Genomic DNA, 72089 nt, shown 5'->3' with positions numbered 1-72089 from the left:
AGCGAAGTGGTCAGCGACTCAGCTAGCTAGGTACTGCTGGTGGCACTCCCGCTTGACCGCCCCTCCTCTGATTCGTCCACCGTCGAGCCATGGCCACATGTGGGTTACGATAGGTGCATTGGCTATAATATAAAAAAATTCCTACGTGCAGATCAACCGGCACTAGTAGAAAACAGGGCTTTGGTTTGGGCATGGCAATCCCATTAGTCCCGGTTCAGTCATGAATCGGGACCCATGGGGCATTCGTCCCGGTTCATGAGTCCAGGGGGCCGGCCGGAGCCTCGTAGGCATTGGTCTCGGTTCGTATGGACCAATTTGTCCCGGTTCTAGTTACGAACCGGTACCAATGGGCCTCGCCCCTGGTCTATAACCGTTGGTCCCGGTTCTTGGTTTGAACCGGGACAGAAGGCTGGGCTTTAGTCCCGGTTCCAGCCACGAACCGGGACAAATGAGTTGCATATATATATCCCATCGCCGCACCAGAGCACTCCACAGTGCTTTGTTTTTTCTAACCGGCAAGGAGAGAGCATTTGAGTGCTCTAGCTCATCTCCTATGCACATGAGGTGTTCGATGAAATGGCCGAGCCACACTAGTTAAGCTTTCTCCTCTCGAAGCTCGACCTCCAAACTCCATTTCCCCTGAGATTTGCATAGGTTTAGCGGTCTGTCACGTGCCGTCCCCGTCTTCACCGCCGTCGATCACCCGCGCCGATCTCGTCGCGGGCACCACCGTGGTGAGCCTCTTGTTCTTATATTGTTTTTGAAAAAAAATAATTCTTACTTTACATAGATACTTGTCTAATTTTCTAACTTTTATTATTGCTTGTTATTATATAGTGCAATGGTTTTGGTATCCGCCCCCGTCGGCCCTCGTCCTGTCTATGATTCAGATGTGGTATATATTATCTTTTTATAACTATTTGGTTCATTTATTGTTTATGAAAATTATGCCGACCAATGTGACATAGATTTTATTTATGTAGGAGGTAGTTGAATCGGAAATTCCAACCGACCCTATTGTCGAGAGGTTAAATTTAGTTGAAGAAGAAAATAATTACTTGAAGGAAAAAAAATTGAGGAGGAGAAGATGACATTGGAGTTGCATGTTGCGGATGTCGACGATGATCACAAAATCAAGATCGATGCAATGCGGTTGAAGATTAGAAAGATTAGAAAATATGCCATTCATACCGAGGCTTGGTATCATTATGCCGTTGGATCAATTTTTACCTTGGTTATGATTATGATCACATTTGTTGTTGCATTGAAAGGTTTTACATAGTTTCAATGTATGGTTTTAACTAGATGCTCCGGAGAGCTATATGTTGTTCAATGAGAACTATGTATGTACTTTGTTTTTAATGTGATGATGAACTTCTACTAATTTGGTCACTTATTTATTCATGAGAGCTATATGTTGCCCTCAATTTCAGGGTCATATAGCTTAAAATAATAAGTAAATGCATGAAAAATAACAAATGAAGTCAGAAAGGGTTGAAAATTGATGATGTGGCTTTGAATGGTGCATTTTGAACACAGAAAAACTATGGAGTTCAAAAAAGTTAAAAAAATGAAATCCCTTTGTAACGGACGAGTTTTCGTATGAAACTCTCATACTTCGAAAGAGACTGTCTGTTTTTGTACACGAAGCGCACCCAGTTTTTGTCATAACCCTCTTTACTTTCTTGCACATGCTATGTGGATAAAATGATGATACCATGCCAAGTTTCAACCTTTTCAGAGTTCATTTAAAATTCTTTTCAATTTCAGGGTCTTATAGCTCAAAATAATCATCAAATGTATGAAAAATAACAAATGAAGTCAGAAAGGGTTGAAAATTGATGATATGGCTTTGAATGGTGCATTTTGAACACAGAAAAACTATGACGTTCAAATAAGTTAAAAAATGAAATCCCTTTGTAAAAGACGAGTTTCCGTATAAAACCCTGATACTTCGAAAGAGATTGTCCATTTTGTACACGAAGTGCATCCAGTTTTTGCCGTAACCCTCTCTACTTTCTTGCACATGCTCTGTGGATGAAATGATGATAGCAAAAATAAAATTAACTAAAAAACTTTTATAAAACTCTAATAGCAAAACGAATGAACTAAAAAGTTTTTATAAACCTCTAGTATTTTTAAACTAAAATTATATAAAATTCATGTCACTGAAATTATCAAAGTATTTTCTGTTCAAAACATGAAAAGCAGAAAGAAACAAAATAAACTTTAATAAATAAGTAGAAAAAAAATAAAATAAAATAAACTTTAATAAAATAAATAAGTAGAAACAAAATAAACTTTAATAAAATAAATTAAATAAACTTTAATAAATAAGTAGAAACAAAATAAAATAAAATAAAATTTAATACGATAAATAAGTAGAAACAAAATAAATGAAATTAAAATAAACTTTAATAAATAAAGAAGTAGAAACAAAATAAATTTTATAAAAGTAAAATAAATAAACTTTAATAAAATAAATAAAAATAGCAACAGTAAGTTTTTTGTTGTAAGTAGAAACAAAACAAAATAAATAAATCAAGAAAAAAATAAAAAAAAAGTGCCAGCTACTGGGCCACCACGGCTTGAATACGACTATAAACCCAACCATGGGCCAGGATTCAGGCCCGCAAGAGGTCCAGTAGGCCCACAGGCACATCGTGACAAATTAAGCCTGAAAGCCTGCAGTTGAGAGGAGCTCGAGAGGGTTGGCGCAGCAGCGCTTATAAACCCTCTCGAGCTCTCTCAACTAGCGAGGTGGGACAAAACTTTCGGCCACGATGCGGCAGCACATGGCCTTTGGTCCCGGTTGGTGCCACCAACCGGGACTAAAGTGATGCATTGGTACCGGTTCGTGGCACCAACCGGGACCAATGTCCCCCTTTAGTCCCGGTTGGTGCCACCAACTAGAACCAAAGGTCGCTGCTTCCTGCCCTTTGGGCTGCTGAAAAGAGACTTTTGGTCCTGGTTGGTGGCACCAACCGGGACTAAAGGAGGCATTGGTCCCGGTTGGTGCAACGAACCGGGACCAATGCTCCTGGTATATAAGTAGCACTTAGCAATTTTGCAGATTTCATCAGCACAGTTGCCCCCGACGACATCGAGCACATCGACGTCTCCGGACTGCCCCGCCGCCGCCCGCCGCCCCCGCCGTCGCCGTCGCCCGTGCCCTCGCCCACGCCCTCGCCCAACGCCGTTGCCACGCGCTGTCCCTGCCCTGACGCGCGCCTCCCCTGCCCCGACGCCGCCGCCGTGCCACTCCCCGCACCCCTGCTAGCCCCAACGCCGCTCGTCACGCGCTCCTCCCTCTGGGAGCACCGCGCCTCTGCCGGCCCCGCCGCCGCCGTGCTATTTTTTTAGTTATACATGCTATTTTTTTACATGTTTTTAGATTTTCATATATGTATGTATGTATTTTTTTAGATATATGTATTTTTTATGTATGTTCATATATGTATGTATGTATGTATGTATGTATTTTTTACATGTTTTTTGTATGTATGTATGTATTTTTTCAATTGTAATGATGTTTCCAGTATACATATATGCAAAATTTAGACTTTTAGAAAAGTTTTATCTATGTATGTTCTCTGATTTAGTACATTAATTTTAGGTTAGTTTCATGTTTAGAAAAGTTTTATATATTTAGGAAGAAGAAAGAGAAGGAAGAAGGAAGAAGAAGAAAAAGTTTTATGTATGCAAAAGTTACATTTTTAGAAAAGTTTTATATATCTAGCTAGAAAAGGAAGAAGAAGAAAAATAATGAGAGGAAAAAGGGAAATAAGAAGAGGAAGAAAGGAGAAGAAGGGGACAAATAAATAAGAAGAGGAAAAAAGAAGAAAAAGAAGAGGAGAAGAAGAAAGGAATAGAGGAGAAAAAGATCCTCTATTCCTTTCTTCTTCCCCTCTTTGTTTTTCTTCTTTTTTTTCTTCGATCTTCTCCTCTATTCCTTTCTTTTTCTCTTCTTTTTATTTCTTCTTCGTCTTCTTATTTTTTATCGGGTATGTCGTTGTCGATATACCCCGTCCCGATAACTTCGTTTAATTTTAGGATTATTTTAGTTTATATTTAGTTTAGGAAGAAGGAAAAGAAAAACGAGAAGAAGAGGAGAGGAAGAAGAGGAGAAATAAATAAGAAGTGGAAAAGGAAAAAATCTATTTTTTCTTCTTCTCCTCTTTTTTTCTTCTTTTTTTCTACGATCTTCTCCTCTTTTTATTTCTTGACCCCCCCCCCCCCGGCCCTCTCGCTCGACCAAAACTCTCGAGGACACCCAAACCCTAGAAAAAATGATGTCAGTCTCCTACCCCCTCCCGCCACGCCCCTACCCGACAAACCCTCTCGAGGCCACCCAAATTTACCAAGTTAAAAGAGTGTTGTCGTCGAGGCCACCCGAAACCCTTGAAGCGTTGTCGAGGCCACCCCAAACCCTAGAGAAGCGTCGAGGCCACTAATATGATTCCTTATTGTGATTAGCTAGCTGGTTCTACGTTTGCCACTAATATATCCATCTGTCATGATTGAATAATAATTGCCATGTTGTAAATATGTGCAGAAACTATGGAGCACCCCCAAGACGAAGCAACAGAAGTGGTGTTGGGGGACATAATCGCAGCCGGAAGTGATGCCGTCATGTCGTTTCTCAACGAAACCGATGGTCTGGAAGGGCAGGGTGAAGAAGCAGGCTACGGTGATCGAACAATGGAGGAGGAAGGACATGATTATGATGGCTCTGGTGACCGAATGCCAGTGGAAGAAGGACACCTTGATGACGGCTCCGGTGACCGAATGCCGGTGGAAGAAGGACACCGTGATGATGGCTCCGGTGACCGAACGGAGTCCGGCCATGTATATATATTAATTAAGCATGTGCTGACTATAGCTAATTGATGCATTAATTTTTTTTGGTATGTACACATATTAATTAATAACTCTCATCTTTCTTCTTTTTTCTAGCCCTCCGGATCGAGCACAACTTCGGTAAAGAGACGAGGCCCGAAGAAAAAGCTGCGCTCGGATGAAAGGTTTGAGATCACAGCAATCACGCGCGATGGCCGACCGATTGAACCCATCCGGACAAAGGAAGCATTTGCTGCTCAGTGCGGGGTTCTTGTTAGGGACAAGATCCCGATCAGCATCCATCAATGGTATAAGCCGGCTAAAGATGACCCTGAGGTGTCTTATGTCAACGATATGCAGAAAGATGATCTTTGGACCGCGCTGACGGCAAATTTCACCCTACCGCCAGAGGAGGATCCGGAGAAGCCAGTTATAGAGCAATTGATCAAGTCTCATGCTCTTAAGAAGATGGTAGAACTATTCAGGAGGTGGAAGAATGAGCTGAAAACAACGTTTGTCAACAAAGAAGAGACACCAGAATTCACCGACCGGTATGAGAAGATCAGAGATTAGTGGGATGACATTGTGGCCCACAAGACATCGGACAAGAGTAAGAAGATGTCAGCGACAAACAACAAAAATGTTGCGAAGAAGAAGCTTCACCATCGCACAGGGTCAGGTGGCTACCTCAAAGCCCGGCCGTTCTAGACCAAGGCTGAGAATGACCTGCTTGATAAAGGGGTCGAACCAGAGACATTGAATTGCCCAGACCGTTGCCGGACTTGGTTCTTCGGGGTTGGTGGAACCTTGGACCCTGTATCAGGGAAGTGCCGTTGGATGAACGAGCAACTGCGAATACCCGTCACGAAACTTCGGCAGTATATCGATGCAGCGCAGCAAGGGACGTTCGTTCCAGACAGAAAGAACGACAAGCTCACAATGGCCCTCGGGAATCCTGAGCACCCTGGACGGACACGAGGCATGCCAGGCTCCGTTTCATGGAAGGTTGGGTTTCCAGACACATGCGGTTACAAATGCCAGGAGAAGAGGAAGAAAGTGGAGCAGACCTAAATTCAGGCACTGCACGCAAGGGTACAAGCGATAGAGCAACGAGAAGCAGATCGCAGCAAGCGACCTGCCGAAGCTTCCCTCGAAGCTACCCCGCCATCTCAGCAGAGAAGCAGTGTGGCTTCAACCGAGCTGCTTCAGCTGGAGCATGTCTTCACGGCTCCTGCTAGCTACCCCGTGGACTTCATCACGGAGTCTCAAAATTGCCACCTTATGATGCAATGGATGAAATTTAAAGTCAAGGCGGTTGTTGGCTTTGTTGCACCTCCTGAACTTGGCGCAACTTTTCACTGCTAGCCGATTCCAGAAGGATATGCTAGGGTGATGGTGGATGAAATAACAGACGGATTTGAGGACCTCAAGCTTGACCACCCTATGGGTGAAGGGGAGACTCGGCCGGGTTCTCGTCTGTTGACTCCATGCCTATGCCGGAAGGAGCTCATCAACCTTCCGAACTGGACACCTCCGCCTCCTCCTCCGGCGAGTCAGGGAACTCCGCCTCCTCCTCCGCCTCCTTCTCCGGTGAGTGATCAGGGCAATCAGCCTCCTTCTCCGGCGTGTGGCAGCACTCCGCCTCCTTCTCCGCCTGCGCCGGCGCGCCCGAGCAGCCAGCCTACTCCTTCTCCGCCTCGTTAGCAAGGGCGGAAGAGACCCGCCGCTGCTCCGGCTGCTCCGGTGCATTGTAGTCCTTCTCCTCCGCCTCGTAAGCAAGGAAAGAAGACAGCCGCATCCGCTCCGTTTGCTCCAACATCTAGCAGTACAGCCAGAGGCGGGAGGAAATACAGATTTGGTCCTTCTCTGAAGACTCCAGAAAAGTTACCATACGAGAGTACCCTGGAGGAAAACGTGAAGATCGTGCGAGCCGAAGTGACGAACTTCTTTGAAGGGGTGAAAGCAAAGAAACATCCACCTCTGGAGGAGAAGATAGATCCGGCGAAAGCGAAGCGCACTGTGGCTGCCCTGAAGAAACCACCAAAGTCTCCCGCCGAAAGGGAACTATGAGCACATTATTGAAAGGTCATTTATCGAAGCGGAGCGGTCGGGAAGTACTGTCAGTGATCAAAGGTTAGCGGAACGACGAGCTGGGAAAAAAATTGCCCAGCTTGGCGAATAAGCAAACCAATCGTGCCCCCCGCTCAAGGTGTCTAGCGATATCGTCACTAATGATTCGAGGATGGTGCCCGGTTATACCAATCTTGGAGATTACCTGCCCAATGATGTACATTATGATTTCTTGGAGGTGGACGAACACAGATACGAGTACGATAAGCCTCTCGTCAAAGATGAAAGATCTCTAACAACGATGATGTGAAGATTCCATGATTGGTACATGAAAACCTGCAGAGAGTCTGGGGGGAGGAATATTTTGACGCTGAGAGTTAAAGAGGAGCATGACCTCGTTGGAACTAATCTGTTGAATGTTCCATTTGAGGAGTTCTTCCAGTTTTTCAATCAGAAGGCCCTCGATAAATTAACGGTCACTTGCTACTGTCTGTAAGTACTACTTCTGTCATTAAGTCTCTATATATAGGTCAGTTTTTTCATTGCATGTATTTATAATTATCCTCACTATATTATGCAGATTGAAGATCGCCGAATTGAAGAAAAGACAAATCGGTGATATTGGGTTCATTAACACAAATCTCATAGATTCATATTCGGTTGAATTTCAGGAAAAAGATACCGAGGCCAACTTCCTACGATCATTGGTATTAAATCAAAACAAAGCTATAATACTCTTTCCTTACAAATTCAAGTGAGTGTTACTTTCTTATGCATATTCGGTTTCCCTTATTAGTCGAGGTTATAGTAATGTAATTGATGAGTTATGCATGTGTGCGCAGGTTCCACTATATTCTCCTAGAGATTAAGCTTGAGCAGGGACTAGTAACCGTCTTAGACTCGAGACGAAAAGATCCCTAGGAGTATGCGGACATGACTCAAATGCTCGAGAACACTAGTAGAAAAAGGGTCAAACGTGAAGCACATTAGTGCTGGTTTGTATTTGAGCCGGCACTAATGTATACATTAGTGCCGGTTCCAATGGCTAGCCGGGCCGCTTTCATTAGTACCGGTTCGTGGCGAACCTTTAGCACCGGTTCGTGCCACGAACCGGTACTAATGAGAGTGGTGGCAGGATGTTGTCAGACTGGGGCCCCTCCATCCCCTTTAGTACCGGTTCTTGGCATGAACCGGTACTAAAGGTCATCCTACATAAACCCTTCGTCCACCCGAGCTCGCTCTGTTCTTCCCCTTTCCCCTCTCCTCTCTGTTCTTCCCCTCTTCCTCTCGAGCTCATCACACATTTTGCCCAAATTTTGTCAAGATTTGAAGGCCCCCATCCATTGAAATGATCACAAAGGTTAGCAACTTTGTCCTTTCATCTCTCATTTCTAGATTTACTCTTGCAATGATTCGGATGTGGTATATATATTCTCTTTTAAAACTAGTTGCATTTCGTGTTTATGACAAATTATGCCCATCAAGTTGACATAGAAATTTTTTCTAGGAGGTATGTGAACCGGAAATTCCAACCGACCCTATTGTCGAGAGGTTAAATTTAGTTGAAAGAGAAAACGAGTACTTGAAAGAAAAATTGAAAAGAATTGAGGGGGAGAAGATGGAATTGGAGTTGCATGTTGCCGATGTCTCGATGATCACCAGATCAAGATGGAGAAAATGCGCTTGAAGATTAGAAAGATCAGAAAATATGCCATCGATAGTGAGGCTTGGTATCATTATGCTGTTGGATCCATTGTTACCTTAGTTGCGATCTTGATCGCATTTGTTGTTGCATTTAAATGCTTTAGCTAGAGAGTTATTTGTTTGTTGCATTTAAGTGTTGTATGAACTTTATGTATGAACTTGTATTAATTTGGTCTATTCGGTGTTGTGTAATGAAGATGAGCCGGCAATGGATGTACGATGACCGATGCTCTCCCCAGTTCGTTGAGGGCGTGCATACTTTTCTGATTGCGGCTGAGGCAAACAAGCGGGCGGATGGTTTTATGCCTTGTCCATGTGCTGGCTATAAGAATGGTCACAATTACTCTACGTCAAGAACCATTCACGTCCACCTATTTGAGTCCGGTTTCATGCCCCACTATAATGTTTGGACCAAGCACGGAGAAAGAGGGGTTATGATGGAAGACAATGAAGAAGAAGAGGACGACGACAGCTATCCTGGCCATGGGTTCCCTGAATACGATGATACAACAATGGGGGAAGAAGCTGAGCCGGTAATGCGGGAAGAAGCTGAGCCGGCAATGCGGGAAGAAGCTGAAGAAGAGGCATCAGATGAGCCCGTTGATGATCTAGGTCGGGCCATTGCCGATGCAAAGAGAAACTGCGCAAGTGATTTGGAGAAGAAGAAGTTGCAGCGCATGTTAGAGGATCACAAAAAATTGTTGTACCCGAATTGCGTAGGTGACAAGAAAAAGCTGGGCACCACACTGGAATTGCTGCAATGGAAGGCAGAGAATGGTGTATCTGACAAGGGATTTGGAAAGTTGCTGGTAATGATAAAGGATATGCTTCCAAAGGACAACGAATTGCCCGAGAGTACGTATGAAGCAAAGAAGGCTGTCTTCCCTCTAGGGTTAGAGGTGCAGAAGATACATGCATGCCCTAATGATTGCATCCTCTACCGCGGTGAGTACGAGGATTTGAACGCTTACCCGGTATGTGGTGCATTGCACTATAAGATCAGCCGCGATGACCCTGGTGATGTCGAGGGCCGGCGCCCCAGGAAGAAGATTCCTGCCAAGGTGATGTGGTATGCTCCTATAATACCACGGTTGAAACGTTTGTTCCAAAACAAAGAGCATGCCAAGGCGATGCGATGGCACAGAGAAGACCGTAAGAAAGACGGAAAGTTGAGAGTACCCGCTGACGGGTCGCAGTGGATAAAAATCGAAAGAAAGTACGGGAAGGAGTTTGCAGATGACGCAAGGAGCGTATGGTTTGGTCTAAGCGCAGATGGCATTAATCCTTTTGGGGAGCAGAGCAGCAACCATAGCACCTGGCCTGTGACTCTATGTTTGTATAACCTTCCTCCTTGGTTGTGCATGAAGCGGAAGTTCATTATGATGCCAGTGCTCATCCAAGGCCCTAAGCAACCCGGCAACGACATTGATGTGTACCTAAGGCCATTAGTTGAAGAACTCTTACAACTGTGGAATGGAACAGGTGTACGTGCGTGGGATGAGCACATGGGGGAAGAATTTGACCTAAAGGTGTTGCTGTTCGTGACCATCAATGATTGGCCTGCTCTCAGTAACCTTTCAGGACAGACAAACAAGGGATACCGCGCATGCACGCACTGTTTGGACGATACCGACAGTATATATTTGGCTAATAAGAATGTGTACCTGGGACATCGTCGATTTCTTCCGAGCAGGCATCCCGTAAGAAAGAAAGGCAAGCATTTCAAAGGTGAGGCGGATCACCGGACGAAGCCTCGCCACCGTACTGGTGCTGATGTACATGATATGGTCAAGGATTTGAAGGTGGTCTTTGGAAAGGGTCCTGGTGGACAACCTGTTCCGAATGACGCTGACGGACGCGCACCCATGTGGAAGAAGAAATCTATATTTTGGGACCTGCCCTATTGGAAAGACCTCGAGGTCCGCTCCGCAATCGACGTGATGCACGTGACGAAGAATCTTTGTGTGACCCTACTTGGCTTCTTGGGCGTGTATGGGAAGACAAAAGATACACCTGAGACACGGGAGGACCAGCAACGTATGCACGGAAAAGACGGCATACATCAGGGTCATGCAAGCTACGCTCTTACCAAAGAAGAGAAGGAAATCTTCTTTGAATGCCTGCTCAGTATTAAGGTACCGTCTGGCTTCTCGTCGAATATAAAGGGAATAATAAACATGGCAGAGAAAAAGTTCCAGAACCTAAAGTCTCATGACTGCCACATGATTATGACACAACTGCTTCCGGTTGCATTGAGGGGGCTTCTACCGGAAAACGTTCGATTAGCCATTGTGAAGCTATGTGCATTTCTCAATGCAATCTCTCAGAAGGTAATCGATCCAGAAATCATACCAAGGTTACAGAATGATTTGGTGCAATGTCTTGTCAGTTTCGAGTTGGTGTTCCCACCATCCTTCTTCAACATCATGACGCACGTCCTAGTTCACGTATGCGAAGAGATTAACGTTTTGGGTCCTGTATTTCTACACAATATGTTCCCCTTTGAGAGGTTCATGGGAGTCTTAAAGAAATATGTTCATAACCGTGCTAGGCCAGAAGGAAGCATCTCCAAGGGCCGTCAAAATGAGGAGGTCATTGAGTTTTGTATTGACTTTATTCCTGACCTTAAGCCGATTGGTGTTCCTGAATCGCGGCATAAGGGCAGACTGGATGGAAAAGGCACGCTAGGAGGGGAACAAATAATATGTATGGACGGACATTCTCTCACTGAAGCACACTACACAGTTCTACAGAATTCCGCCTTGGTGGCTCTGTATATGGATGAACACAAGAATTTGCTACGCTCCAAACACCCGGAGTGGTCTGATGACTGGATTACACGTGAACAAACCAGGAGTTTCGCCAGCTGGTTGCAAGCAGGTATCATGCATGACACCTCTATTGAAGATGACCTGTACTTGTTGTCCCAGTTACCATCTTCGAATATAATGACTTTCTAAGGGTACAAGATAAATGGTAATACATTTTACACGATCGCCCAAGATAAGAAGAGCACCAACCAAAACAGTGGTGTCCGCTTTGATGCAGAAACCAAGACGGGAAAGGAAACATATTATGGTTATATACAGGACATATGGGAACTTGACTATCGACGTGGTTTGAAGGTCCCTTTGTTTCGGTGCAAATGGGTCAATATGACACGAGGAGGGGTAACGGAAGACCCGCAGTACGGAATGACAACAGTGGATCTCAACAATCTTGCGTATGCAGACGAACCATTTGTCCTAGCCAATGATGTGGCACAGGTTTTCTATGTGAAGGACATGTCTACCAAGCCAAGAAAAAGAAAAGATAAGGAAGCGAATGCATCGTACGATGAGCCAAAGCGGCACATAGTTCTTTCTGGGAAGAGAAACATCGTGGGAGTGGATGACAAGACAGACAAGTCGGAAGATTATGAAAAGTTTGATGAAATTGCTCCATTCACAGTGAATATTGACCCGAGCATCCCGTTAAATGATGAAGATTTTCCATGGCTACGACGCAAAGGGACACACGCGAAGAAAAAGTTTCACACCCAAAGATCTGGGATGTGATCGGCTTAACTATCATCACTTTCTTCTGTGTTTCACACCCAGGAGGGAATCTCTGTAATAGTTAGGGTAGCTAGTTATGTGTTTTGGCATTTGAAACGCGAAGAAATTTTATGTGCAAGCAAATTCTTTCATGCATTTACTAATTTTTCCAGCTAAATGACCCTGAAATTGAAAAGCATTTCAAATGAACTCAGAAAAGGTTGAAAGTTGGCATGGTATCATAATTTCACCCACATAGCATGTGCAAAAAAGTAGAGAGGGTTACCGCAAAAACTGGATGCACTTCGTGTACAAAATGGACAATCTGTTTCAAAGTATCAGGGTTTCGAACGAAAACTCATCCGTTACAAAGGCATTTCATTTTTTAAATAACCTAAGCATTACCAAATTGAATATAATGATAAAACACACTAATATTAAACATAAGAAAAAAGAATCACTGAAAAATCTATTTCCAAAGTTAAGTTATTCACAAAAATAAATAAAGCAAAAAAAATAAGAAAAAAAAGCCCACCTACTGGGCCACAGCGGCCTACATACGACTAGAAACCCAAATTCAAGTTGGACCAGGATGCAGGCCCGCTAGCCCAGTAGGCCCAACAGGGCATCGTAGAAGAGGTAGGCCCAGAAGGCCTGCTTAAGAGAGGAGCTCGAGACAGCAGCGACGGCGGGGCTTATAAGCAGGTGCGAGTGCCCCTCGGCTAGCGAGGTGGGACTGAACTTTTGTGCCCCTCGCCTGGCAGCGCACACCCTTTAGTACTGGGTCGTGGCACCAACCGGTACTAAAGGGGGGGGGGGCCTTTAGTACCGGTTGGAGCCACCAACCGGTACTAAAGGGGGTTGCTTCCCGCCGCTTGGGCTAGCCAAAACAGACCTTTAGTACCGGTTGGTGGCTCCAACCGGTACTAAAGGTGGGTTCTATATAAGAAAACACTTCAAAATTTCGTCAGTTTCTCATCTCTCCCTCTGCTTCTTCTCCTTTGCACCGTCGCCCGCCGCCCCCGCCGTCTCCATATCCCTTGTCGCCGCCCCGGTCCGTCGCTGCCCCCGTCGCCGCCCCGTCCCCGTCGTCGCCGCCCCGTCGTCCCGTCCCCGTCGTCCCGGTCGTCACCGCCGCCCCGTCCCGGCCGCGTTGTCACCGTCCCCGTCGTCGTCGCCGCCCTGGCCCGTACGTCCCCGTCCCCGTCGTCGCCGCCCCGTCGTCGCCGCGCCCGTCGCCGTCCCCGTCGCCGCGCGCCCCCCGTCGCCTCTCGCCTCGCCGGCCGGTGCGCGCGCGCACACACACACATACATTTTTAGTTATAGATTTTTCTGTTTTTTAGAAATTGTTAGACATTTTTCTGTTTTTTAGAAATAGTTAGAAATGTTAGAATTGTTAGAATAGTTAGAAATGTTAGAATTGTCAAAAATGTTAGAATTGTTAAAAAAAATTCTATTTTTTAGTTATAGAAATAGTTATAAAAAAGTTAGAATTGTTAAAAAAAATCTGTTTTTTAGTTATAGAAATAGTTATAAAAAAGTTAGAATTGTTAGAAATTTTTCTGTTTTTTAGTTATAGAAATATTAGAAATGTTAGTTATATATAGCATTGTTAGAAATGTTATAGAAATGTTAGAAATTTTAGTTATCAAAATCCAATCATTAAAAAAATATTACTTTTTGCGGGCATATAGCTAGTATTTGTTGTCGACGATGCCCGGCCCGCATCCTCGCCGTCGACACGTCCGCGACGACGTCCAGCTGACCCATGTCCGGGACTGGACTCCGCCGGGCTGGCACTGGGAGGTGCTGCCTGGAGGGGCGCGCCGCTTGATGAGGAACCCGGCCCCGGGTCCCGTCGTCGACCCTGATCTCGTTTGGTGGCGTTCGCGTGGGCCAGTTTCGGTGCGGAGGGACCCGGCCCCGCCGGAGGTGGTACGTCGTCGTGTCAGGGAGGAGGACAAGCACGTCCATCGCTACATGGTTGCGTTAGAGGGCGGCAGGTTCTCCAATACCTGGCAGTTCTTCAGGGATCTCACTTCAGCTATGATCCTGTGAGGGTTCCTTCTCTTTGGGTGTCCACCGCCTAGCCAATGATGTACTATTCAATATTATATATTATTCGAGACGATGTATTCGAGATTAAATCTATTATTCGAGGCGATGTATTCGAGATTATATCTATTATTCGAGACGATGTATTCAAGATTATATCTATTATTCGAGATTATACTAAATTGTTTTATATTTCTTTTGGCATAGTTAAATAAAAGCTATGGCGGACAATACCGACACAGAGAGAGAATAGACCATGTTCGATATCATACACGGGCCAGATGATGATCAGAATGAAGAAGATTTTGACGGCTTCGAATTTCTAAACAACACCGGAGAGGGTGATATGATATTCGATCGCGACGACCGAATTGATGAAGTCATGAACTACGACGAAGAACATGTTGATCCTGAAACAACAAACACCGGCGAGGTATATATATTTATATAAGCAGGAATCTGGTGATCATCGCATGTTTTAAATGAGTTGAAGATATATTAACGAATCGATATTTCTTCTTTCAGCCATCCGGATCGAGCAAATCTTCAGGCAAAAGGATGAAAAGAGGCCCGAACAAAAAGTTGAAGGAGGGCGTAAAGTATAATATCGAGGCATTCAAACCTAATGGCGAACCATTAGCGCCTAAGAAGATTGCGGACAAGTTCGTTGTTAGTGCGGAGTTCTTGTGAAGGACCAACTCCCGATCCCCCTTCAAGAATGGAGAAAGCCAGCAAAGCCACGTCCAAATGTTACTTTTGTCGACGAGAATAAAAAAACTGCTTTGGGATACTCTCATGGAACATTTCACCCTACCAGATCATTTCACAGAAGCAGATGTGCAGAACAAGGACGCTGCTTTTAGGAAGATGGCGGTTGCATTCAAGAACCACAAGAGAACGACGTGGGAGAAGTACGTCAAGGGAGGAAGGAAGACTCCAGTATTCGAGGGGATACTAGAGAATCAAAGTGCTCATTGGGACGATTTCGTGAAATTCAAGGATTCAGAATTAGCTAAGGAACGGTCGAGAATAAACAAGAAGAATGCCGAAAAAAAGGATAAGTTCCATAAGCTGGGGCCAGGTGGCTACGCGGTGGCAATGCCTAAGTGGGATAAGTCTGAGAAAGAGATGGAGGATGCAAGTGTCACTCCGGTTACTAAGAGCTGGCCCCCCAGGTGCAGGACTTGGTTCTATGCGCATGGGGGGGGAGTTGGACCCGAAGACAGGCAATGTTTCGACGAGGGCATGTCTGAACGGAGCCGACGATGCGATACTTGTTGCAATAGAAGAGGCTCGATCGGGGGTGTTCCAGCCCAACAGAGAGAACGACGAGCTTACGCGTGCCCTGGGAAATCCTGAACACCCGGGAAGAACACGAGGCAAGGGCGCTATTCCGTGGTATGAGGGGTTTTCGGACTGGAACGCCGACTACAGAACCCGTGCGAGAAAGAAGATTGCGGAAGAGAAGAAGAGGAAGATGGAGGAGGAGCAGAGGAAGCGGGACTATGAACGCCTTCAAGGCCTAGAAGCAAGTCAAGCGGAATTGGCAGTTAAATTCCAGCGGCAGCAGGAGCAGATCGACTCACTTAGCCAGCAAAGGGGGTCTCAGCAGCTGCAGCAGCTAGCGGATGATCCAGCATTGGATAGCACCGCCCCATCCATGCCGAGAAGCAGCGTGGGTTCCGCCCCGGGCAACGCAGTGCTGGATAGATACCCCGTGGATGACATCATGGAGAACACTAACTGCGAGCTACACTTCAAAATGAAGAACATATCCATGAAGGTGGCGGACGGTGTTGCTTTTTCAAATTCCCCCGAGGCAACCTTCCATTGCAACCCGATTCCAGCGGGCTATGCTCGTGTCGTGGTTGATGAGGTGGTGGACCAATATTCGGGGCTAGAGCTTGACATTCCTGGAGGTGACGAGGAGCACACACTCGAAGATGCCAAACATCGTATCATCCTATGGAGAAAGGATTGCATCATCTTTCGAAGGCCACCGACACCGCATCACCCGACTCCTCGTCGAAGTCCGCCACCGAGTCAGCAGACTCCCGCTCCTCCAAGTCCACCAACGCGTGAGGCCACTCCTCCTCCTCCAAGTCCGGCAAAGTGTCAGGCCACTCCTCCTCCAAGTCCGACACAGCGTCAGACGTCCACTCCTCCTCCAAGTCCGGCACGACCTCAGGCCACTGCAAGTCTGGCACAGCTTCAGGCCACTCCTCCTCGTCCAATTCAGCCCGTCAGCCGTCTCCACCGCCTCAGTAATCGCAGAAGAGACACCCCGCAGCTATGGTGTGTAGCGGTACGAGTCGAGGTCATAGTACAGGAAGTACAGGCGGAGGCAAGCGATATAAATATGGTCCAAACCTCACTACTCCTCTTCCTGTGAGGGCTTACGACAAGACGGAGGAGCAAACCAATGCCATAGTGCGGGCAGAAGTCGACGCCCATTTTGGACCGAAACCGCCACCGCCGCCAAGGGAGAAAGTGCCTGTGGAAGTAGTTGACCACTTCATTCGTATGGCTCAACCACCAGCTCCTAAGCCTGTTGACACAGACTATGAGCGCCACATCAGGAAGTTACATCGACAACGTCTACAGAAAGAGGCGAGCTCGAGCTCGAGAAAACAACAAGCAGCTGTCAAAAAATGCGGGAAAACCGTTGCCCAGCTGGGAGAACAGGCGGCGCAATCGATCCCCCCGCTTGTTGTGCCGCCAACAACACGTGACAGTATGCGCGCCCAATATTATTGTGGCCAAACAGTTTACGTTCCCGAGGTGGGCGATGTGGTAATAACCCAGGAGCATATAATGCAGGCTGAAACTCTCAAAATCACTGTTGGACAACTCCTCGAGATCGAGGACATGCCTGTGCTTAAAGAGGAGGAAATAAAACGGAAATATGCCCGGGGCCAACCTTTGGTCAAGCCAGAAGAGGTCAAGAAGCTCCCAATGAGAATGTATGAATTACATGAATGGTACATGAACATTACCAAGAGATCCGATCGAGAGTCCCTCATGGTGCAAGTCAAGAAGGATCATTACTACCATGAGAAACCTGTGACCGTTGAGTATTCTGAACTATTTCAGTCATACAATCAAGACGCACTCGACAAATCTATCGTTAGTTGCTATTGTCTGTAAGTGATTTCTTTCTGTAATTTAAGTCTCAAGCTAGCTGTAGTGATCCTTTTGATCAATCATTACCTGTAATTATCCTCACTATATTCTTTTCTGTGGTATTATGCAGGATGAAGATGTATGAAATGACAAAAGATGGACGCTATGGCATTGGGTGCATTGACCCAAACACTGTTAATGAATACACATGGACAATAAACAAGCATCATGAAAAGCAGGTAGAGGACAGCATGCTAGAGTTCTTGAAGCGCCTCAAATACAATGAAGATATACTACTTCCTTACAACTTCCAGTGAGTCACACTTTCTTGTACTACAAATTCTCTGTTTTTGCCTACTAGCTAGCGACATGTTTTTGCTTACATATGCCCGCTTAATTAAGACATGCAAACGTGTGTGCATGCAGATTTCACTGGGTCTTGTGTATCATTAAAGTTGACGCCGGAACAATTCAAATACTGGACTCACTACTCAAAGCAAATAGTGACTATAACATCTTGTTTGGGATAGTCAACAGGTAATTTCAATCATTATTAACTATATATCTCAGCCTATTTAGTTTGTCATTTCATGATATGAACTGTTTAATAACCCCTTTATTCATTTTCTTTGTCGGCGGGCAGGGCTTGGGCAAGGTTCATCAGCGTCACGGAAGGCGAATGGAAACGACAGCTGAAATGGTTTCGACCCAAGGTAAGTAATTAAGTAGTACTAGCTAGCTGCCATCTCTTTAATTATCATGCTTGATTAATTATTATCTGATCAAATTAAATTCCATTCTCGTAATAAAGGCCCTGAAGCAGGCGCAGGGGACTAATCTGTGTGCATTCTGCGTTTGCAAGAACATTCGCATGATGGCGTCCGAAAGGAGCAGATCTCAAAGACAAGAATGGGTACGCTTGTCAGAACACTATTCACAATTTTTACACCATTATCGATATCTAGTCACACAACTAATACACATGCATATTGATCTCCTTCTTAACAATTCAAAGAGGTGCGGGACAAGCTCCTAGAAACGGAGCGCGTAGAAGCACTTCAAGAGGAAATAGCGAGATTTTTGCTCGACCAGGTCATAAATCTGAAGGGAGAATACTATTACCCGCTACCGCCCCCATCGACCAGGTCATGAACCACTTCCAATTGTCATCGTGCTCCGAAGGCACCAATTAGGCTAATGCCACTGGCTCTGAAGGCAACATGCACATGTAGGAGAAATTGTATATAGCTATACATGTGTGTATGTGTGAATTAATATGGTTTGTGAGACATTGATGATATATATATGATTGGTTCTACTAGAAATTCTATATATATATATATATATGCATAACGTGTACAATGTGTAGTATCGTAAAATACCAGCAAACAAAAAAGAATTAAAATGGAAAACACAAAATTAAATGAAAAATAAATCATAAAACCAAAAACCCCCCAAACATTTTAGTACCGGTTGGTGTTACCAACCGGTACTAAAGGGCTCCCGGCCCCCGGAGCTGGCTCGTGCCATGTGGTTGCCCTTTAGCACCGGTTCGTGCCGAACCAGAACTAAATGGGGGGGGCCTTTAGTGCCCACACCCTAGTGCCGGTTACCTAACTGGCACTAAAGGGCCTTACGAACCAGTGCTATTGCCCGGTTCTGCACTAGTGGAAGTAAGTTAAATCGATCATTTTCGCACCATATCGGCAACTTAGTTCACTTCCTGATATCAAGTAATTGTTTTCTTTGTCTGGCAGGGTTTGGAAAAAATTCACCTCAAAAGCTCCAGGACTGTCGAAGAAGCAGCAATTTAAACACCCGAAAGTAAGTACTACAAGCATGTTTCACGCATCTCCTAGTGATTCAAGCGCTAGTTTCATCAATACCATTTAGCATGCTTGCTTATCAGTTTGATTGACCTCTATTTCTTGTAAAGTGGTTGTGGCAGGAAGCTGGGAATAATTACTGTGGATACTATGTTTGCGAGTCCATCCGCCACATGACCTGTGAGTGGGGCTACACTAAAAAACAATATGAAGTGAGTAAGCAATAATATTCATAATTTTATTTTATTACCATCATTTGTGTTGAGTTTCATTCATTCATATATATGTATTGACCCCCTTCTTCAAATTAGATGTTTCGGATGCAGGATGAACTCCTAGCACGAGACCGCATGCGAGCAATTCAAGAGGAATTGGCGGCATTCTTTCTTGACCACGTGATCGATAAAGACGGAGAATACCATGTGGACCCTGAGGTCATATATAATTAAGGGATTATATTGTAAGAGATCTTATATTGTAAATATGTAGCCAGTAGTGTCGGATAGATATACGAAAACTTGTTGTTCGACCAATCTCTCGGAGAAGGAGAGGTCGATATCACTTCTCTCTATATGCATATGTTCATGACGATCTTCTGTTTCCTTCATTTTTGCTTACTAGCTAGCATGTCGAGTCCTCTCTATACGTATAGTACGTAGCGTCGACCAAGCATGGAGATAAGATAGGACACTTCTCTCTATTAATTAGCTAACTAACACAATATATGAAACACCTAAATTAACCCCCCCCCCCAAAACCCACTAAACCAACCCCTTTAAAAAAACCTCAGCTCCTGCGAGCTGCTGACGCGTGGATGCCTATTGTTCCCGGTGGGTGCCACCAACCGGGACCAAAGGGCCTCCTGCCTGGGCTCGCCGCACCGGCCACGTGGAGGCCCATCTTCCCGGTTCGTGTAATAACCGGGACTAAAGGCCAAGGGCTTTTGTAACGACCCTTTAGTCCCGGTTCAATGCTACCTCTTGAGCAATGCGTTGGTTTTCCCTTGAAGAGGAAAGGGTGATGCAGTAGAGCAGCGTAAGTATTTCTCTCAGTTTTTGAGAACCAAGGTATCAATCCAGTAGGAGGCCACGCACGAGTCCCTCGCACCTACACAAACAAATAAACTCCTCGCAACCAACGCGATAAAGGGGTTGTCAATCCCTTCACGGTCACCTACGAGAGTGAGATCTGATAGATATGATAAGATAATATTTTTGGTATTTTTATGATAAAGAGGAATAAAGATGCAAGTAAAATAAATGGCAAAGGAAATAACTAAGTATTGGAAGATTAATAGGATGGAAAATAGACCCGGGGGCCATAGGTTTCACTAGTGGCTTCTCTCGAGAGCATAAGTATTATGGTGGGTGAACAAATTACTGTTGAGAAATTGACAGAATTGAGCATAGTTATGAGAATATCTAGGTATGATCATGTATATAGACATTACATCCAAAACAAGTAGACCGACTCCTTCCTGCATATACTACTATTACTCCACACATCGACTGCTATCCAACATGCATCTAGAGTATTAAGCTCAAGAGAACAGAGTAACGCTTTAAGCAAGATGACATGATGTAGAGGGATAAACTAATGCAATATGATATAAACCCCATCTTGTTATCCTCGATGGCAACAATACAATACGTGTCTTGCTGCCCCTACTATCACTGGGAAAGGACACCACAAGATTGTGACGCCCGGATAGTTAAGCTACAATAACCATCTACTAATGATGCCACGTCACCACGATTACTGTTGTTAGTTTCACGATGATTCAAATCTCTTCTGAATTCAAATTCAAAATCTAGTCAAACGGTAAAAGTTTTGAAAAAAGTCAAATCTAAAATGTTCAAAGTGTAGAAAATAAATCATAGATGATTATGGTGGTGGATCCAAATTAACGTACAATGTTTAAATGCACTAGATAATAGGAACAATCGCTGCAACAATTGTTTAAACGTCTCTTAAATAATTAAATTATTAAAAACTACTTTCTATAACTACAAGAATAATTGTGGCGGTGGTATAATTACTATTAGTAATTTAGGTGCTAACTATATGTTTTACAAAACTAAAACAATTAGGGAAATGAAATAAAACAGAAAAGGAAATAAAAGAAAAGAAAAACAAAAGACCAAAAAAAGGAAAAGAGAAAAGGAAACCCCCCTGGGCCAGTCGGCCCAGCTTTTAGCCAGGCCGGCCCAACTGGGCCTGCGAACCCACCCCCACTCCTCCCTTATCCCCTCACACCGCACCCGAACCATATCCACTCCCCCACTCTTTCCCCCACGACGCGCCACCTCCCCTGATCCGGATCGGATCGGGGCTCGCCGCCACCCCGCCATGTCGCCGTTGCCCGACCCCATCGTCTCGTTGGTCCCAGCTGCTGGATCGACGGCATCATCACCGTGCGCGGCACCGCCACCCCCGGCCTCCTCCGCGCCTCTCCTCCCCTTCGCGCGACGCCGCCTAGAGCCGCGGCCTCGCCTCGTCGTCGACCCGACTCCGTCGCCGGCGCTCCCCGTCCCCATCGCTCGTCTCCGATCTCCTCCCCGAGCACCGCTGCCCGAAACCCCTACCGCCCCCCATGAGCGCCCCCTCGGTCCCGTCCCTCTCTCTCTACACGCAGTCCCCGGCGCCGCTCGCTCATGCCTGGCCGCCTCGCGCGCGCACACGCGCCCCGCCTCGTCCCGGCTCACCCGCACCCCCTATCGCCCTTGGCCTCCACTCCGTCCCGCCCTGGTGCCATCTCGCCACCGTGCTCGCGCCCTGTTTACCCCTACTCGCCCACGCGTGACCCGCGCCATCCGGCGGCGCCCTGCTGCCTTGCCTCGCCTGTCGCCACCGCTCCCCCTGCCGCCTCCCACTGTCCCTGCCTGCCCGCGCTGCCGCTCCCCCCCCCCCCCCCCCCCCCCGTGCCTCCCAGGGCGCCGGCGCCGTGGCCGCGCTTGCCTCGCGCCCACAGTCGCCGCTCTCGTCGGCTTCCTGCTCCTGCCGCCTCGCTGAGGCCACGGCCGAGCCTCGCCGCGCCGGGCTTCGGCCCCGACAGGCGCCCGCGCCTGCTAAACCACCACGCCTGCGCGCCCAAGCGCCCGCTTAGGCCCCCAGGGCCAATGACAAGTGGGGCCCCGCCCCTGGAATGTTAAAAAAAGATAATTGAAAATAAATAAATCACATTTAAAAAGTAATAATTAATTAATTAATTAATTAATTAAGCTTAATTAATTAACCTAATCACTAAATTAAATTAACTAATCCTGTTTAGTTAACCTAAGTCAATGACAACTGGGACCCACGTGTTAGTTTGACCAAGTCAAATGACTGTTGACTGCTGACATCACCCTGATGTCATGCTGACATCATAATGGAATTTTCTAATTAAATTAATACTGATAATTCTAAAAATGATTTAAATCTTCTAAAAATAATATAAAATAAACCGTAACTCGGATGAAAATACTTTGTACATGAAAGATGCTCAGAACGACGAAACTTTCCTAGCATAGCGAACACGCAACTTTCCCCGTCCGGTTTATCTGTCCGAAAACGATAAACACCGGGGATATTTTTCCGGATATTTCCCCCCTTCACCGATACCACCTCAAACCGTGTTAGAACACACATAGCATCACGCTTTGTCATGTCATGCGTTGTCATGCATTTGTTTGCATTATATTTATTGTTTCTTCCCCCTCTTCTCTTGCTAGACACCGAGACCGACGCCGCTGCTACCTAGTACGGCTACGGTGTTGATGACCCCTCTCTCTTGCCAGAGCAACCAGGCAAGCTCCTTCCCCCTTGATCACCAGATATCGCCTACTCTCCTCTATACTGCTTGCATTAGAGTAGTGTAGCATTTTACTGCTTTCCGTTAATCCTATCCTGATGCATAGCATGTCCTTGCTATTACTGTTGTTACCTTTACCTGCAATCCTAATGCTTAATATAGGATGCTAGTTTATCATCAGTGGCCCTACATTCTTGTCCGTCTGCCATGCTATACTATCGGGCCGTGATCACTCGGGAGGTGATCACGGGTATAGACTATATACTTTATACATGATACATGTGGTGACTAAAGTCGGGTCGGCTCGTGGAGCACCCGCGAGTGATTCACGGATTGGTGGCTGAAAGGACCTTTGTCCCCACGACCCTCTGTGTGGATCTTTGTGGCGAAGCGACAGGGCAGGTTGAGACCACCTAGGAGAGAGGTGGGCCTGGCCCTGGTCGGCGTTCTTGATTATTTCAAGATAACACGTTTAACGAGATCTTGGTATTTGATCTGAGTCTGGCCACTGGCCTATACGCACTAACCATCTACGCGGGGACAGTTATGGGCACTCGACATCGTGGTATCAGCCGAAGCCTTCGTGACATCAGCGACTGAGCGGCGCGCGCCGGGTTGGACCGTGTAACGCAACTTCCTTTGTAAAGGAGGTTTCTAGGTCTGCTCTCCGGCCGCCCTCGCAACGTGCAGGTGTGCAATGGGCGATGGGCCCAGACCCCTGCGCCATAGGATTTAGACCGGCGTGCTGACCTCTCTGTTGTGCCTAGGTAGGGCTGCGACGTGTTGATCTTCCGAGGCCGGGCATCACCCAGGAAAGTTTGCCCGGCCAAATGGGATCGAGCGTGTTGGGTTATGTGGTGCACCCCTGCAGGGAAGTTAATCTATTCGAATAGCTGTGATCTTCGGTAACATGACGACTTGGAGTTGTACCTTAACCTTATAACAACTAGAAACGGATACTTAATAAAACACACCCTTCCAAGTGCCAGATACAACCCGGTGGTCGCTCTCTAACAGGGCGACGAGGAGAGGATCGCCGGGTAGGATTATGCTATGCGATGCTACTTGGTGAACTTACCATCTACTCTCTTCCCCTGTTGCAAGATGGAGGTTACCAGAAGCGTAGTCTTTGATAGGACTAGCTATCCCCCTATTATTCCGGCATTCTGCAGTTCAGTCCACATATGATACCCTTATTCCATTTGATACCAATGCATACATATGTAGTGTAGCTCCTTGCTTGTGAGTACTTTGGATGAGTACTCACGGTTGCTTTGCTCCCTCTTTTCCCCCTTTCTATACCCGATTGCTGCGACCAGACGTTGGAGCCCGGGAGCCAGACGCCACCGTCGACGACGACTACTACTACCCAGGAGGTGCCTACTACTACGTGCAGCCCGTTGACGATGACCAGGAGTAGTTTAGGAGGATCCCAGGCAGGAGGCCTGTGCCTCTTTCGATCTGCATCCCAGTTTGTGCTAGCCTTCTTAAGGCAAACTTGTTTAACTTATGTCGGTACTCAGATATTGTTGCTTCCGCTGACTCGTCTATGATCGAGCTCTTGTATTCGAGCCCTCGAGGCCCCTGACTTGTAATATGATGCTTGTATTACTTATTTTATTTGTAGAGTTGTGTTGTGATATCTTCCCGTGAGTCCCTGATCTTGATCGTACACGTTTGCGTGAATGATTAGTGTACGATTGAATCAGGGGCGTCACAAAGATTGAACCCAAAGCTAAGCACTTCTCCTATTGCAAGAAAGATCAATCTAGTAGGCCAAGCCAAACTGATAATTCGAAGAGACTTGCAAAGATAATCGATCATACATAAAAGAATTCAGGGATGATTCAAATATTGTTCATAGATAAACTTGATTATAAACCCACAATTCATCGGTCTCAACAAACACACCGCAAAAGAAGATTACATCGAATAGATCTCCACAAGAGAGGGAAGAACTTTGTATTGAGATCCAAAAAGAGAGAAGAAGCCATATAGCTAATAACTATGGACCCGTAGGTCTGAAGTAAACTAAGCACACTTCATCGGAGTGGCTATGGTGTTGATGTAAAAGCCCTCCATGATCGATACCATGTTTTTTGCAATGAAGTAACCATCATGCAACTCATGGACTAGTGGTATGTATCCACTATAATTTTAGCTAATTTGATAATTGTTCTTGAAAGTCTCAGTGTCATTTATGAATGAGACAAGAGATCCTTTCTCCTCACAAGTTAGCTCCGAGCCATAACTGTAGTACAACTTGTCTACATCCTTCTAAGGATTTCTTGAAGAAAAGAAATAAGCTGTCCGTTATAAATAAACAAGTTTAATAGGGATGAACACCAACTATTTTTAAAGAAACAATATAAATTACTTAAAAATTTTGTTTGAAAAAATCACGAAGAGGTAGAACTGAAAGCATATCCACGTTCACCCAAATGTTGACATTATTTTCAATATCATCTTCAGGATGAATATCGAAGGTTATTTGCATATTCTCCTGAAATCCATAGGCCTTGCATAGAGCTTCCCTATTTGAGCAATCAAAATGTGAGTTATTAACTGCATTGTAGAGCTTAACCCGAAAAGCGTAACCATGTTTAGTCTTAAGGTGAGCTTTCCTCATCTCCATATTCTCACTATCTTGGAAATCGAGCTTCTCGAAGATATACCGTCTTGCATGGCAGGGGATGCACTAGTCAAATTGTAAAAAATGGAAATTACACGTTGAAGCAAAGAAGCACAAGTCATGATTAATTACGAAAAAAATACTTGTCGTCATTACGTACAGTAAAAACATAGAAAGGTCTCGTCCAGCTTGATGGTGAAGAACCTACCGTTTTTCAGGTGAGGCACATCGCACATACCTCGGTCGTCACCGCAGTAGTCGCACTCAGGAATTCTATCATCACTAGACATTTCCTGTGTTCATAATTTAAAGATTATAAATCAAGGACAATTCCAGGTACTCAACACACAGATCACTATTCAACATGGGTTGACTTTTGGTCTGTTGAGTTTTCGTTGAAAACTCTCATCTCATGTGGTGTATATGGTGGGCCCTCCCTCTCTGGTATATTCGACCATCGGTGATGGTCGCTCCTCCCTTCATTCCCGAGTGCATTACACCAAAATGTCTAGTACAGGGAACAAAGGAGAAGTGACCCCATGACAACAATCTATATTCTTCCTCTTTGATATTTCGACACTATATGGTGGACACTCCTTCACAGATATTTCGGCCATCGATGATGGTCGCTTCCCCTCCTTCTCTCGTGCATTACCAAGGTACATCATGAGAGGAAGGAGAGGAAACGACCCCCATGACAACAGTCTGGATTCTTCGTGTCTGATATTTCGATAGTATATTATGGACACTCCCTTATAGATATTTCGACTGTCAGTGATGGTTGCTCCTCCTTTCTTTCCAAACTGCATTAAACAAAAATTTCTAGCACCTGGGAAAGAAGAAGAAGGAAACCCACGATAATAGTCGGGATTCTTCCTCTTTCAAAGTCAAACTAGGAGCCACAATACACTGAGAGTCAACCCGTTACATATATTGGAGTAATGACATAAAAAATACCATATGTTTTGCCAGAATATCGTTTAGTTCCCACTCTGGCAAATTACGGGCGCTCGATATGTCCTACTTTCTAGCACAAGTCATGCCAAAAATCACGGAAAATTTCGGCACGACCTTTGCTAAAAACAAAACATATCGAGCGCCTGAAATTGGCCTGAACGGAAATGAATCAGCATTCCGGCAAAACAGAGGCCACTCAGAGTTTCCTTGCAATAGAAATAGACATATGTGGCTAGCTTTGGCACCACATACACAACAACTCAAGTTCATACAATCTTTGTATAAATGTTGGTAATTTTCATGTCTACTTCTAGTGTGCATACACTTTGCTGCAATGTCTACCCTAGGTGATTGGTATTAATTCAGCAATTTGAATGGCGGTGATGTTCTTAATTTAGGCAATTAGCTAGAGTAACAATTAGTAGTTATGGTTTAGTGTAGCAACCCGACCCGAATGGATCAAATCTTTGTGCTTAAGTGTCATCCCTAGATCGGTATGCTGACACACACAGTACTCCAGGATTTATAACAGAGGTAAATCACATGTGTAAAGTAACGTAAATACTATTACCTCAATCCAAATAGCAGAAGTAACAACAAGGTTGTGGATTCCCATCAACACCAATGGCAAAGTTGAGTGTAGAAATCGTAACCCTAACGTATCACTTACGCATCGTAAGATTCCTACAATATGAGACGTTGCAACCACAAAGGGTCATTACATTGAATGTACTGGCAATTTCAAACTGTAGAGCAATGCTGAATAATGGCTATCACTACATGCATATTTGGCTGGTGGAAAAGCTCTATGGTTATCATGTTTTTGCGAAAAGCCAATTTTTTCCTACAACAAAGGAATATATTTTATTTAAGTACAAAGTTGGTTGAAAATTATTGAGAAGGTTCCTCCAACTCAATCCCAAAGTAAAAATTATAATCCAACAAATTAATTAAGTAAAGTGATGAGATCAACAAGATAATCCATGAACCAGATACTCAAGATGTCCATAACCGGGGACACAGCTAATCATGATTAGTACACTCTGCAGAGGTTTGCGCACTTTTCTCCACAAGACTCGATCTCCTGCATTGGATTTCTCGCACTACATGGTGTTTGAGAAACGGATGACCGAGACACAGTCTTTCAGAAGCATTAACTCTAACCCCAGGTAGACCGTACCAACCTACATCCCCTACATCTGCTAGCCTACCACTGGAAGAGGTCTCACAACATACTCAACTATGCCAGAGCCCATAATGGCTTGTGGCTGCACACAGAAGTTTCTAGCATGAATAATCTTATGATCTCTTTTAGCCTGGGTGACATTCCATAGGGTGATCACACGGGTACGCCGGGATCCCCTTGGGCAAGCACTGGGTTCTCTTGGTGCCCGGGCAAACCACTGGGTGCTCCAGGGTGCCCCAACCAATCCACCCAGATGTGTATTAAAATAGCCACCTTAAGTTTAACCATTAATAATAACTCTCACATCTGTCATGGATCACTCAAACCAAACCACGTCTACTAGCATAGCATAGCAGTATAAGCATAACGTAGAATTCCCAGGGTTTGAATAAAAGTCAACAGGTTCCTACCTCATCAACTACTTCCCAATACCCACATGTTAATCAAATCCTAACCATGCAATGTTTGAGGGTGAAACTAATGCAAGTAAAACTGGGTATGAAAAAGGTATGATCAAAGTGTGAACTTGCCTTGTACTGTTGATGAAGATAATTCACACTCATAACTCCTGATAGTTCTACTCGTCACACTCCATTCAATCTATCGTGAGCAAGCAATAGTAACCACACATAAGTAATCATGCAAAAGAATCGAAGAAAAGATCTCAAAAAACTTCGAAAACAAGCAATTAAATCTTGCAACAGAAAACAATTCCTAACAGTACCAAAATTGGGTAGATTTGGTCTTATCAGAAAGTTTAGGTCAAGAGTTTCGATTTGCAAAAAGAATCAACTAAATCGGAGTTACAAAACTCAAGTTATGATCAAAAGAAGTTTGAATATGAATCTGAACAAATTTGGAAATTTCAAAAAAATTGATGTGACGGGTTCACTGGATAGGTGAAAACAAGACAAAACTATAGGCGCTGGTTTCATCTAATTTGGATGAACGAGTAAACAATTATTTCTATTTGAAAAATCAGGGCCAAGCTGTTTTACGGAAGAAAAATAGCTACGGCTAAAATAATTCTAGGTCTAATGTATAAACATAGAGACTAATTGATAATCTAATTATTCTACTGTACTAGTATAGAAATAATAAAGTATGGAAGTATAAAAAGAAACAAAACAAAGAAAGATACCTTTATAAGGTAGAGAAAAGACGATTTTGGAGCAAGGAGACAACTTCCAGAAATCCCGCTGGAGAGGAGAAAAAAATATTTTTCTTTAGTGAATCTAGTGAAACCAAAATATTGATTTAACCCGAATTGAATGATTTTTAGAGGCTCTATGGGTCCATATTTATAGGTGGAAAAGAGAATTAGAGGTATATAGCTGGGCAATGTGGGACTAAAGGTAAATGAAAAGAAAAGAAAAGAAAAGAGGAACCACATGGGCTAAGAAGCAACACGGCGGCCGCAGACGTACACTGCGTGCTGCACTTTCTTTTGTGGCTAAAGAAGAAAAGGAAAAAAACTGTGAAGGATTATGGCTTGCTGGGCCTGGCCCATGTAGGATAAAGAAAAGGAAAAGATGGGGCGTCTGCTGCCACTATGCTGCGCACGTGGGCGACAGTTAGTTCCAGGCGCACGTGCAGTTTTTGTTTTTTTAACAGAAAACGATAAACTGAAAAATAAAAATAAAAATAAAATTTTACATAGGCATATTATATATCAAAATTTTCAGAAAAAGATTTTATAAATGATGAACATATTTTCAAGGGCAAATAAATTCCACACAAAATCAAATAAAGAAAAGAGTGCTACTGCTCTAATAAGATCCAATAAAAATCATTTTAAAAATACCAAAATGATTTCAAATTTATTTCTCTACAATTTTCTAATGGAGGGAATCATTTTACCTTAATTTTCATATATTTTATTTTTCGAGAAAAACAATTTGAATAAAACCCCAAATAACTCCAAATTGAAGATAATTTCAAAAGGACTTTAAATTTGATCCTTTTAAACTTCCAACTCATATTTCATATGTTTTGAAGAAGTCATTTTATATTCTCTCATGACAATCATTGAGTTGCTTAAATTTTCTGAATTTGAAATATTTTCAAATGAAATTCAAATATTTTCAACAACCCTTTTCGTTTAAATAAGTGGAAGAAGTCATGTCATCTTCTCTCTAGGGTTTTGTATTTGAAAAGAATTTGAATTCATGGAGATCATAAATGCAAGATGAAAGTTTGGGAAAGTCCTTTTATTCCCTCTCATTTAAATTTCAATTTTTTTTCAAATTTCATTCAGTTTCACTCAAGCAACCACAGCACAATCAAACAAAGAATCAAAACTATTTATTTAATATAACATTCCAAAATTTAGAATTTTGGGATGTTACAAACCTACCACCCTTAAAATGAATCTCGTCGTCGAGATTCGGAGAGGCTAGAAAGAAATAGGTTAGGTTTGGGGGGAGGGGGTCTTCTCGAAATCGATCAATCATCTCCGGGGTTCTCGGGTGCTACCACCCTTAGAAACATTGTTACGGTTCCATCAAAACTCGTATACTCCATCCATTATTCTTGACAATGTCGGTCTTCTCAGATCTTCCGGATAATTCCTTCTCTGGGCTCTTCCAGTAGTGGCATAACCTTTACCGCAATTCTTCTGTCCTTTCATCTTGGTAAGGTTCTTCTGTGACTGGGTCTTCTTAGCTGATAGGTCTGGCGCCAATACTAAACAACTATCGATATCGGCGACATTCTGAATTCACTAAGGTCTCTCTTTTTGTCAGGAGAGCCCTAGCCGGATTATGGCCAACGGGATTGGGATACGGACAATGAAGAAATTCGACGCCCACCCACCACCCACTTCGTAGCCACTGTCGATGATTTAACCGACATGCTCGACTTCGACTCCAAAGACATCGACGGTATGGAGGACGATGTAGGAGACAAACACGAACCAGCACCTATAGGGCACTGGAAAGCCACCTCATCATATGACATATACATGGTGGATACACCCAATGAAGGCAATGGCGACAAGATAGCGGAGGATGACCCCTCCAAGAAGCAACCCAAGCGCCGACGTCAGTGGCGCCGCTCTAAGTCCCGCCAAAGCAAATGTGGTGATACCGGCACAGGAGATAATAATACTCCGGATAATGCCGAAGACAACAACAATCCCCTCCAGCAAGATTTAGAGCAGGAGGATGAAGGAGCCAGCTCCCCCGAGAGAGCGGCAGACAGAGAAAAGGAGGATGATCACATGCCCCCCTCTGAAGACGAGGCAAGCCTCAGCGACGATGAATTCGCCGTCCTAGAGGATCCCGTCAAACAAGAGCACTTCAAGCGCCGGCTTATGGCCACGACAAACAGCTTGAAGAAAAAGCAGCAGCAGCTTCAAGCTGATAAAGATCTGCTAGCGGACAAATGGACTGAAGTCCTCGCGGCCGAGGAATATAAACTCGAGCGTCCCTCCAAGAGTTACCCAAGGCGCAGGTTACTTCCCCGACTAGAGGAAGAAGCGTATGATATGGCTGATCGGCCACCTCATGGCCGCGATAGAGAGGCATTCCAGCCAAAAGCTCAGCCTCCACCCCAACGCCATTCAAATAAAAAGGCATGGGGAGATACGCCAGACCTACGAGACATATTGGAGGACAAGTCAAAGCATTCAAGATCGATCTACGGATCACGAGGGCGCACCACTCTGCAAGACCACAAACGTCACGCCGGATACAGTAAAAGCAAATCTGGTCGGGCCGAACACAGTGGGCAAGACCCATTCGAGCTGCGTCGCGATATAGCCCAATACAGAGGCACCGCACACCCCTTATGCTTCACAGACGAAGTAATGGAACATCAATTCCCAGAAGGTTTCAAACCTGTAAACATTGAATCATACGATGGCACAACAGACCCCGCAGTATGGATTGAGGATTTTCTCCTCCACATCCACATGGCCCACGGCGATGACTTACACGCCATCAAATACCTCCCATTAAAGCTCAAAGGACCAGCGCGGCATTGGCTTAATAGCTTGCGAGCGGACTCCATTAGCTGTTGGGAAGATCTGGAAGCCGCATTCCTCGATAACTTTCAGGGCACTTATGTGCGACCACCAGACGCCGATGACTTAAGCCACATAATTCAGCAGCCAGAAGAGTCGGCCAAACAATTCTGGACTCGGTTCCTTCAAAGAAATATCAAATCATCGACTGTCCGGATGCGGAGGCCTTAGCGGCTTTCAAGCACAACATCCGAGACGAATGGCTAGCCCGGCACCTTGGTCAGGAAAAGCCGAAATCTATGGCAGCTCTCACAACGCTCATGACCCGCTTTTGTGCGGGAGAAGACAGCTGGCTGGCTCGTAGTAATAACATATCAAAGAACCATGGTACGTCAGATACCAAGGACGGCAATAGCAGGTCACGTCGCAACAAGCATAAGTGCCGCATTAATAGCAAAAATACTGAGGATACTGCAGTCAATGCCGGATTCAAAGGCTCTAAACCTGGTCAGCGGAAAAAGACATTCAAACAAAGTACGCCAGGTCCGTCCATCTTGGACCGTATACTCGATCGCTCGTGTCAAATACACGGCACCCCAGATAAGCCAGCCAATCACACCAACAGGGATTGTTGGGTGTTCAAGCAGGCCGGCAAGTTAATTGCCGAAAACAAGGACAAGGAGCCGCATAGTGATGACGAGGAGGAACCCCGGCAGCCGCACACCATAGGACAGAAGAGGTTTCCCCCGCAAGTGCGGACGGTGAACATGATATACGCAACCCATATCCCCAAGAGGGAGCGGAAGCGTGCGCTCAGGGACGTATATGCGTTGGAGCCAGTCGCCCCAAAGTTCAACCCTTGGTCCTCCTGCCCGATCACCTTCGCTCGCAGGGACCACCCCACCAGTACCCGTCATGGCAGATTTGCCGCACTGGTCCTAGACCCAATCATCGACGGATTTCACCTCACTCGAGTCCTTATGGACGGCGGCAGCAGCCTGAACCTGCTTTATCAGGACACAGTGCGCAAAATGGGTATAGACCCCTCAAGGATCAAACCCACAAAAACGACCTTTAAGGGCGTTATTCCAGGCATAGAGGCCCATTGCACAGGCTCAATTACACTGGAAGTTGTCTTCGGATCCCCGAATAACATCCGAAGCGAAGAGTTAATCTTCGATATAGTCCCGTTCCGCAGTGGTTATCACGCGCTGCCCGGGCGAACCACATTTGCTAGATTCAATGTGGTACCGCATTATGCATACCTCAAGCTCAAGATGCCAGGACCCCACGGAGTTATTACAGTCAATGGAAACACAGAGCGCTCCCTCCGAACAGAGGAGCACACCGTGGCCCTCGCAGCAGAAGCGCAAAGCAGCCTCTCAAGGCAATCAACCAGTTCGGCGTTTCAAAGCCCGGACACCTCCAAACGCGCTCGAGGCAATCGGCAAATAGACCGCCTGGCGTGATCTGAGCTCGCGTAGCAATACGGCAGCCACCCCAATCCCAGCCCAACGGCGATATTCATGCCGAGCGTACATAATTACGCATTAAAAATACCATGGGCACAGGTGGGGAGGGGGGGCACAACTGCGGCACGCCCCAAAACGCGGCCTAAACCGCACCAGGGGCTTCCCGTTAGGTTATTTTTTCTTTTTTCAGGATGTTAATCTCTGGAAACACTGTCCGGCAGCACTATTGGCGAACACATAATGCAACAACCAAGAAGGCAGACAGCTACGTTATACAATGGAATTCCCAGGTTGATCTCAAATTTCATATCATCCCTCAGCTCACCCTTGGAAGGGACTTAGTCCTACTTTTTGCTTATCGCACTATCTGTATCACTCTGCTTTAACACAACTTTTTAAACAATGCATTACATTACGACCATTATTATATATATATATATATATATATATATATATATCTATGTGTTCATTAATCACGCCTTGCAACCGTACACTCTGGTACGGCCAATACACCAGGGGCTTACGTACCCCACAATGCGGTGTGAAAAGTCCGAACACTTTCACAAGTGCGGCACCCCGAACTTATAGCATTATATGCATCAGCTCCGAATCATGTCTTTGGTAAAATGTTGGGTTTGCCCGGCTCCTATGTTTTGGTACCTAACGTTCTGCTCTATCGGCTAAGGTAGCGCTAGGAGAACTACTGTGATTGTGCCCCGGTTCTGCCGGGCTGAGCACCTTAGTAGAGAAAGCTAAAACTGACTGTCATGATAAGGCGAGAGACTGGTCGTTGTTCGGCGAGGTTTTTCGAGTCCCTAAAGACTTATGCCGCTTAGGGCGAGGGGCCGGCCCTGTCTGGCTTACAGGCGTGTATCGCGCCCCGTATTCGGCCTTCCGAATACCAGGGGCTTCGCCGAAATTTAAAATTATAGAATTCTATGGCTAAGTGAGAGTGATAAAGCATTATTAGTCCGGTTGCCTTGTTCGTTGTGCTGAGCACCTCCCTCGAAGGACCCAAATATGGGAACAAGAGTGCTCAGGTTTATCCCGAACACCCCAGCACTCGGGGCATGGGGGCAGAAGCCGAGGACTAGCCATCTCTCAAATTGGATAAACAGCCAAACAGAAGGTAATATTTTAAATTCAAACAAGCGTTGCATAGCGCATATGAAACATGTTTTCATAAATACAGGATAAAACGAGCGAGTTTACTCAAATATTACATCTTTCAAGCACTCATCCGCGACGAGACGGGCACCCGAGAGAACACCCTCGTAGTACATCTCGGGGTGGCGGTGCTCCTTGCCCTCCGGCGGCCCCTCCTTGACCAGCTTCACAGCGTCTAGCTTGACCCATTGCAATTTCACACGGGCAAAAGCCCGGCGTGCACCTTCAATGCAGATGGATCGCTTGATGACCTCCAGCCGTGGGCAGGCATCCACAAGCCGCCTCACCAGGCCGAAGAAGCTGTTCGGAAGGGTGTTGCCAGGCCACAGCCAGACTATAAAGCCCTTCATGGCCTGATCGGCTGCCTTATGTAGCTCGACCATCTGCTTCAGCTGGTCACTCATCGGCACCGGATGTTCGGCCTCAGCATACTGAGACTAGAACAGCTTCTCCGTCGAGCTTCTGTCCTCGGCCTGGTAAAATCGTGCGGCATCGGACACACTGCGGGGCAAATCTGTGAATGCTCCTGAAGAGCTCCGGATCCGGGTAAGTAATCGGTAATTTACTTTTACATGCTTGCTTTGCATATAGAAAGCCTTACCCGCCGCTATCTTCTTCATCGCGTGGATCTCCTGGAGGGCCTTCTGGGCCTCGCCCTTGGCACTCTTCGCGTTCTCAAGGGCCGCGGCAAGCTCAGACTCTCGCGTCTTCGAGTCAAGCTCCAACACCTCGTGCTTTGTCACGAGAGCCTGGAGCTCTTGCTGCACCTCGCCCACCCGAGCCTCGTGCTTCTCTCGCTCGGTGCGTTCCTGGGCCGCCTTCTCTTCGGCCTGGGACAACGCTTGCTTCAGGGTCGCCACCTCGGTCGTGGCCCCTGACAAACATACAATGATCCTGTCATTTGGCAATCGCGTCCTTTTTCTCATATATACATATCTATAGACGGGGTATTACTCACCCTTGTTCTCCTCGAGCTGCCTCTTAGCAAGGCCGAGATCTTTCCGGGACCCCTCGAGGGCCTCCTTCAGTACGACGACCTCCGCAGTTAGTGCGGTGGACGCCAGCAGCGAAGCCTGCATATGCATATTGACATACTTATATTAGACTCCTGCGATATTATTTGATCCTCTGTTCGGCTTTTCTTTCTGAACACCGAACAAAGCATCAGGGGCTACTGTCTATGCGGTAATATTCCTACTACCTTTTAAAACACTTACCTCAAAGCCTGTTAAAAGGCTGGCACATGCTTCAGTCAATCCGCTCTTGGCGGACTGAACCTTCTGGATGACCGCACTCATTATAGTGCGGTGCTCCTCGTCGATGGAAGCGCCGTGAAGCGCTTCCAGCAGGTTGTCCGGCGCCTCTGGATGGACAGAGGTCACCGGCACAGGCGTTTCGCCCCTGTCGGTGTCAAAACCGGCGGATCTCGGGTAGGGGGTCCCGAACTGTGCGTGTAGGCCGGATGGTAACAGGAGGCAGGGAACACGATGTTTTACCCAGGTTCGGGCCCTCTTGATGGAGGTAAAACCCTACGTCCTGCTTGATTAATATTGATGATATGGGTAGTACAAGAGTAGATCTACCATGAGATCAAGGAGGCTAAACCCTAGAAGCTAGCCTATGGTATGATTGTTGTATATGGAGTTGATTTTCTACGGACTACAACCCTCCGGTTTATATAGACACCGAATAGGGTTAGGATTACATAGAGTCGGTTACAATGGTAGGAGATCTTGAATATCCGTATCGCCAAGCTTGCCTTCCACGACAAGGAAAGTCCCATCCGGACACGAGACGCAGTCTTCAATCTTGTATCTTCACAGTCCTGGAGTCCGGCTGAAGGTATAGTCCAGCTACCCGAACACCCCCTAATCCAGGACTCCCTCAGTAGCCCCTGAACCAGGCTTCAATGACGACGAGTCCGGCGCGCAAATTGTCATCGGCATTGCAAGGCGGGTTCCTCCTCCAAGTCCTTCATAGAAGATTGTAAACACCAAGATTAGTGTCCGGCTCTGCAAAATAAGCTTCCACATATTGCCATAGAGAGAATAATATTAACAAAAATCAAATCTGCTGACGTATTCCGTAGTGCGTCATCACACTACGGCCAAGTCCTTTACTCGAATCGTTTTTACTTTTCCACCTCAGCGTGTTTTGCGAGGCGGTTTCCTTGGCACGTCTTGTTAAAGCAGAGATCGTGTACCCACTTTTACGGGATTCTCATCAATACGGACGTGGGTAACCCAATCGTGCCCGTTAGCATGTTTTCTTGATTAAAGGCGAGTCCCAAACGGTTACAGGGAGGGCCCCTGGTATTCATCCTCTTATAAAGAGACCAGGGCCATACTCCTTTTCTCCAATCCCAAAACGAGTTCGCCCGTCGCCTTGAGTTCCAACACCCTAGGCTCCAGATTCTGGGCACCTCAGACCTTCGACAATGTCCGGTTCCGACCTTCAAGGCCGATGGATGCCCTCCTCCGTCACGGAGGAGGACGTGCTAAAGTTGAGAGAGGCTAAGTTCTTGACCGCCGAAATTTCGCACAGGCTGCCTGCTCAAAAGCAGGCTATCCCCAGTCCCCAGCCCGGTGAGAGCGTAGTGTTCGTGTCTCACTTCCTTCGGGGGTTAGGCTTCCCGATGGATCCCTTTGTGAGGGGACTGCTGTTTTATTATGGGCTGGAATTTCACGACTTAGCTCCGGAGTCCATCCTCCATATCTCCTCGTTTATTGTTGTATGCGAAGCGCTCCTCCGTGTTACCCCTCACTTCGGATTATGGCTCAAGACTTTCAAAGTGGAGCCGAAGATGATCAAGGGACGGCACGCAGAGTGCGGAGGCGCTGTTATAAGCAAAAATGCTGATGCTCCATGGCCCGAGGGCTCTTTTCAAGAGGAGCTAGGCTTGTGGCAACGAGAGTGGTTTTATATCACCACTCCCCGGAGCACCAAGTGGGTGGTGCTTCCTGCCTTTCGCTCGGGTCCCCCACCACAGCTAGCGTCATGGGTTAACAGAGGGTTAGATTGGGGTTTGCCCAAGGACGTGCCCTTGTTACAGGGCCGAATTAAGGATATCTTGGAAGGAGACCTCAGCTTGGTCAAGGCGACGCAGGTCATGCTGATTCGCCAAATATTGCCCGGCAAACGTCGCCCCCTTCGCCTGTGGGAGTTTAATCTAGAGGGACCGCGAGCTCTCCAGAACTTTATGGGCGCAACGCCCGCGGAGATGTATAGACTGTTCTTCGGATCACAAGAGATGTGTCCGGATTCAACCGAGGACGCAGGCCTAAGCTGCAATCGCCCGGATACTCAAGTAAGCAACCTTGTGCCCGGACCTTCTATCCGTATAATTGTCATAAACTTGCCCCTAAAAGAGCCGTCCTTTTAAACAGGAGTGGATAGCGAAGGCAAAGCTGATCAGGTGTCCGGCTCCCCTTCCTGAAACCAGGCCGGATCCCGTGCTGGTCAGGATGCTGGAGATAATGCCTTTGGAGGGGGAGGACAAGGAAGCTATGGCCTCCTCGAAGGAGGCTGCTCCGAAGGGAGGAACCGACAATTCCTCTCCTAAGGGGAAGAAGAGAGCCGCCTCTGACGACCCGGAAACCATGGCCTTGAAGCGGGGGGAAAAATCCTCGTCAGAGGGTCCGACGCCGGGGAGTTCCTCAGCCGGACTACGCCCTCAAGGGGATCAGCCCTCCAACGAGCCGTAAGTGGAGAAAAGATTTTCCTTTTGAGGGATGAGGGGAATCCTTGATTTATATCTGAGAAGATTAACCAAACCTTTACCTTGTAGCTCGGACCTCAGCCCTTCTCAGCAGAGCTCGTCTTCGGGGGATCTCCTTCCGGAGATGATGGAGAGCGGGACGCCTCCCCCTGCCGTGTCGCCTAGCAAGGCGGGCGACCCTGAGGTGTCGTCGCGGAGGGTTTCTCCAAATCCGGCAGGGGCGGAAGGTGGCTATGCGGCCCTCCGAATTTCTCCGCGTCCGGCCTTCGAAAGAGGTCATGGGACGAGCCTGGCACCGTCTGGTGCTCGGCCGGAGGAGCTAAAGATTCTGCTGGGGCGAGCTTCTATCTCAGAGGAGCACTGCACATTGATGGGCACGGTGATTGAAAGGATTTCATCCGTAGAGAGCGGATTGCATGAGGCCGTCAAAAGTTTACTGACGGGTTTTGAGGTACATTAGATAATGTACACTTTTTGTCAGTTGCGCATGAATAAGATGCGCCCTGTGTAGATAGTAGCCCCTGAGACTCTGCGCGTCGTCAAGAAATGACGGCACGTGGAGGATCATAATCCCAGGTCTAAGATGTCGCTTTGAATGTAGGCGGCAGGGTGTCCGGAATCGAGCCGAACTGATGATTTTGCCGAACTAAAGCGGCAACTGGACGTGGTAGATGCCGACATCGCGCTTGCCAACAAGCGGCTTGATGAGGCTCAAGGTATGTAATTCCTCGGGCGGCATCAGGTAAGAAGAGTTTTATGCCAGTGTCTTACGATGTGTGCTTGACGCAGATGGTGCGGCCGCCGTGGAGAGTCTTAGGGCAGAACTTGCCCGAGCTAAAGAACAAGCCAGAGAAAGTGATGCGGCTGCCAAGAAAGCCCTTGTAGAGCTGAGAGCCGAACAGGCTGCTCATTGCCGAAGCAAGGAAGAGATGGCCGAAAAGTTAAAGAGTGCTGCAGACCATTGCAGGCTTCTTGAGAAAGAAGACCAGGCGAAACAGACGGACTTAGAGAAGGCCGTTGCCAATGCCAAGGACACACGCTCTACGATGAGAGCTGCGAAGGAGGAGCTGCGTCAGGCCGAACAGATTGCGGCTGGAAAGCCCTTTATGTTGCGAAGGAAATTTTGCGATCCGAAGTTTGCTCCGTTGGACCGGATGTGGAGTGTGGAGGATACCTATCTGGATTTGGCAGCGAGTGCTGCTGATGCGACCGAACACTTTCGAGATCAGAAAGATCGCGAAGTGGAAAAGCTTTTCTGGTCGCAGTTTCACAATCCAGAGCGTCCACTGATAGTGGATGATCGTTTGGCTCAATGGGCCGAACTGAATAGGTTGTCCAGACTCGCCATGAAGTACGTCATGGGACATCTGTGGCCGGGGAGATCGGAGCCGAAGAGTTATTTCAGCTTGGTGCAACAATTCCTTGACGCGGTGCCGCGTATTAATGCAATGAAGAGGTCAGCATGCATAGAGGGCGCAAGGATGGCTCTTGCCCGTGTCAAGACATACTGGGCCGAGATGGATACCACCATTGTTGCGTCCCGAGATTCGGACGAAAGCCGAGTACCCTCCGAGCACTATTTTCAGGAAGTCCTTGAAGGCGCTCTTGTAATAGAGACGCAGTGCTCGAAAGATGCTATGTTATGATAGCATATGTAATTATAAAGTAATATTTTGATAAACTATAGTGGCCTTTTTTATACTTGTGCCTTCAAGTATTGGGAACACCTCCTATGCGGCCGTTTCAAGATATATATATATATACAAAATCTGAAAGATGGCAGTCGTTGGCTTCAGCCCCCACGCACAAAGTGCGGGTGTGCTTGCAGAAGACGCATTTTCACACTTAACCCAACGTCTTGGTCCTACAAAGGAGGTGATAGCGCAGCGGGCCAGGCAACCGGACTATAATGCTTTAACACTTTCACTTAGCCATAGGAGCTTGACAGTGAGACTATTTAGGTAGCCTCTTGGTGGCGACTGCGCTCGCCCGAGTTCGGGGCGCGTATGTGCCTGACCGGGAAGCGGCCCTTCGTTAAAGCGGAGGAATCCGACAGATTCCGATAGGTCATCGAGTGGCTGACCAGTCTCACGCTACATCATGACAGTCAGTTTTCGGCTTTCTCTACTGAGGTGCTCGCCCGGCCGAACCGGGGCACAATCGCAGTAGTTCTCCTGGTGCTACCTTAGCCGATAGAGCGGAACGTAAGGTAGCCGAACTCAGGAGCCGGGCAACCCAACATTTGACGAAAGACATGATTCGGAGCTGATGCATATAATGCCAAAACTCGCGACACCGAACACTCCCTAAGGTGTTCGGTCTTTATGAGTGCGGGCGAAACAACACTCTTTATTAAAAAAAGCCCCTAGTGTCCAGGTACGTGCCAAAATTCTAACGTGGCCACATGCCAAGACGCCAGCCTCCTCCTTTGGTTATATCAGAAAAAACCAGGGGATGTGTATCAACAAGAGACAGTAAAAAAAGGTTTACGCAGGGTCTTAATCTAAAAAGAATCCTTTAGGACGGGTCCCTACTGCACGTCTGCGCCCGTTCTCCGTTGTGCCGTATCCTGGACAGGCGCCGCACGACGTTCATCTGTAAAAGAGAGGAAGTGAGTTGAGAACGGGTCGTGCCGAACAAAAGTTTAAAATAAACAAAGTATAAAGTAAAATATATAAAATTGAGCTTTATTGTCTCTTATTGTATATGCATGGAGCCCCTAGTGGAGGTATATGGCCACTACGCCTGCATCAATGATGATTTTGTCCCGAACTCGTCTATCCGCGTTCGTGGTCTTTAATGACCTATTTCGAAGTTTTTTGGCCGGTGAGGCCATTTTACCGTGGGGCTGTCAAAGCGGCCGCACAGTCCTCCGCTTGGGGAGACGTACTTTAGTGCTTCCCATTCAAAGAGATGATGCCTCGTGGACCGGGCATCTTAAGCGTGAGAGATGCATAATGCGGTATTGCGTTAAAGCGGGCGAAAGCTTCGCGTCCCAGTAGTTCTTGATAGCGACTTGAGAACGGGACGATATGGAAGGTCAGCTTTTCGCGGCGAAAGTTATCGGCAGAGCCGAATATAACTTCGAGCCAGAGAAAACCCATACAATGGGTGTCCGGACCAGGTGTTACCCCTTGAAAGGTTTCTTGCTGGGTTTATCCCCATGTGATGGATTGTATCCTGATATATCAGGTTTAGTCCACTGCCGCCGTCCATAAGGACATTTGAAAACCGGAGTCCGCCAATTATTGGATCGAGTATCAAGGCAGTCCAGCCTGCATTCTTGATATTTCTAGAATAATCTAGCTGATCGAAGATGATTGGTTTTGACAACTAGTGGCGGGACCCTTTGGGGATAGGCCGTGTGGTGCGTACCTTTATGGGCGCCGCACGTTTTGTTATGTGAAGTAAGTTCACTGTTTTTACTTCTTGTGGGAAGTTCTTTTGTTTCCTGGTGCTCTGCTTTTGGGGTTCGTCCTCGTCTTCGCTTGGTGTGTCGAGCCCCTTATGTTCGGCATTGAGTCTGCCGGATTGTTTGAAAACCCAACAATCTCTGTGGGTATGGTTAGCAGGCTTCCCGGGAGTACTGTGTATCTGACATATCCTGTCCAGGATTTTATTTAAGTTGGATGGATCGTCCCTGTTATCCTGGAGGGGTGGTTTTGTCTGATTTTGTCGTGAACCTTTGAATCCGGCATTGACTGCCGTGCTCTTCGGACTTTTTTCCTTAGTCCGGCGACGATCCTTGTTGCATCGTGGTTTTCCGTTTCCATCCCTAGTTTCGGATGTACTTGGGTCGCTGGGGCTGCACCTTGCCAACCAGCTGTCCTCTCCTACACAAAAGCGGGTCATGAGGCTTGTTAGTGCGGCCATTGTTCTTGGCTTTTCTTGGCCGAGGTGTCTGGCGAGCCATTCGTCTCGGACGTTATGCCTGAAAGCTGCTAAGGCTTCGGCGTCCGGACAGTCAACTATCTGATTCTTTTTAGTGAGGAATCTATTCCAGAACTGCCGAGCTGATTCTCCGGGTTGTTGAGTTATGTGACTAAGATCGTCTGCATCTGGAAGGCGGACATAGGTCCCTTGAAAGTTTGCTCGGAAAGCATCCTCGAGCTCTTCCCAGCTTCCAATTGTGTTTTCGGGAAGGCTTTTAAGCCAATGCCGGGCTGGCCCTTTAAGCTTAAGGGGTAAATATTTTATGGCGTGGAGATCATCTCCTCTAGCCATGTGTATGTGGAGGATATAATCCTCGATCCAAACTCCAGGGTCTGTTGTTCCATCATATGCCTCTATCTTTACGGGTTTGAATCCCTCTGGAAATTCATAGTCCAGGACCTCGTCGGTGAAACATAGGGGGTGTGTGGCGCCCCTGTATTTGGGTGTGCCGGATTCTGATGATGGCTTCATAGCGTTGCTTATGAGAGCTTGCTTTCTTGGCCCATAAATGGACCTGACTGGGCCATGATGTGAATCCTTAAGTGGGTCGCATGCCGATTTAGGTGCGGTGCCGCTTGCCGCTTTATGCGGTCGTCTATCTGACCGTGTGGCTTTCTCATTTTTTGAATGCGAGGGCTCTAGGGCCTCTTCGTCGAATTCAGGCAGTAGCTTTCTTTTCGGATAGCTTTTAGTGCGGCGACTGTCGCCGTATTTATCTGCGGTATTGATTACTTTGCTCCATCTAATCCGGAGTGCATCTTCCGCAGTTTCAATGAGCCTCTCGTGGAGATTCTTCTGCTCCATAGGTTTATCCGGCGTGAGGTCGTCCGGAATGCCGTTTTCGCCGGAGGAGGGATGTTCGGTTTCTCTATCCGTGTTGCCCTGTTCGAACGGTTGCTCTAAGGCCTGCTCGTCGTCTACCGGCTCGTCCTGCTCTATGGCTGGGTTTTTGTCAAGGCGGGGCTTGGGTCGGCGTTTACGCTGATGCTTTGATTGCTTTTCGGGGGGTCGGTCTCCCGTCCCATCCCCTTTTTCCTCGTTGTCGCTTCCTTTAGGGGTATCCACCATGTACACATCATGAGATGAGGTGGATGTCCAATGCCCTATGGGCGTTGGTTCGTTGGTATCTCCTGCATCGTCATCCATGCTGTCGATGTCTCTGGAGTCGAAGTTGAGCACGTCGTTTAAATTGTCGATAGTCGCTACCAAGTGGGTGGTGGGTGGGCTTTGAATTTCTTCATTATCCGTATCCCATCCTCGCTGACCGTAGTTCGGCCAGGGCTCTCCTGATAAGGAGAGAGACTTGAGAGCGTTCAGGATATCGCCACAAGGCGAGTGCTGAAAGATGTCTGCGGCGGTGAACTCCATTATCGGCGCCCAATCGGATTTGATCGGCAAGGTCGCGGGGGGTTCGGAGTTCGGAAAGGAGTCCGGATCCTCGGAGTCACGGATCATGCAGAGTGCGGGGCTAGCATTCGGCTCGATCGCCTTTGAGATCGAAGCCCCCGAGGTGACGTCCAACCGCTCATTCTCGATTGGCGCAATAGGCTCCAAGTTAGGGGTCGGAACCGATGTGTGTGCGGCCTCCAGGACACTGTCCGGAGGCAGAGCTAGATCATGCCCCTCGAGATAGTGCGGCGCGCTTGGCCTTGGCTCGAACCCGTCGAAGATCAAGTCTCCGCGGATGTCAGCCGTGTAGTTTAAGCTTCCAAACCTGACTTGATGGCCAGGGGCGTAGCTTTCGATCTGCTCCAGGTGGCCGAGCGAATTGGCCCGCAGACCGAAGCTGCCGAAGACAAAGATCTGTCCGGGGAGAAAAGTCTCACCCTGGACCGTATCGTTGTTGATGATCAAAGGAGCCATCGGGCCTAAGGGTGACGACACAGAGGAACTCTCAATGAAAGCACCAATGTCGGTGTGAAAACCGACGGATCTCGGGTAGGGGGTCCCGAACTGTGCGTCTAGGCCGGATGGTAACAGGAGGCAGGGAACACGATGTTTTACCCAGGTTCGGGCCCTCTTGATGGAGGTAAAACCCTACGTCCTGCTTGATTAATATTGACGATATGGGTAGTACAAGAGTAGATCTACCACGAGATCAAGGAGGCTAAACCCTAGAAGCTAGCCTATGGTATGATTGTTGTATATGGAGTTGATTTTCTATGGACTACAACCCTTCGGTTTATATAGACACCAAATAGGGTTAGGGTTACATAGAGTCGGTTACAATGGTAGGAGATATTGAATATCCGTATCGCCAAGCTTGCCTTCCACGCCAAGGAAAGTCCCATCCGGACACGGGACGTAGTCTTCAATCTTGTATCTTCACAGTCATGGAGTCCGGCTGAAGGTATAGTCCGGCTACCCGAACACCCCCTAATCCAGGACTCCCTCAGCCCCCCTTAGAAGGAGGCCGCCTGCCCGAGTCCAGAACCGCTGGAGGGTCCAGCATGGGGTTCGGCTGAGGGCCAAACTCGGAGCTCTCGGGGGCCGCGTCCCCGCGGCTCCCGAAGGCCGGAAGGTCGCCTTGAGGCGCCTCCGGGACTGTCTCCCCTTGATCCGGTGCCTCTTGAGACAACACCTCGGCGTCGTCGGCGGGATGGGGGGAGGTGGCGGTTGGGACTGGATCGCTATCCATGTCCGACGAGCCCAGGGAGCCGTCTGATGATACCTCGATATTGGCTCAGGGCGGCCTGCATAATTGTGTTCGGTGTTAGGGAAAGCAGTGCGACAAAGGAATCATATGGGTAACTTTGGCATCTGAATACTTACGATCTCCCCGGGGGCTTGACCCTGGGCAACCACTCGCCTTCGCCTTCATCGGCGACAGTGGAACTGTCCGGAAGGAGAGTCCTTCCCTTCTTCGACCCTCCGGCCTCCCCAGTTGGGGCGGCCTTCCTTTTCTTGTCTCCCCCAGTCAGTGGGGGAGCATCTTCCTCCTCTTCTTCCTCGTCTTCAGGGGAAGAGTGCGCCGCAGAGTCATCGGATGACGAGTCCGACGACGCCTGGCGTCGGGAACTCTTTCGAGATCCCTTCGCCTTCTTGGTCTTCTTCGGCACCTTATAAGGGGCCGGAGTCAGCATCTTCGTGAGAAGAGCATCTGCGGGGCCTTCGGGCAAGGGTGCCGGACAGTCGATCTGTCCGTACATCTTCTGCCAGTCCTGTTAAAATTACAGTGGTTTAGATCCCGCATAGAGTCAATCTATATAAAAAACAAGTATCCTGTAAAAGGTAAATCAGCTTACCGCACTGGCTTGGCGCTTCGCGCTGAATCCGCGATCCTCAGTGATAGGGGCAGGGACCTCGACGCTCTTGAACAGCACCCTCCAGGCATCTTCATGAGTCGTGTCAAAGAGCCTGTTTAGAGTTCGGTGCTGGGCCGGATTGAACTCCCACAAGGTGAACTCCCGTTGTTGGCACGGGAGTATCCGGCGGATGAGCATGACTTGGACTATGTTGACCAGCTTGAGCTTCTTGTCCAACATGTTTTGAATACATGTTTGGAGTCCGGTCAGCTCCTTCGAACTACCCCAGGACAGGCCCTTCTCTTTTCAGGAGGTGAGCCGCATGGGGATGCTAGATCGGAACTCGGGGGCCCCTACCCGTGCGGGGTCGCATGGCTCGGTGATGTAGAACCACCCCGATTGCCACCCCTTTATGGTTTCCACAAAGGAGCCCTCGAGCCATGTTATGTTGGGCATCTTGCCCACCATGGCGCCTCCGCACTCCGCCTGGCGGCCGCCCACCACCTTCGGCTTGACATTAAAGGTCTTCAGCCATAAGCCGAAGTGGGGCTTGATGCGGAGAAAAGCCTCGCACACGACGATAAACGCCGAGATGTTGAGGATGAAGTTCGGGGCCAGATCGTGGAAATCCAGGCCGTAATAAAACAAGAGCCCCCGGACGAAGGGATGAAGAGGGAATCCTAGTCCGTGGAGGAAATGGGTGAGGAATACCACCCTCTCATGGGGCCTGGGGGTGGGGATGAGCTGCCCCTCATCTGGGAGCCGGTGCGCGATGTCGTCAGGCAGGTATCTGGCTCTCCTCAGTTTCTTAATGTCTCCCTCCGTGACGAAGGAGACCATCCACTTGCCTCCCGCTCCAGACATGATTGGAGAGAGTTGAGGTGGAAGTGAGGACTTGGGCGCTAGAGCTCGAGTGTGCGGGAGCGGATGAGCAAAGGAGGAAGAAGGCATGGATAGAAAGGTGAATCCTTATCCCTTTATATGGGCGGACGAAACCGAGCGTCCCCACCTGCCTGGTAAAACTCGCTTATCCCCCAAGCGCCGCAATTGATGGCGCGGTTGGGTTACCCATGCCCGTATTGATGAGAATCCCGTAATAAGGGGACACGATCTCTGCTTTGACAAGACGTGTCGAAAAACTGCCTCGCGTTATGTGCGGGGCTTGTTAGAAGAAACGGTTCGAATAATCACCGGGCCATGACATAACGTCATTTTGCCAGAACAAGCCAGCAAATTAGATCTGCAAAAATATTATTCTCTCTATGGTGAAATGTGGAACTTATTTTGCAGGGTCAGACACTATCCTCGTATTCAACTTCTTCTGTGATGTAATCGGAGAAGGAACCCGCCTTGCAATGCCGAAGACAACACTGCACGCCGGACTCATCGTCATCGAAGCCTGGTTCAGGGGCTACTGAGGGAGTCCTGGATTAGGGGGTCTCCGGACAGCCGGCCTATCTCCATTGGCTGGACTATTAGACTATGAAGAGACAAGACTGAAAACTTCGTCTCGTGTCTGGATGGGACTCTACTTGGCATGGAAGGCAAGCTAGGCAATACGTATATGGATATCCCCTCCTTTGTAACTGACCTTGTGTAACCCTAACCGTCTCCGGTGTCTATATAAACCGAAGGGTTTTAGTCCGTAGGAAAACAATCACAACATACAATCATACCATAGGCTAGCTTCTAGGGTTTAGCCTCTCTAATCTCGTGGTAGATCTACTCTTGTACTACCCATATCATCAATATTAATCAAGCAGGACGTAGGGTTTTACCTCCATCAAGAGGGTCCGAACCTGGGTAAAACTCCGTGTCCCCTACCTCCTGTTACCATCCGGCCTAGACGCACAGTTCGGGACCCCCTACCCGAGATCCGCCGGTTTTGACACCGACATCGGCGAAACTCAGGTATTCCAGAACTGCAACAATAAAATTGTGACGACAACACCTCAGAGCTCAACTCCCCGGGACACTGCCACAACCCCTAAATGTCAGGAGGCACCAAGAACAATGTTCTCGTCACAAAGCCATCGGAACGATTCCAAGATACCCGCATGATCCTAAATTTTTTTTAGTGAAATTTGAGAATAGAAGAGTCAAAACTCTACGTTAGGATTCCTCACCAGAGCGACGAAGGGACTGAGGAGTAAAAAGAATCCTACTCTCCGATATATATATAATCCTAAATGACTCAAAACATTTTTCTAGACTCAACAACGCCAGCGATTCGGTCAAGCAGGGGGGCTCCTAAGTCGGGGAAGGCTCTGATTACCAACTTGTAACGCCCACGATGCGGCTATATCTCCCACGTGTCGAAGCATGACTTAGAGGCATAACCGCATCGTAAGCAATGTCGCAAGTGGGGTAATCTTCAGACAACCCATGTAATGAATAAGGAAAAGAGGTACATAGTTGGCTTACAATCGCCACGCCACACAATAGCATAAATATCATTACATTCATCCAGATACAATCAAGGTCCGACTACGGAACCAAAATAAAGACAACCCCAAAATGCAACAAAGTCCTCGATCGCCCCAACTGGGCTCCACTACTGATCGTCTGGAAAACAAACGCAGTATCGTCCCGAGTCCTCATCGGACTCCCACTTGAGCTCAGTCTAATCTCCTGGAGCGGTATAATCGGTCCCTGCATCTGGTTCTGGTAGTAATCTGTGAGCCACGGGGACTCAGCAATCTCACACCCTCGCGATCAAGACTATTTAAGCTTATAGGAAGGGTAAAAGGTATGAGGTGGAGCTGCAGCAAGCACTAGCATATATGGTGGCTAACATACGCAAATGAGAGCGAGAAGAGTAGGCAAAGGCACGGTCGAGCAACTATGATCAAGAAGTGATCCTAGAACAACCTACGTGCAAGCATAACACGAGACCGTGTTCTCTTCCCGGACTCCGCCGAAAAGAGACCATCACGGCCACACACTCTGTTGATTCATTTTAATCAAGTTAAGATTAAGGTTTTCTACAACCGGACATTAAGAAATTCCCATCTGCCCATAACTTGGGGCACGGCTTTCGAAAGTTCAAATCCCTGCAGGGGTGTCCCAACTTAGCCCATCACAAGCTCTCACGGTCAACGAAGGATATTCCTTCTCCCAAGACAATCCGAAAAGACTCGGAATCCCGGTTACAAGACATCTCGACAATGGTAAAACAAGTCCAGCAAAGCCACCCGAATGTGCCGACAAATCCCGACAGGGGCTGCACATATCTCGTTCTCAGGGCACATCGGATAAGCAATCCGTACAACTAAAACTAGCCCTCGAGTTTCCCCGAGGTGGCGCTGCAAGGGGCTCTAGTTTGGACCAACACTCAGAGGAGCACTGGCCCGGGGGGGGTTTAAATAAAGATGACCCTCGGGATCAGAAAACCCAAGGGAAAAAGAGTCTAGGTGGCAAATGGTAAAACCAATGTTGGGCATTGCTAGAGGAGTTTTATTCAAGGCGAACTGTCAAGGGGTTCCCATTATAACCCAACCGTGTAAGGAACGCAAAATCAAGGAACATAACACCGGTATGACGGAAACTAGGGCGGCAAGAGTGGAACAAAACACCAGGCATAAGGCCGAGCCTTCCACCCTTTACCAAGTGTATAGATGCATTAAAATAGACAAGATATAATAATGATATCCCAACAATAAACATGTTCCAACAAGGAACAAACTCCAATCTTCACCTGCAACTAGCAATGCTATAAGAGGGGCTGAGCAAAGCGGTAACATAGCCAAACAACGGTTTGCTAGGACAAGGTTGGTTAGAGGTTTGACATGGCAATATGGGAGGCATGATAAGCAAGTGGTAGGTATCGTAGCATAGGCATAGCAATAGAACGAGCATCTAGCAAGCAAAGATAGAAGTAATTTCGAGGGTACGGTCATCTTGCCTGCAAAGTTCTCCGAGTTGACATTAGCTTGATCCTCGTAAGCGTACTCAACGGGTTCCTCGATCACGTACTCGTCTCCCGTCTCTACCTAAAGCAATAACACAAGCAAAGGGATACACAATCAATCACATGCAATGCGCAACCAACAATGATGCAAAACATGGAATGATATGCGGGATGTGATATGCGATGCATATGCATGTTTCGGAAAGGAAAGATTGAACCTGGCCTCATCTTGGAAAACCAAGAGTGCCACTGGAAAGATGAGTTGATTTTGGTCAAAATCGATATAAAGATCACTGGAAACGGATGCACGGTTTGCAAATGGCAAGCAAAACAATAATGGCACCGATCTGCGATTAACAGCACGAGGCCAGCTAAATGCAACAAGAACAACAAGCTACTGCACTCTAACATAGCAATAAAATGCATGGCAGGGATCCACTCAAGATGCTTGACAAAAGATGAACACTGAGCTACGGCTAATTCACTCAATAACAGGTTCAAACAAGCATGGAAAAAGTGCAAAAGATATCAGGTTACAGACTTGGTGAAAATAACAACATGTCAGGAATCTAACATCAGGAAGCAATGTTTAGAGCAAGATAACAACATGCTACAGGATCCTATCATGGCAAGGCAAGGCATGGCATGAAGCTACTCAAAGCATACAACAAAAGTCCCTTACTGACCATAAGCCAAAAGGGATCAGAAAATACAGTGGCAACCATGTGAACATAGCAATTATCGTTAACAGATTCAGACTTAGAAGAAAACTGGAACATGGCAAAACAGATTCACGTAGGCATGTTTACGAGCTCGATGCACTCACCACAAGGCATTGGATGACAAACTAAGCATACACCCAACAAGTAGACATGGCATAGAAGCTAAACATGGCAAGAACACTCTCATAGCATGAACGGATCAACTACAACAACCTCGGCAAAAATGCTTAACACGTAAACATTCTGCCAGGAACATTTTATAGCAAAAGTAGAGCTTGATTGAGTCAAGCTAGGGTGCTCCAAAATTACAAACAAAGACATGGATGGATAGAGCACAACAATATCTACCAAACATTCTTACTGATCATGCTCCAAAGAGGCATGGATCACTCTGTATCAATATGAATACATGGCATAAAAATATTGACAAGACAAAGACTTGGAATATTTCTAAGTCCCTGAAATCAGCAACATCACGAGAGCTACTTAGCATGCTTGTGCTATTCACCACAAAGATCACAAAAATACATGGCATACACCCCTATAAAGATGGCATGGCATACTTCAAAACACATGTAGGGCTCAAGTTCATAGGAGGCACAAATAATCATGGCAAAAATGACAAATGTCCAATTACTGATAAGAATCTGAAACTAATATAAACTAGCACTCTTGCAACAGCATTTAGGGCATCAAGATGAGATCAAATGAACATGGTGCAATTGAATGAAATGAAGTACTCGTCGAGACGAACAATTTGATATTCTACACGACCGAAACGGAGCCACGGTTGCAGAGATATGACATGATGAAAATATGCAAAAATCATCGAGAGTTGGACAAAAAGTCAACCTAGGGTTTTTTTCAGATCCGGATCGGCATGGATGACGAGGCGCTGGCCGGAGTTCCGCCGGAGTCGAGGAAGAGGGGCCCTAGGGCGCCGGAGCAGGGGGGCGCCGGAGAGGAAGGGTCGCGGGACGGCGCAGGCGAGCTCCTGCGGCGGCGCGGCGAGGCGATGTGGCGGCGGGTCGGGGCAGTGCGGGGCGGCGGCCACCGGCGACGAGGTGGCGCGGCGCCGGCGGGGAAGGAAGCCGGGCGGCGCGGCTAACAACGCGGCGGCGGAGAAGAGGCGAGGAGGCGCGGTGGCGGTGACGGGCTTCGAGGGGCCCGGTTCGGGCTCGCCCGGGCTGGCTGCAGAGAGGGGCGGCGCGCCACGTGGCAGCGCGTGATTGGTAGAAGCGGTGGCGTCTGGCACGGACGGACGTGTCCGGCCGCACGGAGAGGAGCGGGGATAGGTCTAGGGTTGGAAGGGATCCAAAATTTTCGAGGGAGAGGCCTTTTTATAGGTAGGAGGAGCTAGGAGGCTCCAAATTGAGCACTGTTTTCGGCCACACGATCGTGATTGAACGACCTAGATGATGGAGGAGGTTTTGGTGGGTTTTGGGCCACTTTGGAGGGGTGTTGGGCTGTAACACACACGAGGCCTTTTCGGCTCCTCGGTTAACCGTTGGAGTATCAAATGAAGTCCAAATGGCACGAAACTTGACAGGCGGTCTACCGGTAGTAAACCAAGGCCGCTTGGCAAGTCTCGGTCCAATCCGAAAATGGTTAATACCCGCACACGAAAAGAGACAAAAGGGGACACCGGAGGACATAGGAGCGCTAGAATGCAAAACGGACAACGAGGAAAATCACTACAAGAAATATGTCAACTTGTGACCTTGACTATTGGTCACTGAATGGTCATTATTTTCCATTTGTGACCAAAAATAGATGGTCAAAAGCTGGCGGTCGTAAACTGAAATTAACGACCTTCTTTGTGAGAAGGTCGTAGATGTTTATGACCAAAACAAAAGGTCGTGGAACCCATGACCTTATATTTTGGTGACTGGCTGTCTGCCCAGGCCGTGTCGGATCCGACGTGGCAATCTGACGTGGCAAAACTGCGACCAATTGAATTGGTCGTTGGTAAGATTCAACCCGGTCCAATTCGGTGTTCTATGTGGGCCAAGCCCATTAATTTAGCGTTTTATATATTCTTCCCTATTAATTTTGGTCAACTACATGGGCCAGGCCCAACATTATAGCCTTTTTATTTGGGCTGTAGCCTTTGTTTTTCTTTTTTTATGCACCCCAATTGTCAAATTCTGGTAAATAGGTCCCAAATGTGGCGTTTTGGTTCGTGGGACCCTGCTATCAAGGTCGTGTTCTTCAGATTTCAATATACCAATACAAAAAACTGGCACAATACTTCAAGTAACAGCAAGAAGCAATCTGCTACATCATATAACATACGTACAATGTGATCAGCATCAAGTTTACAATTGGATAACAACTCTACAAGTGTACAGTCTACCACATGATTATCACATGAGCCATACAAGTGTACAGTCTACACCATGAGTCTACCACATGAGTCTACAAGTGTAGAGTCTACATCATATAACACACATACAAATAGGATCAGCCTAAAGGGCTTCATTACTCCCAGAACTAGCTCCAGTGAGCTAGAACTATGCTTCTTCCAACTTCTTTGTCCTGATGCTCGCGAAGAAACATAAAAGGCCAGCATCTGCACGTTATAGAAAAAAATGATTAGGAACAAAATAAAAGTAAATCTGACGGCATATTTACTTTGCAAGGAACCAAAACATATTTCTGCAGAAAAAGAACATGTATGCAAACCAACCACCAAACAAATAACGAGCTGGTTCATCTTATACCAGAATAAAAAGAACACCGACAAGGAATAGAAGCATTCCTTGGTTTTCAAGCACACCAATTCATAGACATTATTAGGATATGGAAAAGACAAACATAGCAACAAGAGATAATCATAGAAAGTCGGCCATCCTACTATTCAATAAATGGTTCAGATTTCACCGTAACAAAACACTTAACAAGCTCAACACTTGTATTTTTGCTTGCTGCAATCTAAACATCATCACCACAAGTTCTATGATGCATCCAAACTAGTGAACTTTGTGCATAGATCGGATCGAATCAAAGAGAGAAGGGGAAGGGAAGGGCTACCTTGAGGATCGAATCGAATTAGCCTGCTTCTTCCTGCCATCTTCTTGTGAACAACCTTCTTCTTCCTGCCATCAACAGAAAGCTTTTTAAGAAGTACAACAGGAGAAATGTTTCATACAGCGGAAAGGGGGACTTGATCAACATCCACTAACTTCACAAAAGAAAACACCTATCCAGGCAATAATTTCCCCCTGATTTAATAAGACAGCATGCCTGTTAAAAAACTAGGCTCATTTACTTTTTCATGGGATTCAGATAAAAAAGGGTTCAAAAAGGGACCTATCCAAGAACCACATGCTAAGATCTGGAGAATGGACGTAAATTATTTGACCATCGACATTCCCTCATCAAGGTAAACTGTAGCTAACTAGCTGATTGACCAATCAGAAAATGTATAAAGTAACTACTAATGCAACCGATTATGTTCTACTTCTAATGCATTCATTCATAAGCGAAACATGGTGAACTGGAATCTAGAACTCATCGACATAGGTAGACCTGATCCACATCCAACAAATAAACACAAGCTATATTTGAGGAAGTCAGTCAAACAAATCTGTAAAAGTAAGCATTCATGCCTGCTGGATTTGTAAGAAATTAGTTGATCCACCAAACGGGAAAGAGCATTGACAGCATTAAATTGTAGAAGCAAAACTAACAACAACCCAAAATCACCCAAATCACTAGTTGATTAGCAACAAACAAGACACGCGTGCGTGGTAATTCGAAGAAGAAACGGCCCTGCCGACAACGGCGCCACCCATGACAAGGAGCTGCCCTGTACAATCCACCAATTAGTATAGATTACATGACAGGTTATTTACTACTCCGTAAGTACATAAGTAGTATTTGTATCAGTACAGCTACACTGGCACGTAGTAAAAACATGGTATCTCAGCATTCACTTGTAGGTGGCATCTGTATATACCTAGAGGTTAGCTCATCTTTTTATGTCAAGAATAGAAATCATATAGATTTCCTTGAATAACATAGGAGAAGAAAAATGTTCAGCAAATATGTATCACAAATTTAATGATGAGACAAGGCTAGATGAAGACATTTTCGAATTGACAAGCACCCAAATATATACAGGCACCAGTTCAGAAAATTCATGACTTGGACAGTGTATTAATAGCAGATATGATGAACTAATGTACTTGTACTTGATCTAGTTGAATACATGTAGAATAAGTTCATGGTACAATTTGAATAGGATCAACAAGCCATTTATGTTGCCTTTCATCCAAATTTGATGTATTTCCATGCTAAGGTGCATACGATTGTATTTCCGTGAGGGGGGTTATTTCATATCCCTTAATTTTAATACATTGGCATGATAACATGCTAGCTTTGGCAACAATGAGACAATCAATTAATCTGCACCGAGCAATTATGAATAGGATTGAAGGAATAAATTTTGTTCAGATTCAATTATATATAACACATTCACAGCAGATTTAATTGGAAGCAACTTAAACTGCTGCATGAAGGAAACATCTGTGGACCGCTCCACCATGTAAACAACTGAATTTGAATAAATATAAACATGTAACAAAATGGAAATGTTATGATATCTCTGTTGCATGAGTTTTTATCATCAATTGCATCTCGACTCGGCAGATCTACCCGACTTCGTACCCGAAAGTCCCCATCACCAGCGTAGACACATGGCTGTGTCGTCTTCGTGCTAGATCTTGGCCAGACCAAAGTCAGCAACCTGCACAAGATAGAAAAAGCCCCATCACGCTCTGAGATGAAAATTCAGAATATATCTTCCAAGAACATGTACGCATGCATGTCCCAGTTGAATAAAAGACTTCATTTTAATAGTTGGACTCCAGAGACAATTCTTAGTGCTTCAAATCATTCAGTTATCTGAATTAATAGGATATAAAAGAATTGAAGATCTCAATGACAGTAGTAATTGGAGGGATAAATCAACACTTGTTCTAAGGACAATAAGATGATTGGTGCCAGGCAGTGTGGGGTCTCATCAGTCACCAAGCTGAACATGAGTGTTTAAATTTGCCAACTAGGACTAACCAAAGTGCCAAATGTAAGTGCAACTAGTGCCCCTTAGTGATTTTGGTGTATTGAAGACTTATAGGTTAAGGGACTAATGCGTTTGTGAGTGTACACAGGTCTATAAGCCTATGAGGAGTTTGATATTTACAAAGAAAGTCGACCAATAAAAATGAAGTTCTTCGACTGAAGACTTTGAATCACTGAAGACTTTCTGAAGACTTTGAAAGTAAAGAAATTGGTGTGACCTTGAAGACTTGGTATTCGTTCGAGGAACATGAAGCGTGAAGACTTTTTGTTTTCGTAGTTTCATTTTCTCTTTCTTGAGTCATAGGAAACACCATACTGTTAAAGGGGGTCGAGGAAATACTAAGGAAAAATTTCTATGTGATGCTCAACTCAAAATCCTACACCTACCAATCCCTTCGAGTGAAGCCATTGGAAATCTCATACAGTTCATTCAATTTCTTCAGTGACAGAGACGAAGTTCTTCTGGTCTCTGAGGAATTTGTCCTGACTGAGGAGTTAGGAATTCGCCAGTGCGGATTGCCTACACAGTGAGGAACATGATAGCCCTGAGGATTTTGCTACTCAAAATTCCGACCGTTGCTGTGCTATGCGCCAACTGTCCCAAAATATCTATCCACCTGACGGTCATATCATTGAAGGGCATTTATGTCTTATCATGTCCGGCTGCTCCCTAGGCTATAAATGGCCGCCCCCTACAACCACTAGCTGGTTGGCTGCTCCAAGAGAAACTCTCACTTGTCATTTGAGAGCAACCCATCCTCCAAGGACTTTGAGCGAAAATCATCATGTGAGGAAAAACCCAAAACCCTAACACCTACAAACCCCAAGTGATTGAGCATCACTGAAGAGATTGATCCTGCATGGATCCGACGCTTGTTAGCTTTGAAGACTGTGCTTCTTCCAGACGGTTAGGCGTCATGGTCTAGAGCATCCAAGAGGAATTGTGGATCGCCGAGTGACCAAGTTTGTGAAGGTTCGGAAGTCACCTGAAGACTTACCACGAGTGATTGGACGAGGTCTGTGTGACCTTAGTTCAAGGAGAATATAGTGAGGACTGGGTGTCCTTAGCTGCGTGTTCAGGACTGGGTGTCCGGAACTATGTGTCCTCGAGTTTAAATACTCAACCGCTCCAACCAGACGTACAACTGAGACAGCAGTTGGAACTGGTCTACCAAATCATTGTCTTCACCAAGCTCACTGGTTCCATTTGCTCAACTCTTTCATTTCCTCATAATTGAGTTGTGTACTTGTTCATATCTGTGTTTGAAGACTTTGACTGAAGACTTTCTCAATTTCCTCAGTTCAATTTCTTCAGTCTGTTTGTCTTCATCCTTTGTTACCCTGTGCTTACGCTTCCTGTACTCTGTGCCTGTCTTCATTTCGTCATGATGACTATGCTTGTATTCTGTTATGTTTACTGTTGAGTACTTATTCTGTTGCTAGTAGTTCTTCGCTAAGGAATTTCCTCACCGGCAAATTCCTCAGTGAAGAATTTGATTAAAAATCGCCTATTCACCCCCCTCTAGTCGATATAACGCACTTTCAATTGGTATCAGAGCAAGGTACTCCCTTGTTCTGTGTGATTTTGGTTTAACCACCTGGAGTTTTAGTTATGTCGACCGCAGGTATGACGAAAGTGACATGCCCCATCTTCGACGGTCACGAGAATCCCAAGTGGAAGGACATGATGAAGAAACGCCTCATGGCAATGAACAGCGAGCTGTGGACCATCACTGAGATTGGTCTGACCGATCTATGCAAGATGGCGGAAGCTGATGACATTCGCAAGTACAGTCATCTCAACCTCACGACGAAGGATGTCATCTGCTCCAGTCTGTCACAAAATCAGTTCAGCAATAGCATGCATCTCGATCATGCGAAGCTCACATGGGACCATCTCTCTGATGTCTATGAAGGTCATCGAACCTGTCATGATCCTTGGTTTGAGGACTTCAAGGAATCTCTCAAAGCGATGACATTCGAACCAGAATCATCATCTTCTGCATCATGCCTTATGGCAAAAGAGGCTGAGGTAACTGAATGCTACCTATCCGAGTCCAGTGATGATGAATCTGGTGATGAATTTGGACCCAGCTATGTCAAACTTTCTTCCCTTGCCACTAAACAACAAAGAGCTTTGGAAAAAGTTTACTTCATGCTAAATAAGAGTGATGATATGTTGGGTGAAGAAATGGATCAGTCAAAAGCTTTGGCCGAAAGTCTTCAGAGACTTCATACTAAGTATGACACCCTTCAAGATCAACATAACACTCTCTTATCCGATCATGAGAAGCTTTCTTATGAATTTCTTCAAAGAAAGCAAGATCTTGAGAAGCTAAGAGTGAGTTATGAAGATCTTCAGAAGGAGCGCGATTCATTACTTGCTCAACAAATCAGCGCATCTCAGGAAGAATTTGTTCCTCCATGCTTGAAGTGCATTGAACTTGGATCTACTAATTCTTCACCTGAATGTTCAAATGCTGCTAATGTTTCAAATTCTTCACATGCCACTGCTATCACTAATTCCTCATCTGAGGACATTGCTAGTATCACTGATGATGCAGGGTTGAAGGAATTGTACATGACAGGCATGTACAAAAGCCTCAAAGGGCATCAGAATCTTTGTGATGTGCTTAAAAGGCATATCCTCAACAGGAACCCTAGGAAAGAGGGTATTGCCTTTGAGAGGAAACTCAATGCTGATGGTACATATTGGAAGCCTGAGCAGTACCCCAAAACTACATGGGTTGCTGCAAAGGGACCTCCAGTTGATCCATCTAACCTATCTCGATTTGCATGTGAATCTCCTCATTCTGATGATGAGTCATTTGACTCCAACTACAAACTATTCAAAAATCAGAATGGTGAAGTATTTGCTAGATATGTTGGCACTAACTGCAGGAACGGTCCCCCTATGAAGAAAATCTGGGTTCCCAAAAGATGCCTTGAAAATTTTCAGGTGAATGTCATCATGACGCCACCTGTGAAGAATATGAACCCCGGATCAAATGCTTCATATGGACCAAATTCTTCATATGGATCCAAGTCCTCATACGGACAAAACTCCTCACATGGATCGAATTCCTCAAAAGGATCAAAGTCCTCATATGAACATCATCGTACTAACCCGTCTGTTTCGCAGGGAAGACCTAAGGATTATGGATATGTGCATTATTCTTCAAATTATTATGTCCATAAGTCCTCAAAGAATTTCTCTGCTTACTCTTATGCTTATTCTAACCCCTCTTATGTGAAACGAAATGGACTGGCTTCTATGCCATCCTTCTCGTATGGAGCTCGCAGAATGATGAACTCTTTGCCACCCCTTCAGATGTGGGTGGTGAAGAAAAAGAAGTAATCTCTTCTGCAGGGGTCAGGTCTCCAAACGTACGTAATCGTCTGAAAAATTTGCTGGAGACCTGAGTATGCCTGATAGGACGCAGACTAATCATGAAGAAATGAACTTTCATTTCTCACGTCCTCATATTTCTTTATCTGTTCTTTTGCTTGATGAAATTGATCTGATGAATTGATGTCATATTCTTCACTGATGAAGTATATGAGTTTGTAAGCTGCACTAATTCATCTGTAGGATGATCAACCCAAAGCCACTGAGTGGGTCCTCGATAGTGGATGTACAAACCACATGACTGGTGACAAGAATCTATTGATGGATGCTCCATTATCTCCGTCGCATCTGAAGCATATCATCTTTGCTGACAAAGGCAAAAGTCAGGTATTGGGTGTAGGTAAGGTTGCGATCACAAAGGATCGACACATGGACAAAGTCATGCTTGTTGAGTCCTTAGGATACAACCTTATGTCTGTCTCAATGCTTTGTGATCTTGATATGGTTGTTGTCTTTGGCAAGTACCGTTGTGTTGTGGTTATGGAAGCTGACAATTCCAAAGTCTTCGAAGGCTTTAGGAGAGGAGACCTGTATATTGTTGATTTCTCTATAGGACCACAACCAGCCGTGTGCTTACTTGCAAAAGCTTCAGAAGGCTGGCTCTGGCATCGACGACTTGGTCATGCAGGCATGAGGAATTTGCACACGCTTGCAAAGAAGAAGCATGTCATTGGCATCGAGAATGTCAAATTCCTCAAGGATCACCTATGCGGAGCCTGTGAAGCTGGGAAGATGACGAAGGCCAAGCATCCAGCGAAGACTATCATGACCACCACTCGCCCATTTGAATTGCTTCACATGGATCTCTTTGGTCCTAATCATTATTCTGCTATTTCAAATGAAGCGTCTCAATATGGCCTTGTTATTGTTGATGATTATTCTCGTTACACATGGGTACACCTTGTTACTTACAAACATGAAGTGCAGGAAGTCTTCAAACAATTTTCCTCGAGGGCTTCAACCAACTTTGGTGTGAAGATCAAGCACATCAGAAGTGACAATGGCACTGAGTTCAAGAATTCTGGTCTCGATGACTATCTTGATGAACTTGGTATTACTCATGAGTTATCTGCTCCTTATACTCCTCAGCAAAACGGCGTCGTGGAGCATAAGAACAGGACTCTTGCTGAGATGGCTCGCACTATGCTTGATGAATACAAAACGCCTCGTCGGTTCTGGACTGAGGCAATTGATACTGCATGCCACATCATCAACAAAGTATATCTTCACAAATTCTTCAAGAAGACTGCATATGAACTCCTCACTGATAAGAAAGCCAATGTAAGTTATTTCAAAGTCTTCGGAACTCAATGTTGGATTGGAGATCCTCATCACAACTCAAAATTTGCACCGAAAGCACATGAAAGTTTTATGCTTGGTAACGGAAAGGACTCGCACACCTACAGAGTCTTCAACAACGTTCTTCACAAGGTTGTTGAAACTGTAGATGTGCGGTTCGATGAAACTAATGGCTCGCAAAGAGAGCACCTACCTACTGTGATAGATGAACCAGCACCTGAGGAAACTATCAAGTTCAAGGCTACTGAGGATGTCATTCCTACTAAAGAATCTACTAAAGAATTCATTCCAGAACATGAAGAACGTCGAGCTAATGCACCTGAAGAAAATGCTGAAGAAAATGGTGCTGAAGAAAACACTGATCAAATTCTTCAACGACAACCAGCTCATCCTCGCATTGCAAAAGAAGTGCAAGTTGAAAAGATCATCAATGACATCAAAGCGCCAGGTCCTCTCACACGCTCAAAAGCCTCACATTTGTCTAAATTTTGTGGGCACTATGCTTTTGTCTCTATTACAGAGCCCACTAAGGTAGATGAAGCATTTCTGGAGCCTAAGTGGATTCAGGCCATGCAAGAAGAATTACATCAGTTCGAGCTCAACAATGTCTGGGAACTGGTCAAACGTCCAGATTCTCGCAAGCACAATATCATCGGCACAAAGTGGATCTACCGCAACAAGCAAGATGAAAATGGCCTTGTGGTGAGGAATAAGGCTTGGCTTGTAGCTCAAGGCTACACACAGGGTGAAGGAATTGATTTCGATGAAACTTTTGCACCTGTTGCTAGGCTTGAGGCTATTAGCATATTACTTGCTTATGCTAACCATCATGATATCACTTTATATCAAATGGATGTGAAAAGTGCATTCCTCAATGGTAAGCTTGAGGAAGAAGTATATGTTGCTCAACCCCCAGGTTTTGAAGATCCAAAGAATCCTGACAAAGTCTTCAGACTCAACAAGGCCCTCCATGGCCTCAAGCAGGACCCACGGGCGTGGTATGATACTTTGAAGGAATTCCTCATGACGAAAGGCTTCAAACCCGGTTCACTCGACCCTACTGTTTTCATTAAATCTTATGATGGTGAATTGTTTGTGTGCCAAGTATATGTTGATGATATTATCTTTGGCTGTACTGACCAACGTTATAGTGATGAATTTGCCTATATGATGAGTGAAGAATACCAAATGTCTATGATGGGAGAGTTGAAATTCTTCTTAGGTCTTCAAATTCGTCAACAATGCAATGGCATATTCATATCTCAGGAGAAATACCTCAAGGATGTACTGAGGAAATTCGGCATGCAAGATTGCAAAGGCGTAAAAATTCCTATGCCCACAAATGGCCATCTGTGCACTGATGAAAATGGTATTGACTTCGATCATAAGGTATACCGCTCCATGATTGGTTCTTTCTTGTACTTATGTGCATCTAGGCCAGATATAATGCTTAGTGTTTGCATGTGTGCCCGATTTCAAGCTACACCGAAGGAATCACACCATAAGGCTGTGAAGCATATTCTTCGATATCTAGCTCACACACCAACACTTGGATTATAGTACCCCAAGGGCTCGGCTTTTGATCTCATTGGATATTCTGACTCTGACTATGCTGGTGACCATGTGGACCGCAAGTCAACATCTGGTACATGTCATTTCCTCGGACGATCTTTGGTCTGTTGGTCCTCGAAGAAACAGAACTGCGTATCACTATCTACTGCTGAAGCTGAGTACATTGCCGCTGGTTCTTGCTGTGCTCAAATGCTATGGATGAAGCAAACTCTCAAGGACTACGGCGTCAACATGAAGAATGTGCCTCTCTTCTGTGACAATGAGAGTGCCATCAAGATTGCTCACAACCCAGTTCAGCACTCGAAGACAAAGCACATTCAGATTCATCATCATTTTCTTCATGATCATGTGTTGAAGGGCGACATTTCTATTGAGCATGTGAAGACTGAAGAACAGCTAGCCGATATCTTCACAAAGCCCTTGGATGAGAAGATATTTAGCAAGTTGCGGTGGGAGCTAAATATCCTAGAATCTTCGAATGTTCTTTGAAAAGGACACTCATCCTAACACTTATGCAAAATTGATGACTTAGATGTGCAACACATGAAGAAACGTTTTTCTTCAATTCAATGAAGAACAACACTCTTAATGTGAAGAAATTAACAAAGAATTTGATTCTCAGAACCCTACGATAATTGTACGTAGTGTCTGAAATCATCATTCTTATACGGTGGGTCACGCCACCACCAAAAGTTGAAATTCCTCAATTATTCATATTCTTCAACTTTGCATTGTCTTCACTGCTTCCGTCGTTTTTCTTCATTGGCTATATATATATAGTGTTACTATTCATCACCCAGGGTGCATAATAAGTTATTATTCACCCGAGGTAATCTTATGATCATTTCATAATTAAATTACGTTTGGAATTCAAATAGTTATATTCCTATTGATCCGCTACGTAAAATTTGACATAAGAAAATAAAAATATAGGTCATAAGACAAGAAAATTTACAGTTTATGTGTATTTTAGACTATGTTTTTACGTTTGTAATTTTACATAACATAAAATATTTTTTACGGCGATTATATATTTTCTTACGGTCCCTTTTTGCGTCGGAAATAAGACAAAACTTACGGAACGTAAAATTACGGTGCATTGATGGTAAAATAGAAGGGGGTGAAGAATAACTATTCCTCACCTAGAATGACGAATAGCGCGTATATATATATAAGTTTATGTCCTCTACAACATTCACTTATTGCTAATTCTTCAAGTTGGTTTTTCTGCTAAGTGAATGTGATCGGACCCTTCCCCCTCTATGCTATACTCAACCCAATCTATTCACAAATTCTTCATGTGCGTCCTATTTGAAACTCGTTCTAAATCTTCACTATGTACTTGTCAGCTGCAGAAATTGCGAACGGAACTTTAAAACCTATCTTATCAAAATTTTCGGCTTTGCTGCTCAAACAGTTCCGCATCCCACATTATACTTATCCACTCACCCACGATCGCACACGATCTCCACCTCTCAGTACTTGGGTGACACATGTTAAGCGAATGAGAAGGGTCAGGGGCACGTTCGTCCAATTTCTTTGGGCGAGCAGTTTTTCACCGTGGCTATAAATACCCCTCCGCCCCTTCCTCACTTCTTTTACTCCGCTCGACCACTCTCTCCAGCTCAAGCTTCTCAAACCCTAGCGCCACCGCTACTTCATCGCCGCCGGTGAGGAAGAGCTTCACTGCCTCGACCTCGTCGCTGACGTACTCGTGCCGACCGTGTAAATCTTCACTCCGCCGCCGCCGTAGCCGTCTTCCTCCGCCAAGTTAGGGCGTGGAAGATCTGCACAGACAAACTTCACATCTCCTCACTCCAGTTCATCGTGTTCTTCGTCCAGGGTAATTAAAAGTTACTTTGACTGCCCTCGTTGATTCGAATGATTATCTTCAAAATCTTCAAAAGTTTTTTTCTTCATAGCTTCACACACTAAACACCTCACAGGTCATCTGTTCTTGATTCGTTTCTCTAAGCATCATTTTTCTTCAAGATTCCTCAATTGTGTGGATCTTTGATCTATACAACTCTGGAACCTAAGACAAAGAACGCTTAGTGAAATTCTTCAAGACTCATCTGGTCAAATTCCTCAAACTTGTTCTTTTTGAAAAACCCTCTGAGAACGCATATGACCTCTCCAAATTCCTCGCAACTATACTCTGTTCACAGGTACACATGTCAGCTACTGAATCACTAGGTTCTCATCAACTTAACTCATTTGCAGCGTTCCTCGAAGAAAAGGTGCATACTTCTTCAGAAAATTCAATTGTCCAAATTCCTCAATTGAAGAAAATGGCTGACAGTGAGAAGCCACAGAAGGGAGGAAAGAGGCCTGAGGTCAATACATCGTTTGAGATCCCTGATGAAATATATGCTTGTACTGCACACCTACTGAGGAAACCAAGAATGAGCGCAAGGTGCGCATTCAGAAAATAGAAAGGAGATGGGCAAGAGAGTGGAGGGAGTACAGGTATGTCACTCCAAAGTACATGAAGAAATTCACACTCAATCCTCCATGCCCAAGAGCTCCATTGGCACCTGGCCAAATCGCTGATCGCACCAGCCTCAAGCGTGGCGAGGACTATCCTGATGAATGGGTCAAGCGCCAAGCCAAGTTGGCTAAGCAAGCCAAAGAAGCAGTGAGGAAATTCAATGAAGACTCTGTTGCTGCTGCTGCTGCCTCTGCTGAGGCCTTTGCTGTCAAGCCAAAGAAGGCTATGTCAAAGAAGCCTGCGCGCAAGCCAAGTGCTTCACCAACAATGCCCTCAAGGCCAAGTTCCTCAACAATGCCCTCAAGGCCAAGTTCCCCAGCAATGCCCTCACGGCCAGAATCCTCAAAGCCCGCACGGCCAATTCCTCATGCTGCTCCTGTTCCTCCAAAGTCCTCAGCTCCTCTGCCAAAGCCCTCAGCTGTTCCGACTAAATCCTCAGCACCTGTGCATCTCGCCTTGTGCCAAAGGACTGCAGGCATCTCCATTGCCTCAGGTGTCTCAGCTAGTTCCTCAGCTGCACCAAGTTCCTCAACTGGCCCCTCACTGCTGAAGACAAAGGCTACTGCTGGATGAGGTCCTCGCCCAAGTCCTTAGAAGAAACAAGTCTCTTTCCAAGTGCCGTCTGAAGAAGACGAAGCTGATGATGATGAACTTGCAGAAATCATCAGAGACAGGCAAGTCAGGGCCGCTAGAGCCAAAGGAACATGGGTGCCACTGCTTTTGGATCCCAAGTTGATCCTCGACTACATTGATGTTTGGCACAAGGACCCCAACACTCCCATGCCTGACTTCAAGCTGACTCCTGGCCAAAGTCACATGCTGACCCACTTCATTCAAGAAGAAAAGTGGAAATTTGAGAAGGCCAGGCAGATCAAGAAAGCGCAGTACAAGAAAGAGCGCTATCTGAAGAAAAACGTTGTCTCTATGACAACTGAAGAACTTGTCACTATTCAGACTGAGATCAAGAAACTCAGTAATGACTTTGACGCATATCGCGCTGATTGGCTTGGAGCCAAGGTTCGTTTTGTGAAACTTGCGGATAACTTCACTTCCAATGTTGTAGCCCCAACGCAACAGGAAATTCCTCAGGCTGAAGCATCTGCTCAGCCTATTGAAGAAAATGCCAGCACCGCTGATGACAATCAGGCTGCTGAAGAAAATTTGAGTTCCAGGGCTGATGACTGCATTCTAGCCGCTGAAGAAATTGCCAGGGCACCCACTAGTGGTGCGCCTGAAGAAAATGAAGAACTCGGGGCAACTGCACCAGTTGTGCCTGAAGAAAATCAACTAGATTCCTCAGCTGCTCCTGCACCAACTTCAACTCCAATCCTTCCATCTGCATCAGATGTGAAGAAGACCAAGGTTGCAGAGCGTGCTGCAGTGAAGAAAAGGAAAGCATCAGCTGCTTCAGATTCTTCAGCTCCGAAGAAGATGAAGCCTATGACAAGTTCATTTGATAATCCGATTGATGATGTTCCCATCTCAACCAGGCCATCAAAGGACCTTGTTCCTTTTGATGAAGAATATGCGATCCCCGGCGGATCAGATGAAGAAACTCCTTCTGCTGCTTCGTCAGAGCAGATTGATGAAGAAATTGAAGTGGATGCGATCCCTTCAACACCTGTCATCTCCTTGCCCATGCCTCAGTTCACAGCTGAAGAGGCTGGCGTTGAAGAAATGGAAGATGAAGATGTGGATGTTGGCTGCTCCACACCCATAATCAGTGATGAATTTTGGGAAAGTCAGCATCCAAACTCTCCAATGTTCACACCGCTGCAACAAATACCTCAGTCGCCTGCACCAAATGTTCAAATGGGCTCTGAAGAAACTCATCCCACTGCATCTGTCCATGAGGAAATTCCAGCCACTAGCGCTGAAGAAACTGCTGCTACTGAACAACCAACGACGCAGACTACCACTGAGAAGGAACCCGAAATTCCTCAGCCTGAAGAACCTACGATTGAGATTCCTGAGGTCGTGATGCAACTCACTGACACTCCTCTCCCGAAGCCAAAGGATCCATTCTCACGCAAGAAAAAGTTCAAGGATGATGATTTCTTTGGCAAGCATGTATTCTTCGAAGATTACAACCCATATAACTCTGCTCGCATTAGGAAGAGGCGTTTCTGGACTGCTAGTCAAGCCAATTTCTATTCCTCAGTGTTGTTCAACAAGAGACAATCTTCTACCATGAGCATATTCCTCACGTGGATATGGAATCTCTGCCGTGCTTCGCACCAGTCCTCAGTGTTCTTCACGACGCTGGACTGCTAAACTTTTGCTCTGACATCTTCGATTGGAATGAAGAACTGATTCTTCAATTCTATGCAACGCTGCACATCATCGGAGATGCTGAAGATGTGAATTCATGGGTGTTGGACTGGATGTCTGAAAACACTCACTACACTGCACCAGCATCTGAATTGCTTCGTGCTCTACCACTCAGTCCTTCCCTTGAAGAAGCTCGTTGCATCTACAGTGAACCTGAGCTCACACATCATTACATGTAGGTGCTGATGAAACCTTTGAAGCCAGGTCAAGCACCAAGAACCAAATTCCTCGTGAAGGAATTACTGTACGTGCCCAGAACTGTCTATCATATTCTTACGAGGACAATCAGTCCTATCAAAGGCCATGACTCATCTGATGAGGAAATTGTTGGCATCATGAAGAATCTGGTATTCAACATCGTTCATGGCATTCCTATCAATTATCACGATTTCTTCATGAGGACTATGGCAAATGTTGCACTGTCTCCATTTGAGCTGAAGCCTTATGCACCTTGGATTATGAGATTCCTCAGGACAAGGTCTTCACTCAACTACAAAGCTGATTTCCAGAATCACCTCAGCTACTTGCCCCCAATTGAAGTCCTCAAGCAGACATAATCCTCAGTTGATGGAAAGGGCAAGGCACCAGCTATAATAGATGAAGGCATTCATCCATTGGATGGTCAGTTTCGCAAAGCTGCATCTTATTCCACCAATGATGACTCTGCCACACATGACTCTGCCAATGCACCCAAGTCCACTCCTCAAGCCACTGCTCCGCGCCTGATGACTGACCGTGAACTTCTGCTTAGTCTTCACCAGAAGGTGGATCAAAATCGCAAATGGGTTAAGCGTCAGTTTGGTTCACTTCTTCACAACATGACTACCACACATAATGCAGTGAAGAAAAACCACTACTACCTCCATCAAGTCTTCGGTCGCACCTGGGCAATCCTGTCACATCTGTATGGTGAAGAAGATCTGAAGAAAATGGGTCTCAATGAAGATTTTGACTGGTCTGCACCTCCACCGAAGAAATTCAAGAAGGTCAAGGTTCCTTCTCTGGTGGCCAGCTCATATTCTTCATCGCGCGACACTGATGAAAATGAAGACTTGGACGACACTTTGACATGCCCTACTACAACAACGCTGGCGCTCCTTCATCAACTTGATATTCTTCACGGGCGTTAGTCCTCATATTCGATCCTTTTGGTCATTTGATGACAAAGGGGGAGAATTTTGAGTTAGTCTTCAAGCGGGTCTTTCTATATGGGAGTTTTTTTGTTAAGTTACAACTCTCGCTCTTCTGAGACTTTATTGGATTGAGTTGTAAACTTAAAACCGATGGTGCTCTGATACTTTTGATATGTTTTTCTGCATGCTTATTCCTCGTTAATACTATTGCACGCATGCTGAATTACATCAGTCACCGTATTTCATCATGCATTTCAAATTCTTCTCTGTTATATGTCAAATGCGTGTATGAATTACAAGATATAAGGGGAGATCTCCATGATTCAACTCTTCAAGTGTGCATTGCTTCAAAAGCAAATTCCTCACTATGCACATCTTCAGGGGGAGTTCTCCTATATCTTGCAATCAAATTCCTCAATATCAGTAGTTACACTTCATATGTTTATCCCCATTGAAAACTTAACCTATATTGTCATCAATCACCAAAAGGCGGGAGATTCTAAGTGCATCTAGTGCCCCTTAGTGATTTTGGTGTATTGAAGACTTATAGGTTAAGGGACTAATGCGTTTGTGAGTGTACACGGGTCTATAAGCCTATGAGGAGTTTGATATTTACAAAGAAAGTCGACCACTAAAAATGAAGTTCTTCGACTGAAGACTTTGAATCACTGAAGACTTTATGAAGACTTTGAAAGTGAAGAAATTGGTGTGACCTTGAAGACTTGGTATTCGTTCGAGGAACATGAAGCGTGAAGACTTTTTGTTTTCGTAGTTTCATTTTCTCTTTCTTGAGTCATAGGAAACACCGTGCTATTAAAGGGGGTCGAGGAAATACTAAGGAAAAATTTCTATGTGATGCTCAACTCAAAATCCTACACCTACCAATCCCTTCAAGTGAAGCCATTGGAAATCTCATACAGTTCAGTCACTTTCTTCAGTGACAGAGACGAAGTTCTTCTGGTCTCTGAGGAATTTGTCCTGACTGAGGAGTTAGGAATTCGCCAGTGCGGATTGCCTACACAGTGAGGAACATGATAGCCCTGAGGATTTTGCTACTCAAAATTCCGACCGTTGATGTGCTATGCGCCAGCTGTCCCAAAATATCTATCCACCTAACGGTCATATCATTGAAGGGCATTTATGTCTTATTATGTCGGGCTGCTCCCTTGGCTATAAATAGCCGCCCCTACAACCACTAGCTGGTTGGCTGCTCTGAGAGAAACTGACACTTGTCATTTGAGAGCAACCCATCCTCCGAGGACTTTGAGCGAAAATCATCAAGTGAGGAAAAACCCCAAACCCAAACACCTACAAACCCCAAGTGATTGAGCATCACTGAAGAGATTGATCCTGCGTGGATCCGACGCTTGTTAGCTTTGAAGACTGTGCTTCTCCCAGACGGTTAGGCGTCATGGTCTAGAGCATCCAAGAGGAATTGTGGATCGCCGAGTGACCAAGTTTGTGAAGGTTCGGAAGTCACCTAAACACTTACCACGAGTGATTGGACGAGGTCTGTGTGACCATAGTTCCAGGAGAATACAGTGAGGACTGGGTGTCCTGAGCTGCGTGTTCAGGACTGGGTGTCCGGGATTGTGTGTCCTCGAGTTTAAATACTCAGCCGCTCCAACCAGACGTACAACTGAGACAGCAGTTGGAACTGGTCTACCAAATCATTGTCTTCACCAAGCTCACTGGTTCCATTTCCTCAACTCTTTCATTTCCTCATAATTGAGTTGTGTACTTGTTCATATCTGTGTTTGAAGACTTTGACTGAAGACTTTCTCAATTTCCTTAGTTCAATTTCTTCAGTCTGTTTGTCTTCATCCTGTGTTATCCTGTGCTTACACTTCCTGTACTCTATGCCTGTCTTCATTTCATCATGATGACTATGCTTGTATTCTGTTATGTTTACTGCTGAGTACTTATTCCGCTGCTAGTAGTTCTTCGCTAAGGAATTTCCTCACCGGCAAATTCCTCAGTGAAGAATTTCATAAAAATCGCCTATTCACCCCCACCCCCTCTAGTCGATATAACGCACTTTCACCAAACAGAGCTTTTCAGGCTACATCAGCAACATATTAAACTACCATGGACCTACCTAACTCTCAAAACACTAATCCATCCCCAATTAGTTCAAATAAAAAAATCCCACATGGCTAAATGGTCATGCACCTCTCTGTACTTCTGCAGATAAACCTTGAGGGGCTTAATGTACTCCTGAAAGCCTAGCGTGGCCATCGCCCAGAGCAGGTCGTCGATGTTGATGGTCTTGCGCTTCTCCCTCTGGCACTTGTCGCTCATCCTACAGTACATACAAGACAAAACGGCCGCCGAAGCCGCCGCCGTCGCCGCCTCCGCCTCCGCCCGGCGGGCTCGCCGGCGCGTTCGACATCCGGCCGCCCTCCTGCAGCACACCGGCAACCACGCCAGATCCATCAGCGCACCAGCGCACCAAACCCTAGACCCCGACTTCCGGAAGCGCGGGGAGAGAGGTGAGGGGAGAGGGAGGCATACCTTATATAAATGGTGGAGGGGAATGGAGGTGCGGTGAGGGCGGCGAGCGACGTCCCTGTGCTCCACGAGCCTCCACGGTTCCTTTCTGGCCACCGGCAGCGCGGCCATCACGGCGGAGGAGCTAAGGGTTGAATCCACTGCGGTTGGCTCGCCTGCTCAAGCCCCATCGGTGGAGAGCGCCTGCTTGATCCAGACCGAGGTCCTGATTGGTGTGGGGTTGCCTGCGAATCTTGGGGACGGCTCTGGGCATGGGCTCGATCTTGGGTCGGCCTCAGCCTCGATCTTGGTGGTGGTGGGGGTAGGGTTGGGGGCGGCAGCAGATCGAGATCTGAGTGAAGGAGAAGGGGTGGGGTTGGGGGTGTGGGCGCGGGGAGTGGGTGGGAGGGAGAAGGGGTAGCGGCTGTTGGAGTGGGAGGGGAGTTAGGGCGGGACGAGCGCGACGAGTGAGGCATCAGGGACGGGGTGGGTCGACGGGCGGAGGAAGAGCGGCGTGGGGTTTGCGTCCTACGGGCGCGGGCAGCGGAGTGTGTTGGCGCGTGGGCGGCGGGATCTGAATTGGGGGCGGGAGGTAGGTGGCAGCTGCGAGTGGATCTGAATCGGGGGAGAGAGGGGAGAGGAGTGGAGTTAGGGTTTGGGTTGGCCTGCTGAGAGGAGAGCGAGAGACGTTGGATTCGCCTAGTATGGACAGTTCAGATCACATAGTGGGGTGATCCGTGAGAAGTGTTCTGATTGGTCCGAGAATCTGTGATTTAAAATAATTTCCAAGTACTAAAGATAGAGCTATTTTGTGAAGCAACTATCAAAAATATTTTTCAAAAGTGCATTATACAAATTTTCGCTCAAGTTAGACCACATTTTATGGATGAGCACCAATTTGTATGCATTTCTGATCTTTCCACCTATTTTAATCATTTTTCGAGTGTCCAAACTAAGTTTTTTTGTGAAGGACCTATAATATATTTGTTGCAAAATTGGACCAAATCATTTTTCTGAAATACTAGGTCATATTTAATGCACAATTGACCAAAATATTGGGTGTAAAAAGTTTTGATACACCTCTGGTGAAAAAGACAAATTTTCGCTGATTCAGTTGGAAGTGGGTCAAATTTGAACTGCGGCTGCCACATAGTTTGCTATTTATTTTTTACAAAAATCATTTCTAGGTACAAAAGTATCTATTTAATTAGAGAAACAGCAAAAAAATTCCAAGATTCAACCACTAGCTAGGAACGGTCATTCCCGCTGTTTTGACTACATTTTGAAACGGGCATAAAAAAATAAAATAAAAATCAAAAAATTGGAAAACCTTCGCATTGTGTCATCATATGTGACCAAGTTACCAGGAAAAATAATAAAATTGTAATACGTCAATTCTTTTAAAAAGTGTTCTCAGAAACGAGCTATCATTTGTGGAGATCAATGGCTTTCAAGCTAGATGATCAATATTATGGCCACATTCATTGCCTAGTTTGTTCAAATGATCTCATATTGTGAACAAGGGTGCATATTGAAATGGCAAACAATTTTGCCTAAGGAAATTTTCATTTTCTTTGGACGAAAAAGTCATTTTCCATTTTTCGAGTGCCCCAAATCAGGGTTTTTTGTGAAGAACCTACCAAATAATTGTTGCAAAATTAGACCAGATCATTTTTCTAAAATACTAGGCCATATTTAATGCACAATTGACCAAATTATTGGGTGTAAAAAGTTTTGATCCACCTCAGATGAAAAAGACAAATTTCCGCCGTTTTGGCTGGTAGCGGGTCAAATTTGAACTGCGGCTGCCTCATAGTTTGCTATTTATTTTTTCCAAAAATCATTTCTAGGTACAAAAGTATCTATTTAATCATAGAAACACCAAAAAAAAGTCCAAGATTCAACCCGGTCATTCCCGCCGTTTTGACCGCATTTTGAAACGGGCATAAAAAATTCAAAAAAATATAAAAAATTGGAAAACCTCCGCATTGTTTCATCATATGTGACCAAGTTACCAAGAAAAATAATAAAATTGCAATACGACAATTCTTTTAAAAAAGTGTTCTCAGAAACGAGCTATCATCTGTGGAGATCAATGGCTTTCAAGCTAGATGATCAATATTATGGCCACATTCATTGCCTAGTTTGTTAAAATGATCTCATATTGTGCACAAGGGTGCATATTGGAATGGCAAACAATGTTGCCTAAGGAAAATTTCATTTTCTTTGGACGAAAAAGTCATTTTCCATTTTTCAAGTGCCCCAAATGAGGGTTTTTTGTGAAGAACCTACCAAATAATTGTTGCAAAATTGGACCAAATCATTTTTCTAAAATACTAGGCCATATTTAATGTATAATTTACCAAATGGTTGGGTGTAAAAAGTTTTGATCCACCTCTCGTGAAAATGACAAATTTCCGCCAATTC

The sequence above is a fragment of the Triticum urartu genome, chromosome 5A (genome assembly GCF_056163025.1).
Source record: "Triticum urartu cultivar PI428250 chromosome 5A, HENAU_Tu73, whole genome shotgun sequence".
In the NCBI taxonomy this organism is placed as follows: domain Eukaryota; kingdom Viridiplantae; phylum Streptophyta; class Magnoliopsida; order Poales; family Poaceae; genus Triticum; species Triticum urartu.
This window is presented reverse-complemented; position numbering follows the sequence as displayed.